At 33.4% G+C, this 72,089-nt stretch overlaps 1 protein-coding gene and 1 pseudogene across 1 annotated transcript; both read left to right on the top strand.

Annotated features, from left to right (window-relative positions):
- The first annotated feature begins 18,012 nt into the window (after positions 1–18,012).
- Positions 18,013–21,234, top strand: LOC149580664 (3-dehydrosphinganine reductase TSC10A-like). The gene is made up of 4 exons (XM_089814432.1): positions 18,013–18,300; positions 18,621–18,884; positions 19,860–20,013; positions 20,776–21,234. The coding sequence occupies exons 1-4, from the start codon at positions 18,013–18,015 to the stop codon at positions 21,111–21,113; spliced, it is 1,044 nt and encodes a 347-aa protein (XP_089670558.1). The 3' UTR covers positions 21,114–21,234.
- Positions 21,235–28,129: 6,895 nt separating this feature from the next.
- On the top strand, positions 28,130–55,873 carry LOC149580663 (lysine-specific demethylase JMJ13-like; annotated as a pseudogene).
- The last annotated feature ends 16,216 nt before the right edge of the window (positions 55,874–72,089 follow it).

Here is a 72,089-nt window from a genome sequence, read left to right as displayed (position 1 = left end):
TTTGTTCATGTATAAATACATGATGTATTAAGGAAAGGTTAAACTAAATATGGTTAGTTGTTAAGATCAAGATATTCCTTTTGGAAAGAGAGTGATCTTAATAGCTTAAGATCAAGAGTGTCCCTTTAGAAAGATAGTAATCTTAATATGGTCATAAGGCTAAAATATTATGTAGATCTTAACATATGCATATGTGATACCGGCCCAAGATAGAGAATATATATTCTAGGATGGAACTTGAAGGGAACACTTCATAGAAGATGAAAAAGTAACTAGGGACTAGGGATCCTCAAGAAGGTTATTGATTTTGTCATAGAGACACATTTAAGATTAAGGTGAGGATAGATGGTAGAATAGTGAAATATAATTATTATTTTATCAATTCTAACAAAAAAAATTCATGTATTCTTATTCTAATTAGTGGGGACATTATAGTAAAGTGGAAACTACAAGATCTACAAAATTCAAAAATCATTCGGCTTTCTTCCAAAGTTGACTTTTGTTAGTAGGCTCAACTTTTAGTAGTAGGGTCATCTTTCTAGGGCCATAGTGCATCCCTACCTAATAGTCTCTGAATGCAAATTTTTTTTTTTAGTTCTCCAAAGTTTTGCAAAAATGTTATCCAAATATATGCTTTATTCCATCTTTTGAAATCTACAACCTGCAAGAAAATGGGGTTTTCTTTTGTTGATAGGGGGAGTGCCTTGATAAAACCCCAGTTTAGGAATTAACCTTGAATTGAGATATAAAATAGAGAATGCTAGAAAGTAGTAGAAGTAGATCTAACATGGTGAAATGTAAATGTACTCATGAATATGGTCTTAAATTTAGAATGTAATCAAGTATGTAGATGCAATAGCCTTGACTCAACTTCAAAAACTATAGGAAAGGAAATCAAAGTGAATCAAAACCTTCATGAATGAATGTGCTTGAAATTTTATTTAGGAGTAAATGTAGACCTTGAAGGGATGAATGTAGAAGATGCAATAAAGGACTCTATATCTCTCTATATCTATCAAGAGAGATCTTGAATTTTGAAAGTTATCAATCTTTCATAAACTCCTTTCAATTGTTTGAATGCTTGAATCCTTGATCCTCAAGGGAGCATTTGCTCAAATGCCAAGAATACTTGAGTGTTTGGATGGAATGTTTGTGCATGTGAATGATAAATTGATATGAGATACAAAAAGAGGAAAATGGATGGATTTATAAAGGCACTTGTTTTCTAATATTTCAATGATTGAACCTAAAACATTCAAAAAATAAAATGCATCTTTTTTTTCTTTTTTTTTTTATCAATTCTTGCCAAAGCCAAGGTTAATTATTATGTGCTGTGATTAATTATTATAGTTTATTATGCTCAAATGGACTTGAACCCAAGACCTCCTAGATAAGAGGCTCACAATTTACCATTGTGTTATTGATTCTTGCCTCACTATCCATCTTCTAAATATCTTGAATGTACCACCCTCAAATGTTGTAGAAAGTGTAATCCATAAATTGTTATGAACCATTTTTCTCTCATTTTTCCTTGCATCAAAAAAGTAAAACATATGCCTAAAATGGGTTTGGTTCCTTCAAAGTGGATTTTTTTCCACCCAAAACTAGTACACTTATGGAGAATATTAACTTTTTATCCAAAACCTAACTAAACCCAATTTTTTAAAATTGAAGATCTTAAAATGATTTCCCATATAATAGATTTATCAACCATTCATACAAGTCACATTCCATTCTTTCTAAGATTGAAATTCAAGTAGAATATATTCTTTAAATAGGAATTTGAAGCCTAAACTATTGACATCTCCCAAATGATACAGGATATTTAGATACTTCTTTATGGCTAATTTTATTTTTGTATTTTTTTTCCTTGGAGTCTGTTAGTCTAATTTTTACAAAATAAGTTTTTCCAAATCCTAGGTTAAAAATCAAATCTGAATCCATTATTTGGCTAGTTAGGGTTTTTGATTCTTTGGCCTTGCATTTTATTGACCTTTGAAAAATCTGTAAAACCTTAAGTCTTGCATTCCTTTTAAATTTATTTGGGTGCAAAGCTTTTTAAATCTCGAATATTCCATGCCACATTTAAATTTTTCATGCCCCCAAGTGCCTTTTTTCCTTTTTGTTTTCCACCATCTAATCTTTATAAGATCTACTATAGTTGTGTCATTTCCATGTGAAGATGCAAGTGCTTTAACCATAGCAACATAGCGACTGCTACAAAATTGACAAGCATTGTCATGAAATGGAGGCACAACAACCAGAAAGTGCATTGTTTTAGAATTTTTCAGTTATGTGTTCCATGTCAAAAATATCAGAACCGAAAAGGAACCAAGAATAATGAAGTGCAAATGGCGTCACCAGAATCTAGCTTTTTCGATGAGTTGCTATGTTGCTATCAGAAAAAGTTCACATCCCACTATTAGTGACATAGTGCCTTAATGAAAAATATAGAAGACGACAAATTTTGAAAATTCTAGTGATCATAAAAGATTCCAAGTGGCATTGAGGAAGTGCATTTTTATTACTGTGTCAGAAGTATTAATTACGATAATAATTCTTGATTAGCAAGTTTTCTCGGTGTTAGATTTCATCTGTATTTGTGAGGTCGCTATGTCACGACTGGAAAAATAATGGATCTCATTGGTTGTGACATAGCGCCTTGCCAAAAAGCAAGGAAGATAGGAGATTATGAAACATATGGGTGCAAAATTCTTGTCATTAATATAGGTCATGCGATTTAATTTCTTTTTTCGAAGCATTGATTGTAGTAATGATAGTGGAACTGAAAAAATTTCTCGGCAATGGAATATCTAAGGACTTAGGGAGGTCACTATGTTGTAGTCAGAAAATGAAAGATTTCCATCGTTAGCAACATAGTGCCTTGACTAAAAATAAGAATGCGACAATAGTTCCAAAAGGTGGGTCTCAATGAATGCTTTGTTAGAAATGAACCATGAAATCTCATGGACATGGTGGCATCTCGCTGGAAACATGTAAGCACCTAGAATTTTAAGAATACTAGAGGTCACTATGTCATGATTGGAAAATCTTTGCACCTCACCATTAGCAACATAGTGCCATAGCCTAAAAATGTGCATGTGGTGGCACCTAAACCACTTGGTGATGCAACTAGGATTAAAATATTGATTTATATGCTAGCTTGACAGGACATTCTCATGTCATCAATAACAAGGAGCCACACCCAAGTTAGAAGTCACATGAAAGATTGTATTGTTAGATCAAGATTAGATCAATGATCATCAGCAAGTCACTATGAGAAGTTGTGCACTGTTTACCCAATACAACATGGTGACTATGGTGTTGGCATTATATTGTATTTTTCATTAGTGACAACACTTACTTGATTCTGAATGATTACCCAAGTTCATCACTTAGTATATAGTGTATATCGAGCATTCAGTGGTTACCTTGTAGGTTCATCACTTAAGTAGTTCATACTGAGCATTCCTGAAGCTACCGAGTGAGTGTGCAGTCAAGAAGTTCATACCAAGTATTCATGAAGCTACCAAGTGGGTGTGTAGCCTAGAAATATCTATTAAGCATAAAGTGTTCACCGAGCTTCATAGTGTTTACCAAGTGATGGAATTCCAGTGTTTATCGAGTAATGAAAGTGTAGTGCTTACCGAGTGAAAGCAAGGTAAACAAAGGATTCAGTTTTTAACGAGTGATACTATATCTATCGAGTCTCCAATGGTTACCAAGTTCCAAGCTACATTGTGTGATTAGTATGGACTAAGCTTCTACTTCTACCGAGTGCATGACAATGCCAAGTAATGTAGTGGATGCTGAGTATCAGAAGGTTACCAAGTCAGCTTGAAGAACTCGAGTTTTCTATTGTTTGGTCGACTCAGTAATATTTTTTTCACTTGTGTTTTGGCCGACCTTGCAATTGTAATTATATATGTAATGTATTATATCATTTACAATGTATGCATCAGAGTATCAAGATAGACATGTAATGTTTTGAGAAGAATAAAAGTGAATCAGCAGCAGAGTAGAGTATTCAGCAAGGTCCACAAGGAGCAGTAAAGATTCATCAGTCACAAGAGGTGATCTATACTTCAAGGATCTAATTAGAAATCAAGTTTTAAGTAGATCAACTATTTCATCCTAATAGAAAAATCAGTTTTGTAAATTCTTTAATAGGGTAGACTTAAAAGTCTTTGTATAAATCTCCTAACAAAGTGCATACTTCATTGTATGTTTGTAAATATTCTAACAAGGTGGACCTAATAGGGAAGATCACTAGAAGTGGTCAATGTAAGCCTTAACAAGATAACTTCATACTATAGTAATGAAGTTTTGTGGGTATCACCCCCACCCTAGTTTTACTTTCTATTTGGAAGGTTTTTGGGTTACCAAATCACTGTGTACATGTGTTATAAATGTTTGATCTCTCATATATGCAATAGATTATATGAATGAATGGTAAATAGTATATATGGTTAAAGTGCTAAATTATTTAAAAGTTTTGAGGTTGCTGATTCACCCCTACCCTCTCAGTAACTTGTCATATCTTGAATATTTCCAAGAATTGGTATCAGAGCTTTTGTGGTTCTCAAGATAAAGTTTGACAGCTTGAGCAAAGATCAAGGACAATGGAGATATTCAGACTTGAGAAAGCTATTGAAAATGAAAAGCTAGATCAGGAAATGGCCATGGCTCAACTCAAAGAAGAAAAGGAGCATCTTTCTCAATCCCTGAAGAGAAGGAAGGAACTTGCAAGAAAAATGAATGACCATCAATATGTTGAAGAAAAGATTGAAGACCTTTTACCATCAATTAGTTCAGATGAAGCTAATGAGGCAATCAAGGAACTCCTAACAAAGAATGGCTCTCTGCAGGAAGAAGTAAGAAAGCTTAAAAGAGAATAAGAAATTCAATCAATCATGCTATGTGAAGTTTTGGAATAGAGAAACAAGGAAAATGAATACTTAGAGACAAGAAATAATAAATCCCTTCATCATGAAGATCTTATAGATCAACTATCTAATGCAAATGAAGAAATTATGAATCTGAGATCTAAAAATGAAAGCTTGAGGAATGATTTAATCACTGAAAGACAAATCAATGAAATCTTACAAAGAGACTTAAGATCTGAAAGAAAAATCAATGAAAGTTTGGAAAATGACTTAATCACTGAAAAGAAAGTCAATGAAAGGATAATGAAATCTCAAGCAAACATGACTCAATTAAATCAACAAAGTGAGCAGAATCTTCATAAACAAAAAGGTAAAGCTAGTCTTCCTTATAAGGAAGAAGGTGAAACCTCCAAAAAAGGTGCCCAAAGGAATCAAAGACCTACTTGGAATCACTGTGGTAAGTTAGGTCACACATCAAACAAGTGTTGGAGCAATGGAAAAGGTAAATTCAATGGTAAATGCTACAATTGTAGTCAGGATGGTCATAAAGCTAATGAATGCAAGGAGAAACCAAAATTTGAAGGAAATTGTCACAAATGCAAGAAGCATGGTCGCAAGGCATTCCAATGCAGATCCAAATCATTCAGTCTAGATGAACAACTTGTTAAAGAAATATTTGGATGGGACTACAATACCTAGTGTAGATGTCATTATTGTGGAGAATATGGACATATTGGTATAAATTGTGCAAGACATCACCTAAGAAAGGACACTACTATAAGATGCTATACATGCACAAAACTCAGTCATATAGCTAAAAACAACATGAACATAGGAAGAGTCAAAGATGAAAAGAAATCTAAAGCTGATAACATTCAGAAGTAGATGAGGCAACAATGGATTCCTAAATCTACCAAAAAAGATAGTTCAAATGATGGCTATGTCACTCAAGAAGTGAGTGACTCCACCATCTCCAGTTAAGATACATAAACAAAGATATGGAACTACATCTTCTAGTGATATCTCAAGCAATTTTAAAATGAAAGAAAGTAAATGATCCAATCAGTATTTCAGATACAAAGGGTCACAAGAAATTAGGTCATGCAAAGAAAGGTCAGTCATAGACTCAACTAAGCTAGGTCGGGAGTAACTAAAGTTTTGTTCAATCACCGAGTTGTAAGCACCTACCAAGCAAGTGAATGACAACCTATCAAGCACTATGTCATCTCAGCTACCTTTGTACCAAACATTTATGAAAAAAAATTCATCAAAAGGGTATAATTTGATTTCATTCTTCACCATGATTACAGAGCTAAGAAATTTCTAGCAATTCCAAAGAAAATTCCAAGCGATTTCAAGCAATTTTCAAGTGGAGAATTTGTTCAAAATTTTCTTACACCTATCGAGCAGTGATGGCATCTAGGAGTAGCAGTAGCACCAAGGCAAAAAGAGGTTCAAAAATGCTAGTTAAAAGTGTTGAGTGGAAGGCATCAAATTTCAAGCTAGTTCCAGCAATTGCTGAATCACTCAACCCCAATGGAGCTCAATCGCAAACTCCACCAAAGGTACTTCTCATAAATGACCTTCGTACACATTTCAAATGTTCTATTCAAGAGATTAGAAACCTAGAGATGGACAATGTCCTAGGAGAAATGAGGGTTGATGGCTCTTTGAAACCTGAGCATAAGCATCTAGAGACCAAAGGGTTAACCCATATCTCGCATATGCCAAGAAGTTTTCAAATTAAGTGGATTAGATACATACTCAGTTGTGTTCACAATGGGAAACTATGGTTAGATCAGCCAGCATTAATCACCAAGAAGATGATTCATAAGATTACCGGTCTCCCTATGCTAAGTAAAGTGAAAACTACCAAAACCCTAGGTCGGGAGGAGTTACAAAAGAAAACCCTAGCTGAATGGAATGGTAGAAGTTTGAAGGTTAGCACTGTATCTAATGTTGAATTAAGGTTTGGCATCCACGTCATTGCTCAAAAAATTTATAGCTCCAGTCATTTGAACAGTGTAGCCTGTGAGGCTATTGATTTGGCATTCAAAATTGTGAAGAAAAATCTTGAATTTGACCTGTTAGAATTGTTGTTGAAACAATTGAACAAGAATATGGACAGCACAAGGACTTTAAAGAATAATCCCTACAAATTTGGTTCCTTGTTAATTTATTTATTTTTCTATATTCAAAAATTCTTTCCATCAAAGGGCTCAGTTGTATGGAGAAAAGATACTCCAATTTTATATCAGATTAATGTTTTTATTGCTGACATGGGTGAAAACTTTGAGAAGGTTATGGATAATTATTTTGAAGATTCCAAGGAAAGAATGAATAATAGGTTCTAAATTCCACCATAATTGGTTGAAGATTACAAAGATGATGTATGCTTCATGGTTGATTATGATAGAGTATACATTCAAGCAGTCAGACCCCGAGTTGCATGGGTGAAACCTCTTCCTTATGAGGTGAATATTGATGAAACCAGGGACATTATTGAAGCACTGGTAAATGAACTTGTAGATCCTAAGCTTCCTATCTTTGGCACTTATGATGAAGCCAAGACTAGAATTGAGCTTGAAATCAAGCTACCCCAAGCTATAAGAAAAGGAAAGAGAAAGATAGCAAAGTTGAAAATTGCAATTGACCCTCTTATGCTTACTAAAGGAAAAGGTGAGGATGATGAAGAAGAAGAAGAAGAAGAAGAAGGTGAAGAACTTGAATTTGAAAAAGAAGAGGAACTGCCAAAGAAGAAAGGGAAGGTGATTATCACCAAACCTAAGAAGCAGCCTACTGTAGTATTCTCTAGAAGAACTAGACAAGGCAAGTAGGAAATTGTACTTGTCAGGCCTCCACTCACATTTGAGGAAAGGCTAAAACAATTGAAAGAGGGAGCTAGCATCACAAATTTCAAGGCATTGAAATTTGAAACAAGGACTGATGTAGAAAAAATGCAAATTGAGGAACTAGTACTCAATAACATGGGAAAATGGAAATACTCCCCAGACCACCTTGCCCCTCAAATCTCCGAAGAGTTGTTGGAGAGATTGCAACCAAGATGGGAGTTAGCCACCCAAACAGCCAAAGACATATATGAGAAATCTCTAAAGAGTCTTCTACCGAGTCTTATTGAAGAAGAAATAAAGGCAACAATGAAGAAAAATGAAGGTAAAATGATGATTACATTTCACACATGTTTGATTTTAATTAAGGACATTGAACATGTTGTAAGAGATGCAACAAACATGTGGAAGAACATCTATCATCTGCAAAAGCTCAATGATGATCCTGTTGAAAACAAGGATGATGATAGCAGTGACAACGATGATTTTGATAGGACTCCATCCATCATAGTTGCTCCAGGAGAGTTACATGCACTAATGGAAGAAAAAGAGGAAGAAGACAAGGAGGAAGAAGCACTTGAGGAAGAAAAAGATGAAGAAGATCCAATAAAAATTGCAGCAGAAGTTATTGCATCCCTTCCTCACTCTCCACCAAAGATAGTTAAATCTACTATGGAGATAGCTTCTGTAAGTGAAATTTTGAGCACAACAGTCACTACCACAACTCAATCTTCACCAACCACCTCCCAGCTCTAGGTATCTAAAATAAATGTGCTAAGCACTTTATCTACCGAGCTATTTGTCACTTCTTCAGCCACCAAGTTAGCCTCCTTAACTCCTTCACCATCAGTGAGTGTAACTGTAAGTTCTACAATTTTGTCTCCATCAATTCCAATAAGTTCTACAGTTTTGTTCTCATTAGCATTATCTATATCCACTTTGACTCTAATTAGTTCAGATACTACTCTGGGTACTCTATTGAGTGTGATACCATTTTTGGGAAGTGTTTTAGTTTTTTACCCTGTTAGTACTTCTGTTGGTATTCAATCCTTGAATCCTATCCTTTTTTTCACTGCTAGCCCTTCTATCTCCACTATTGTGTCTATTCCTAAGATCAAACTAGTCATCATAGAAGTCAAACAAAATCATCCATTAAAACTTATAATCACTAGAAAGGAAATTGGAGAAGACATTGACTTAGACACAGAAATAGTGATTCCAAAGATTGACTATGACAACGCTACCATTAAAGAGATAAGGTTAGCCAATCAACTCATAGAGATGAAAGCTATGCAGAAATAGTTAAGATCAGAAAGGGATAAGGAATACATAATAATTGAGAATGCCAAGGATATAATTACAGATGCTATAGGTGTTGAAGTAGATTCTACTCAACACATTTTGATTTAGTTAGAAGAGGCAATACATAAATTTAATGAAGATTCTTTCGAACAAGAGAAGCTAATTGAAAAAGCTGAAAGGAAATTTGATAATAAGATGCTAGAGAATATGCTCAAAAGATAGCAATCAAGCAAGTTGAATTGTCAACATTTTTGGGTAATTTTGAAAATTCTTTTAATAATACAGCATCACTTTTTGCCAAACTTTGTGATGTTTCTAGTTTTACTAAAGAAATAAAGGATAAGCTAAATAAGATTGACATTGATATGCAATCAAGTGCATCCAAGTTAATGGTGGACTCCTCCTCCACAACCTCCCATCACACCAAAATCAGATATTTGGCAGATGTATAGGCAGAACTATTGAGAGAGGAAGCAAGGATCCGGTCTACACTCATAGACATCCAGAACATGAGCCTTCCTATCATGGATACAATGCATAAACATATTGTTCATTGTAAAACATTGGTCCAAGATCAGAACTTCTCAGTGGCTGATCACATGATCCAATTATCAACAGAAGTTCAAATTGCTCTCTCCAACTATCAAATTTTGTAGTGGACTTGGGATAATACTTTTACCACCATCCTTAAGGTACATCAAGATTTTCTATCTCACTTTGGTGTAGTCATATAAACTATATATGTAGTCCTTTGGCATTATTTTCAAAAAGGGGGAGAGATTCAACATAATAAGTGAGGAGAGTTATCACTATAAGTGAAAGGGGGAGTTAGCATGTGTACATAAGTATCTTTATATATACATTATAAGTCATCAAGAAGATATATAGAAATTTATATGCAACAGTTCTACAAAGATCAATTTTGAAAAACCAAAATTCATTAAGTCAGGTTATGTACATATGTTTTGGCTTAGAAGTGTTTTGTCACTAATGCCAAAGGGGGAGATTGTTGGCATTATATTGTATTTGTCAATGGGTGTGCATCCCAATAGTATCTACCGAGCATACAGTGTTCACTGAGTTTCATAGTGTTTACCAAGTGATGGAAGTCCAGTGTTTACCAAGTAATGAAAGTGTAGTGCTTACCAAGTGAAAGCAAAGTAAACGAAGGATTTAGTTTTTATCAAGTGATACTATATCTACTGAGTCTCCAATGGTTACCGAGTTCCAAGCTACATTTTGTGATTAGTATGGATCGAGATTCTACTTCTATCAAGTGCATGATGATGCCAAGTAATGCAATGGATGCCAAGTATCAGAAGGTTACCAAGTCAGCTTGAAGAACTCGAGTTTTCTACTATTTGGCTGACTTAGTAATATTTTGTTCACTTGTGTTTTGGCGGACCTTGCAATTGCAATTATTGGAATGGTATATATGCAATGTATTATATCATTTACAATGTATGCATGAGAGTATCAAGATAGACATGTAATGTTTTGAGAATAATAAAAGTGAATCAGTAGCAGAGTAGAGTATTCAGTAAGGTCTACAAGGAGCAATAAAGATTCATCAGTCACAAGAGGTGATCTATACTTCAAGGATTTAATTAGCAATCAAGTTGTAAGTAGATCAACTGTTTCATCCTAACAAGTGAATCAATTTTTTAAATCCTTTGACAGGGTAGACTTAACAGTCTTTGTATAAATCTCCTAATAGAGTGCATACTCATTGTATGTTTGTAAATCCTCTAACAAGGTGGACCTAACAGTCCTTTGTGCTCCTAATAGGGTAGATCACCAGAAGTGGTCAATGTAAGCCTTAACAGGCTAACTTCATACTACAGTAACAAAGTTTTGTGGGTATCATCCCCACCCTAGTTTTAATTTCTATTTGGAAGGTTTTTAGGTTACCAAATCACTGTGTAGATGTGTTATAAATGTATGATCTCTCATATATGCAGTAGATTAGATGAATGAATGGTCAATAGTATATATGGTTAAAGTGCTGAATTATTTAAAAGTTTTGAGGTTACTGATTCACCCCTCCCCTCTCAGTAACCTGTCATATCTTGAATATTTCCAACATATGGGACCCACCACATTTATATGTATGTAATGCAGTTTCCTCATCCTCAGATTAAGCTCAAATCTATGGTTGTCACTTTATCGCTATGGAGATTTTCTCAATTGTTAAGGATAGTGACATAGTGAGTAAATGAAATGGATAGGGGACCCACTACATTTGTACTAAGTGATGCATCAAATGTCCTCCACTCAATCAAGATGGAATTAACGATCTTCTCTTTGTTGCCATGGGAAGTTGCTCAAGTTTTATGTATAGAGACATAGCAAACAAGGAAAATGAAGGAGGGACCCACCACTCTGATATTAAAAAATGCATTAAAAAGTCTACCATTAAATTGAGATGAGATCAAGGGTTGTTGCTTCATCACTATGGCAACATGCTCACTCTTTATGTATAGCAAGGTAGCGACTCAATGACACATGTCCTTAAAGATTAGTGGGTCCAGTTTGAAATGCCAATAGCGAAGAAAAGGTACAAATGGAGAGTTTCCATTGGTTTGACAACCAACATGTCAAGTGGAAGATGATTCATCCCAATTTTCACTCCTGGATCATAGGATTTTCTAAGATCAATGATGCAAATTTGAAAAGGGAAGGTAACACCACTCTGTTTAACTTGTAGTTCATTAATAAGGAATGAAAGCTTCATGTGTGAGAAAAAATAGAGTATATTGTAGAAGATATCACCATTTTCATCTCACATGAACAAGATTTCAAGTTTTCTAAGCAGAGGAACTTAGTAAGAATTTGTATTGAGCTTGAATAGAATGTGGAGAAGTTTCCCCTTTATTCACGAGACATTTTAGGATCACAAAGTAAGCAAGAAAATCAAGTAAGTGCCTATATACTATAACCTTTGTAAGCAATCTTAGTTTCTGCAAATTATAGTCAATATGCCTCCAAAGAAGGAGTTCTTTGGGCAAGAGGATTATTTGGCTAGGAATATTCATGATGACTTGCTTGAATTACTCCTTGAGTCCACAAATGAAATTGTGAAGGTGAAGAAGTTAAGCTCATTAAACCCTAGGCTCAAAGTTGCAGATGGGTTATATGATAGGGGTGCTTGGATTAGGGATGCCAAAACTTCTCGAACTGGTCTTTCTCTTTCCAAAAAATAGTTTTCAAAAAGAAATTTATTTGCTCCACATGCCAATATCTAGAATTTTGAGTTAGAAAAGCTAGTTGTTCGAAGTGGTTTTATGGATTATGACCTCCTTGAAGCTGTTGCAAAGAATTATGATCCAACAATTAGGGTGGTGAGAAGGATTGATGGTGGAATACTACTCATAATCAACCTAGAGAAAATTGAACAAGTATTTGGTTTAGGGCCTCTAATGGACTATCATGTGCCCATTGACTTGAAAGAATTAGGAAAAGAATATATGTTGAAGAAGGATGCAGTCAGGTAGGGTGCATTGAGTGCACATATAAGAAAAATTGGAAATTTACTAGCAATAATAGCATCCTCTAGGGAATCCCTCAAAAGGGTGCATTTCAATACCAGGGCTGTGGAAGCATATAGGACTCTATGTAGAGGTTTTGGTGAAGATGAAGAGGAATTTATGCACATGGGTTTTATATACATGATTACTCAGATTTTCTCTTTTGGTGTGGACATAATTTTTTATTTTTCCTCTTATTTAGCGAAAGAAATTCATAATGGCCTAGTGGGGATTGCAAAGGGCAAAGTAGAAAATCCTTTTGGCCATTATTCTTTGTTGATGCACATGTTTTTGTTTAAGGGAGTGACATATTTTGGTAAAGAGATGAAATTAAATAGAGAATAGGATGGGGAAGCACTACCAGTCCAGTTGTGCGGTGCAGATATGACTTGGGATGTTGAAAATGCTAGTTTTGTCAGGTTTGATAGGTACTTCGCCTCAAAGTTGAGGTTCCTATTATTAAGTGACAATCCCAGAGTACCCAAGGCATTGGCAAGTCTCATTAGGCCCATGGATAGTCCTATTGGTTTGAAAGTTTCACATAATTGGGGAGACATTATCCCATACTCTATTTCTACAATATTAGGGTCTATGGTTTTAAAGGAAACCCTCATGTATTGCCTTATCAGGTACTTTTAAAGATAGGGGTGGCTAAATTTTTGTGGCAGCTAGGAGGACTGGAAGAGAGTTATCTGGTGAAAAAGGGTAGGGGCTCCATCTTCCCAACTTGTACTTCAGCTCACCAATTTGTAATCACAAAAGGTGGTTGGCTCTTTTTGTATAAAATATTAGATCAATACAAGATGGTTGTTTATCATCCCCATTTTTGTGACACTAAAGGGTTCTATGACTTAGCTTTTAGGCATAGAGCTAAGCTAGGAAAAATAAAACATGAGCCATATTTCCTAGAGGACATAATAAGAAATGAATACTCCTTGCAAGAGAAGGAAATTAAGAAGGAAAAATGGAGAGTATTCTTAAGAGTTTTGGATTTCATTCATTTTTTTGATGTGGATTATAGTCCTCTAGGTAATGCCATTACAAAGACAAATAGAATAAATAAACTCATGGTTACTTTTCTTGAAACAATGGAAACTATGAATGAGAAGAAGCAAATTTTTATTAATTCATTTCTAGATAAGGCCAAGGAGGTGATGAGGAGACTAGGATTCACTCCCAACCTACGGGCAGGTCAATTGACTATCCAGAAAAGGTTAGGTTATACTATCATCTAGAATAAGAAGACCATTATGGACAAAGGAAAACAAATAATTGAATCCACTAGTGTTGTCTGGGAAGAGAGACCTCTTGAACCTTCCCCTAAGAGGTAAAAAATAATAAGGGAACAAGATCCTCACATTGAGGAATATTCACCTTCATAGACCCCTCTGAGGATTGAAGAGGAACAACTTATTGGGGAGAAAATTGAACAACTGGGGTCCCAAGGAGGAGTTTTCACTACTCAAGCTGAAATAGATGAATGAAACCCCCAGGAGCCTCCTATGCAAAGCTTAGAGTTGATAGTAGTAGATTTTAAAGGAAGGGAATTAGACCCTATAATAGAACAAGCTAGTCAACAATTTTTGTTAGATGACAGTTTTGTCAAGTCTAGAGATTTCCACCAATTCACATGGAAAAACATCATGGGAAAATTCAAAGAAAGATGTAATAAGTTAAGAATAGAGCATCCAGAGTTGGAGGAGGCAGAATTATAGAATTAGATAAAAGAAAAGATGATGCAAGAATTCCAAAGCATAACTCCTGAAGAGGGGAGACAGATGGTAAAAGCATCAAATATTCTACTACTACCCAATTGGGATATAATAGATGCCTTAATTTTTAATTTTGTTTCAAATAAATTGGACTTGCAAGATCCAAGCAAGAAGGAATTCAAAGGTACCACATTCAATGAGGATCAGGCCACCTTGGTTATATGGTCATTGAGGAAGGGATCTAGGGTTGTTTCATCACAGCCAGATGACTCGAGATTAATGGGAAATATCATTGTGAGAAGAGTAGAAAATACATCCCATGTGCAGGCTGCTCATATGGGTGTAGGAACATCTCAGTTTGTTTTGGCCACTATGAAAAAGGAAGAAAAAATAATGTTTAAATTGCAGAGTAAGTATGAGAGTGTTTTGGAGGCTTATAATAAACAAGTTCAAAAAAGAATTGAACTTGAAAATAAAGTAATGGGGAGTTCTTTTAGGCCAAGAATAACATATCCCCATCCTCCAGTGGAACCTTTTAAATCCACTCCTCTCATAAAAATGCCAGATACCCCACAAAGGCCACAATATTACACCGTTGAAGACTTTGAAGAAGAAAAGAGAAAACTGTGGGCATTACATGTAGAGCTAAATGTATAGTATGAAGATAAATTGAGAAAAGCTCTCATTTATCTGGGAGATAAAATTGAATGGTCACTATTTTATGATCAGCTAGCAAGAACAATAAACATATGTGATGAAATGAAAGCCAATGATGAGGCCTTGAAGCCTATTGCGAATAAGTGGGGAAAAAGGAGGAAAGAAATGACATTTTTGTGTTACTCTATTATAAGGTCTTCACATGATTAGATTGAAAAGACCTATGATATTGTTAGTAATCTTCTAGAATTTGATACTAAAAGAGTTCACCTACAAAGAAAAATAGTTGGCTACTTGAATAAATATAAGAGCCAAAAATTTGATTTATTCCCCCATGCTCTAGATAGAAGGAATAATTTAAAGAATAAATACAAATGGGCTAAGGAATTAGATGATTTATTTTGTCTAAGAATGAACAAAATCATCAATAAAATAGGATATTCATGGTGGACCACCACAACAGAAGAGATGGTGAAAGCTCAAATATTCTTTGATTCTCTGAAAAAAGATTTTATTGATATTGACAAAGAGGGTGAATATGTTATCAAGAAGTAATTGGATATTCTGCAATTTGATTGGCTAGATGATACACTTTATGACAAGTGGATGGCAGATATTACTTCTAATGAAGAGTTGGAAGAAGCTGAAATAGATGATGATGATGAGGTGCAAGATGATGAAGTAGAGATTGTTGATAAGTACAAATTGTTGATATAACAACACCAGATAAAAAAGAGAACAAAGATAAATGTCAACAATCAATTTCAGTTATAGGTCTGAAGGCCCAGGATGCGGACATGGCAGAGGAAAAAACAAAAGTAAAAGTAGTTTTGTCAATTCAAGGTGAAAATAGTGAGAATCCTCAGGTAGAAATTGATTTGCAAGTGCTACAGCAAGATTCATCGTTGGCCACTATAGTAGCTGCATATGTTGAAGATTCAGAATAGTAGTGGCCAATGAAAGAACCAATAGCTTATAAAGATGTAACAGAAATGGGACCTACCCAAGAGTTACTTGATGCATTAATTTTCTATTACATAAATGTTTTGTCCTTTTGTGACTGTTTGTAAAGTGTAAATACCTTTTGTAAAAGGACACCTATCAGTTCTCTATGCCTGAAGCTTATTGCATCTCACACTTTATAAGTGAGATTCCAAGGCTAGAGAAAGGGTCTGATTTCTAATACAATTTGTGTTTATAGTGAGTATAGTTTGGTCTAGTTATGGTAACAAACTTCATGATGTATCTTCTCTGTAAATTTTTCTGAGAATACATTGATATCATATGATCCTTGTGTCTTTTTTAGAGTCATTCTGAGTTTTACTACAATTGTGTATAATTTTCAAGAAAAATTAATACAAAATTGAGCTATCCCCATATCTATTCTTGTTGAATCTTGTCTCCTTTGTTATTACCTGGTTATTCTAATATTGTGTGAGTAAAGCTTGTCCAATTGAATGCAATTCACTTAGGTTGTATGTCAATTCATTATTGCTATTAATTCAATGAATTAAGTAAAGGCTTTAGTGAATTTGATGGGATTGTTGTGGTAGTAGAAAGGATATCTATAAGAATGAATTCCAATAGGAATTGCTGATAATATTTGTTGTAATGCAACAAATCAGATCCATAAATTGGAGTAGACTCTGAATCCCAATAAAATAGGCACTGATCTAATTAATTTAGTCTATAGATAGGTAGATCATTAATAAACATCAAGTCTAAAGTCAAAATCACCTTTATTTTACTATTTCAAGAGTTTCAAAGCTGGTCATCACTTGTTTGCATGTGATATTTTAGCTTTAGTTAGCTGTTATGGTTAGAAATACTTGCAAATCTGAGAAGAATTGTGACCAAATCTGTATATAATGGATACATATCATCTGAAAGTGACAAGAAATGAATAAACTACATATATGTTAAGAGATATAAGATGAGAATCAGAATGAAACTAATAAAATTCTCATACAATAGCATTCATTCTGAATTATCCCTTAGGTATACCCACCTTGATTTTTGCAGAACCTAAAGTGTAGAAAGCTAGTCCTGGTTTTGTTGAAGTTGGTTCTAGATAATATGCAAGCATAATTGTTAATAAGACATAGCTAATCCTTAGATTTGTGAGTATTATTATCTTGGTATCGAACCTTTGTTATTGAATAGATGAAAAACACCAACAGAGTCATTTTTAAGGTTCACATGTGCATAAATGTAAACTTACAAAAAATGGTAATCCTACTTTTCAACCTTTATTGACAATTATCCTCCAAGATTAACAAAATCAAAATAAATTTTTTTTTGAGGGTAATATGAGATCCCTACCGCTTGTTAATTTTTTAACACAATCAATTACTAAGACTGATCACTAATAATACTTGCTCAAATTAATAATAAATGAATTGAATATTATTATAATTAAGCATGCTTAAAAGTGTATAAAAAAAGTCCTAAAATTATACTTTTAGCTTTGTCGTATCCAATGTTCTCCCAATAAAACATAGTATAATCACACTATTTCTTAAATAATACTAAAACACTTCCGAGCTTCTTGAATAAAATAACCGTATATCAAACCTAAAATTCCAGATAACAAGTCTTATAATTATATTCTTAAATTTGTTGTAAATGTTCTCATAAGACTTTAAAAAATTCAAATAAAAGAAATCAGAATTATATTCTTTCTTTTCTCATATATGTATCTTATGAAAGCTGTTTGATATGTTCAGAAGTCTCTCTCAATAAATATGGTAAGTTGTTCTCGCCTGTCTCTTATGACAGTTGTTTAATATACTCGGAACCCAACATTAAATAGATAAAAACTTCCATCTATTCACTCATGGTTTGGTAGATATTACAACCACTTTCTATAAAAAACATATTTCATTGAATCATACAATTCAATATGAAAATGGACTAAATAGTTCCACCTAATTCATTTTTAATGTTTGAATCCCTTGGTGTAAATTTTATTTTTTGATTTAATGTTACTACCTACTCAACCCTTCACACAAATACACAGAGTTAGCCCCCAGGCTATATATCAGAAACAATACCAACATAGAGAACTTGTGAAAGAAAAATGGCTGACATTTTGCATATTATTGGTGCTATATCTACTGTGGTTATTTTTCTAGTTATTTATATCCTCTTGTCCATATGGAGACCTTCAAATCATATTCCAAGTCTGGAAAAAAAGCATGTACTTATAACAGGTGGGTCAAGTGGCATTGGTCTTGAGATTGCTAAAGAAGCCATTGCCCAAGGATCTTATGTGACATTGGTAGCAAGAAAACTATCCAAGCTCAAGGAAGCTGCTGATGAAATTCTACAAGAACTTCAATGTGACAAGAATAGGATCAACATTAAGGTGTAGAAATTGATGAAATGAATCTTTGCGAACTTTATAATACTTATTAAGATTTGTTTATGTTCTAAGTTTTTAACAATTACTGCATTTTATGATTTATTATGAACTTTATAATACTTTTTGGATCTGATTATGTTATAAGTTTTTCACAATTAATATTATAAATTATTACATTCTATGCTGAAGATATAAGATAATATGATCTAAGATTTTAATGATAAAATAATTTTCCCAAGCAATTATTTGTATGGATTGAAAAAATCTACTTTTCTAATCCCACATCACCTTCATTTAGAAGTTCTTTAATTTTCTTTTGACAGGTTGCCGATATAAAAGACTATGGAGCCATATCTACAGCTATCAAAGAATCCTTTCAATGGATGCCAGTTGATGTGCTTATTTGCAATGCTGGGACAGGAAGTGCTGGGTATTTGGAGCAGATGCCAGTTGAGTGGATTGATTCCATAGTGGGTACAAACGTTATAGGAACACTCTACACTTTGAAGGAGGCTCTTCCATTAATGAAGGAGAGGAGCTTCAAGCATCCCTCGGCTCTTGTGCTAGTTGGCTCCACTGCTTCTCTGGTAAAAACAAGAACTCACACAAATGGAATGTTTAAATTTAGATGATACACTTATACCCTAGATTTTTTTTTCTTTCAGGCATGATTTCAGTCTATAATATTATTATGTATAGTTTTGTTAGTGTAAGATTATTTCTTTCTAGGTCTAGGATCAAGCTCCTTGTTTAACATGAGAATGAGGGTAAGATTAAGAAAAATAATGCTGAATCATAGGATTTGATTAAAACATCTAGAAAGATAACTTATATGAGTATACAATTCAAGTCCTTTCTTGTTAGTCTAATTAGCATTGTTAAATATGCTAAGAAATATGAATGTTTAAACTTAAATGATGCACTACCACCATAGATTTGTGGTTTATAGGATCTAACTGGATATGTTTGGTTTTCAGGCATGAGTTTAGTCTATAATATTATTATGTGTAGTTTTGGTAGTGTAAGTTTTTTCTTTCTTTGTTAGGATTGAACTCCATGTCATGTTAAATAAGGTAAGAGAAAGAAAAATAATTATGAGTCATAGAATTTGATTAAAATATCTAGAAAGATATTTTCCTTTGAGATGGTGCAGAAATTTGATGAGCTTGTTGTTCAGGACAGAGCTCCTTGTTGATCTTGTTGTAATCTTTTCTGTCTTAATAAATTTTTATCCCTCTTTTTCCAAAACATCTCAAAAGATAACTTATGTTAAACAAGGTAAGAAAAAGAAAAATAATGATGAGTCACAGAATTTGATTAAAACATCTAGAAAGATAACTTATATGGATATGTACTGTTTGTGTCTGCACAATTCAAATTATTTCTTGTTAGTCTAACTAGCATTGTAAAAGATACTTAGAAATATCATTCTCTAGTATGCATATCTAAAATATTCTCTACTATGTATATCTAAAATAAAAATGTACTAACATTCGAAGGTGTTTTTTCTCTTGGTAATCTTATAATGCTAATGGTCATCTTGATCTTTGCAATGATACCAGTATCCTTTGTATGGTGGTGGGGTTTACACATCTACCAAGTATGCACTCAAAGGGCTTGCAGAGACTCTCAGGCTTGAACTATTTCCATATAACATTGGAGTTAGTTTTGTGTGTCCAGGATTTGTAGATACTCCCCTTCTAAGCGAAATGGAAGGTGGGTATATCAAAACTTTGAATGTTTTGTATGATTATTCATTGTACATTAAGGTTTTCACGTAAGGAGCTTTGATTATATTAATGTTAAATAGATGGAATGAACTTTTCAAAGTTTATAAAATTATGTATTATACATTAAAAGCTTTAAGTATAATAATGTTAGATAGATGGAATCAGCTATTTAGAGTTTACAATATGATTATTGTATTGTACATTAAAGTCTTCATGTCCTTTAAGGAGCTTTGATTATATTAATGTTAAATAGATGGAACGAACTTTTCAAAGTTTATAAAATTATGTATTGTACATTAAAACTTTCATATATTGCGAAGAGTATTATCTTTGGAGAGTATTGAGTATATTAATGTTAAATAGATGAAATGAGCTTTCTAGAGTTGATGAAATGATTATGTTAGATTTTCATATTTCTTAAGTATACTAATGTTAGATTAATGAAATGGGATTTTCAGTCTATGAAATGACTATGTATTATACATTAAGATTTTTATAACATTTAGAATATATTGAGTATACAAATTGTAGAGTACACTAATGTTATATAGGTGGGATCGACTTTTTATAGTTCAAAAAATGACTAGTATTATACATTAAGATATCTTTTAGAAAATATTGACTATGCTAATGTTAGATAGATTGAACTAATTTTTAACATTTTAAAAAAATATATTTATAATCTATATATATTTTTATATTCAACATTTAGAATCACTCTCAGTAATTTTTTTCTGCATCTATGTAGATAGTGTAACTGATCCCGCCCTGGCAGAGGTGGCCCGAAGAGTCACCTTTTATGACAGAAGTAAAGCAAGGAATCCAAGTGAAGTGGCAAGGGTTACTCTAAATGCTGTTACACAAGGACAATCTTTTGTGACTTGTGGGAACGGTGGTAAAATGCTCTCAGTATTGACTGCTGGGATTTTGCCTGCTGATTCATTTGCCAATGCTGTGATGGACATGGTTGCAATGGTACCCTTAAAGATAATAGGCTACTTAATGATTGGATATGTTTATGCAGTCATATGGATCAACCATAGGGCCAAGTTCATCGTTGTTAAACCTGCTGCAGAAAAATTATGATATGCCACCGAGTTAATATTTCCTGATTATTATGCTTGGAGTTCAATACTTCATATCTTTTGTATTTGGGTTTAGGTAAGCCGAGTCAATGAAAGAGAATTGGTAGTTCTCCATTCTAATTTCTGTGTTTTTCCTTGCATGATGTTTGGTAGATTATTTATGATGGAGTCTGATGAGCATTTAACTTTCATTGCTTTTGCCTGCATGCATTGATTGGAATCTCGCTTACTAAAATTCTATTATAGGAAAATCTCATTTATCATTATCAGAAGAATTAAGTCAGAGTGTTCAAGTGTTCAAGTACATGTCTTCCAATTTTTTTTTTTATGGATAGATCAGTTTTTATTAATTTATATTTGAAAATACATTAGGGGAAGAAATCTAGTAGCCATTGTTATGTTCATTCTGGTGGAATGAGTAATTTTCTTCAAATGAAATGTAAAACATAATAGCTCATTCTAGAAATTTATAGATTGACGAATAGGGTCAGGTAAAGTTCTAGAAGTCATTTATCATGTAATGTTATTGATATGGACAAAATGGTTAATGATGGTTAATGAAATATATTAGTGCCACAGCACATTGAGTATTTTTCCATTTTAGTTTATTTTGCCCATCTAGATGTATTAGAGTTGTCCTGGGTTTCTACAAATTCCTAATAGCCATTGAGTTTAAAAATAGTACCTTTTACACAAATAGAAATGGATCAATCAGCAACCAAGAAAGGTAAAAATGATCAATTATTAGGATATGTGTGATCAACTATTACTACATGTGTGATCACCTATTAGTACATATGTTTTTTTTTTTAGACCTTTTTAAAAGTTATAATAGGGAGGATCCATAAGATAGAGTATCAGTCATTCCCCACAGCTACTAGATCTCTTCCCCTATCTCTTCCTCTATACATTGTTTATCTATAGACATGTCCTCATATGTCCTAATTTATTGAGCATCATATGAATATTAAATGTTGTTGTATTATATAATATTATTAATTGATTTATTTTTTAATAATAATTGATAATAATTAAATTTGAAGGGAAATTTTGAAGCTAATAAAAATTAAAATGAGGTGGAAACATTTTGAAGGAAAAATTAGAAGCAAAAATAACGAAGATAGAAAAACAGTGTGAAGTCTTATGTAAGACGTAGTGGTGTTTATTTCTAATATTATTTTTAATAGTTTACAACATGTCTTGGAAAAGAGTATGTTTAAATGAAATCATTAATAGTAAATCTTTTTGGAACAATAATTTTATTTTTTAAAGCTTACTTAAAAATTTCCGTGAATGTTCATTGGATTTAATTTTAAGAGATATTGTACTCAAAGAAGCTCTAGGAAAGATTCCAATTTATTATTTTCTCACCAAAAAAAATGGAACACCTAAAAGTGAAAATTTGAGACAATAAGACATAGAGTCTAACCTTATTCATCTAACGTCATGTGGAACTTGAATTAAGATTTAATAATAAAAAATTTAAGAGAATTTAAAAATTAATTAATGCTAAATTTGATTAAAAAATACTAATATAAATTTTAACTACATTATATGTACAAGGTATAAAAAAAGATATGATTATAACATAATTAAACAGTAATATAAAATTATAATAAAATTATAAATATTAAAAAAATAGTAAATAGTAATAGTATATCATAATAATATTAAGGCTAGAGCTTACAACTCAACGGTAAATTGTGAGCTTCTTATGTGGGAGGTCTAAATCCAAAACCTGCTCATACAAAAATATGAGCATCAGCCATTTATCAAAATAAATACATAATCCAAAAAATACATCCCAATAAAAAGAGTTTTAGAAGACTGCAATAGAAGATACATTTGAATGCATGAATATCTCTAATTGAACAATGATATCACATATGATGCTACTTGTATATCATCCTATTAAAAACAAAACATAACTCAAAAAATATTAGTTAGTTAAAAATAATTAACTATAAACCCTATAATATAACTAACCTCATGCACAAAATCAAATTTTATAGGTATCATGGATACACATAAGCACTTCTCAAAAACTCTTAAGTAATCTTCAACAACAGAGAGATGTTCACTTTCCTTAACTTTCAATAACTTTCGTCCATGTTGGTGATTACATCAAAGCCCATCAATGAGATTTAGATAGACTATAATTGATCAAACTCTCAAAGGAATAAAATATCCGAACCCCAATGGTAAGGATGGACCAAATTATTGAATAAGCATGCATCCCCTAATAGCTGTTTAAAATATCATACTAAAATTGTACTTTGACCCCCATCCGTGAGAATGAGATGGATTGGTGAAGAGAGAAAATTACCCTCAACTAGTCTCATTAGTGAGAAGCCATCCACGTACCAATGGATCGATCACCCAACCACCCATTCATGGAAATGAAGTAGAGAAATATAGTAAAACATTTACAAACCAACTCCAAATTACCATACATAGAGAAAGCCTATGATAGTAACTAAAGAAAGCACTAGAAACAAGATGAAGCCCTTACAAAAAAAAAAAAGTTGGGAAAGGTGATGATGGAACAAGTACATTTTCATTGATTTTTTGATCTAGATTTTTGACTAAAGGCCAAATTGGCCTATGAAATCTTTTTCTTTTTTGTTTTTTGTTTTTTTACACAATTTGGTTAAAATTTTGACCAAATTAGGGTTTCCCAATTTAGTCAAAATTTTGACCAAATCGAGTTTAATAACAAGAAAGAAAGAAAATGGTATAACATTTTCTTTTGTGTGGGAGGAGTTGGTTTGATGAGCTCTACGTGCATGGGAACCATTTGAGGTAAGAAGAAACCATTTTCTATTGATCAATCCCCTTAAAGTGTTGTTTATTGCATTTCGACTTGCCTTAGGTCCCTTTTCTATTTACATTTGCATTTCTCGTATGGTTTGTAGGTTGATTGAGTTTCCATTGTAGACATTTGACAAGTTTGAGTTATCATTGCAAACATTTGATAGGTTTTGAGTTACCATCACTAAGTGGTAGAAATCTACAACTGCTCTTATCGCATGATGAATTTGGAAAGGGTTTCATCAAATCGATAAGTAATTTGTTTTTTAAAATGTGTATTTGGTAAGAGTTTCATCAAAATGATATTATGTCATTCATAATTGGCTGGCTTGTTAATTTAATTGCACAATAATCTTTATAGTTTATTGTCCTCCCATTTCTAGAAATATTCCTACAAAATCCAACTAAGTGTAATGTATTAAGCCTTTTTCATATCACTATCCACTCAATTCAAAGATATTCAAGTTACACATTGTTGAATGCAAGAATTGTTCGATGTTCTTTAATTGGTAGTACTATAGTTAGATAAAATAATTTAGATGATAAGTGAACCTCAATATGAAAGTTAATAGGCTATGTACTTCATTACATTGACATCCTAATAATAATAAATATAATTAATAATCTTCTTTTCAAGCTAAAATAACCTAAATTCCATGCTATTTTACTAAAGCCACCCTTGTGATAATGTGGGTTTCCTTGTTGAATATGGTGGTTACCTCCCAATCTTCAATATCTCAGCCACTCCACTCTTTGGAAATGTTTCTCAACACCCCAAGGATGTATGCCAACCTCCAAACATCTATACAAACAACCACCACCTCTATCATAGGTTTCTAGAATGTTGTCTCACAGTTATTACATGCAACAGTAAATTAGTTTGTTGATTCGTGGTCAACTCTATGGTAAGGAGTAGGTTTTTCTGGGGACCAATATAATAGTACTCTAAAATTTCATATAAATCCCTCTCATCCTTCCTAATTCCATACAATGGAATATGCAACCAAAAAGATAATATTGCACTTTGACATTGTTCAAAATTTACTGTCTAAATAATGAATTAAGAAGATCTTGGTGATAACCCCAGAATATTAGACAAAACATTCAATATCAACCTTCATTGCCCTATATATAGGAATTTTAATGAATACCAAAACCATGAGATATGAAGAAGAAACAGTGACTATCATTCAAACATTATTGCCTAACTGTAAGTAGTGAGCTCTTGTTTTCAATCACCAAATGATGTTATATCCATTTATAATATCAACAATAGTTCTAGATCTTCTTTTCTCTATATAAGAAACTTAATAACCACCATAACTATGAAGTAATGGAGAAGATAGAAGGACTATAATATAAATACCAGTATATCAGCAATATTACACAAAAAAACTAATTTCTACTTCAAAAACTATACACAAAATCTTTCACTTACCTTCTCCATATCTCCCTCTATATCAATAACATGAGATTACATTTCTTTATAGAATAAAATGACTTTTTACCTTCCCAATGGCTCAAACAAGATGAATGATTTTTTACCTTCTACACTTTGTCAATTTTTAAAAATAATTGTTGACAACATTTCTTGGCAAATTTTACACTTTTTCTCCACATTTTGCATTTTAAGTTCTAATATACTTTCCTAGGCACCCTAAATAGGTTCAACATCACATTATGACATCTTAGATCTATAGTATATTCCACTTATGGCCTTTAATGGTCCCACTTTTGCCTCACTTTGACCCATAAAATTTAAAACAAGAAATTGGTCAACATGACTTTAATTTGAACACCTAATAACTTGATATGAAACAACTAATATCCTAATCTAACATGGCTCAAAACATACTAATTATAACTCAAATTTCATGAGAAATGGTTAGGGTGCCCTACACCACTACCTCAAATGGTGTGATATTACAATAAAGTCCAACACCCCTACACCAAATCTAACCATCATCTTGCTTGCATTGCTAAGATTCCCTATCAGAGAATCTTGTAAGGAAACCCACAATATAGTAGTAATCTCCATCTTTATCATGTACTTAAGGGTCAAATGTGTGGCAAAATGTGTGAGGCCCTTCCATAGGGAGATAATTCCCTCCATTTTAGTAATGGTTGTGCTACAGTGAGAAATTCATTTTTATTATCCTACCCTATTAAGATGAGCCCTTTTTTGTTGCAATGGTAAATCAATATTTTGAGGAACAAAGTCCTCAACTAGATTGAAACATAATTGAATTTTTTTTTAACACTCACATTGGTAGTAGCAACTAGACAAGAGGATCCACAAAACACAAAAATACCTCTATGAAAAATTATTAATAGAAAGGATACCAAGACTTATGATATATTCTAATAACTATGTTGCTTGTGTAGCTTTTGAACAAGGGCTAGCTCCAGAAGCTTACCTTAGAAATATTTATTTATTTCAAGTGTTCTAAGTCTACCATATGTTCCCTCTACACCTATACCTACTTTGACAGGAACAAGATTCACTTGTTCTTCCTCATCACCTTTGACAAGATCTTCACTTGCAAGTGAGTTTTCCTCAACACCTGAACCTTCTTTTTAAAAAGTACTTTCAACTATAGAGCTTTCTAAAGAATCTAGGCCAAACAATATTAAATCATGTGTAGTGGAGGATGAATTTATAAATTGCAATACTATACAAGTCTTTTTACACCATTGGATGACTATAGTTGGAACTCATATGCCATGCATATAGATCAATTTTCATTATGATTTTTAGATCACATATGCTAAGCACATGGTTGATTTAATCTATGGAATCATTTTTCCCTAGTTGTATTAGGTATTATGTAGGCATATTATTATTCTTTTTCTTTATCAAAGTATTTATCATTTGGGATGTAGTCCATTTTCAGGATCATGTCATTTATGCTCTATAAATAGTTGTTTTTAATTTAGGGCTTTAGAATAGAAAAATGTATGTCCCCTTTGGTTCGCATCAACCTACTTCTAGTCATTTATGAACTTAAATACTCTCTTTCTTTCCCACTCCTTTGTTCATTTATAGAAATTAATTATCTCTTTCTTACTTTCTTCATAGTATGTTGATGAAACTAACCTTTGAGCATTTGGAAACAATAAAAGACAAGGAAACATACCTCATCTCTCTTGATTTAAACCTAGCATAGATTTCTTTTATGAACTACTCTATGAAATATATAATGGTTGAAGAGTACTAATAGGAAGATACTTCATATGTTGTTTCTCTTGTTGAGAAAAAAATATGTAATAGGAAAGGATACTTGAGCTTGAAGTATTTGAAGGGAAAAAATCTTGCCATGGAAACTATTTGACAATAGGTGGATGGAACTATCCAGTGAACTACTTTGACTAGTATTGTTAGAATGAAAAGTTGAGAAGTCATATGTGCATTAAGTTTTAGTTTTCAAAAAGTAAGATGGTGCACTTCTAGTGATACTCTCAGAGTTTTCAAACTCGAAAAGAATTCTTGAAAAAAATCTCATACATTTTGTTTGTAATAGTAGCCACCAAATTCTATAAAACATTTTTTGTATGTAGATGGATAAAAGGCTTGATCTATCTATTCTAGTTAATTTTAAAGAGATTGGTAATGACATCTAAGGTTACTATTTAGTGAGGTTACTATTCAAAGAGGCATTACTAGTGGATATGGTAGTGGGATTGAAAGTTTATAACACTAACTTGATAAATTTTATTGTTGACAACTTGATTTAGTTTATATCTTTTGCTAGCAGAGTAGAAATTACAATTCATATTTTTTGATCACCCAAAACTAGGCTTCAAAATAACTTGAATGGGAAATGCCCACATGGAAAAAGCTATGGTTTTAATGGATTGGACCAAGTTTTAGGACTGAGCATACACATTGGTAAACTACAAAGTCTCAATAGTCTCACATGTCTTTACTTAATAGGATTTAACATAACTAAATGTTAGCTCCAAGAAATGTTATGCTCCCTAGATAATTTAAGTCCAATTATTGATTAACTCATCTTCTAGCATTTCATGAAAAAACTAATTTAATGTCTATGGAAACACTGGCTTCAATCCTTTGCATGACAACAATAGCAATGAGAAGGGTAGTCTATTGACATTCTAAAAGAGTGTGGGAAAAATAGGAAATGCATTTAGAGATGTAGAAAATGTAAAGGAGTAGGAAGACATGTTTAAGGCAGGAGGAAGAAGATGGTTGAGGAAAGTGGTGAGGTGAGTGGCTGTAAGAATTTTTCTTAGGCTAGAATTCACCCAAGACCAAGGAACTTGGACACAAGCACAATAGTAGACAAAGAATAGAGAGTATAATCACAATCACAATATTCATTCAATATGCCATCTTGAGAGTACACTAGGAGTGCCTATATATAAAGGCCTCGAGAGAGCTTCTAGAATGTATAGAAGTCAGCATCATGATAAGTCATACAACCAAGCACATGTCCACCAGATATGGGTTATCCTCCATTAAGAACGAGATTAAGTGTGATGATGTGAGGATAAGCCTACAATGGTGTAGCACACAAATCAATGGTGTAGACAACATGTGCTAAATTAGGAGTGTGAATAACTGTGTTGTCAACATGACAACTCAGTGAATGATGTGAACTCATGTGTTGTAGACACCATGTGCATAATTAGAGTTGTGTAACTCAATGAGAGTACACAAACTCCTAAGTATCTCACCTAAATAAATAATAAAATAATGCAAAACAATTAAATAATGCATTAACCTAAGTAAACATAAGTAAGTGTAATAATTAAAATACTTATTTACACCAACAGTGGCCTTAATCTTCCTTCGTAGCACCATCATGAGTTGTATCATGTGAAACGAGAAGAATTCCTCCTTTGTGACTACTCCCTTCTCTATTAATTTTTCCGCATTCTTCAAATGGATTACCACAAGCATGGAGGAATTGGAGTTACCTGGTAAAGGCCTATCCTTCACATGGGTCTCCATCTCCATCTTCATCTTCACATCCTAAGCCATTCTTGTGGTTTCATGTTTTTGGTTCAGGGTTTTCTATTTTTTCCAAGCATCACTACTAGGTGGGCCCATTGTTTCTCTCTTAACTTTAGTCTTTTATGTTGACTTTCATCTTTATTATTTGATGTATCATTAACATTGATATGAAGGAGGGGATGGATTTGGTCATCACCATCTCTTAATCCCACAATGGCATGTGAAATAGATATTCTGACATCTAGCAATGTTGTAATTTTCAAATTATTTCTCCTTTACAGTTTCATCAATATTAGTTTATCGCAATAGTAGTGCAATCATGGGATTGAGAGAAAAAAGAAGAAGGAAAAAGTACAACATTATCCATATATCAATTTTTTCTTGTTTTGTTTATTCCATTCCCAAATTTATGGATACCAACACCCTTTATATTGGTTTTTAATCCACACCAAATACTAACTAAGGCTATAACAAAATAAGTGCAGTCATGAGGCATTCCATGGGTTGAATTTTGAAAGCAATTTATGCAAGGGTACTAGATGGATCAAATAACATGGGGAAGGCAAGAACTTTACTTAAAAGCTTGTCAATGGACATTTCTATATTGGTCAAAAAAGGTGACTCCCAAACTACAACATTAGCTCTCATGCCAAAAAAGATTGTGAGTTACAATATGTATTGGGGGAGGTTTAGAAGTTGCTACTGCAATTTTTTGAATTCTCAATTGCCCACTGCTATAGGGAAGCGAACTTAGTAGTTGATTGATTATGAAATATGTTAGTAATGTTGGATCACAGTTCCAATTTCTTGGATGAAAATAATTTAATAGGTATTGGCTTACACCTATCTATTACAAGGTCTTTGGCTCATGTATTTGTACAACTTGTAGGTGCACTTATTTGGAGCACATTAAAGAGAGGGTAATGTTCCTTGCACAGGTTGCATCAACCCCATGTTCTAGCCCTTTTCAATAACAATCAAACAAGAGTAAGACTAAAATGGATATAGAGATTGAGTTTCCTTAATCATCTAGGATTTTTGGCTCTTCTTGGAATGTTGTTGCTACCTATGAGAGCTGGAAAATAAGGTACAGAATATTTAATCCAAGATTTAGTTTAATGTGCAAATCTTGGTATAATTTTCAAAGATGACTGTTAGAAATGTATCATGCATGCTTGTAGCAAAACTAAGGAGAATTTTCATGTGTCATTCCCCATTGTATCTTATTTCAAAGTCAATTGATCCCCATGTTTATCTAGTATAAATTGACCTAACCTAGTCTATTGTTATTCACAAGCATGTTTCTCTATGTATTTAGAATGAGTTTTCTCCTTTAATCTAAATTGTGAAAGGATAGGACCTATAGGTGGGAGATAGGCATTTGGGTATGTTCATGGACTCCTTTCTTGAGGAGATCTTCAAGTTCAACCACAACCACATCATGGCCTCAGGAGCTAGTTGTATTTGTTAGAAATGCTTTAGAATAACTGAGGGGGGGGGGGGGCCGGGGGGGGGGGGGGGGGGGGGTGAATCATTTATTCAAGGTCCAAATGTCTAATTCAAAATTTTCATCAAGTAAAGTGAGCCCATCAAACTTGTTCATTCATCCAAGCTTTAACTTTCCTATTCAACAAGTTACTGTAAATCAACATGCAAGCATAACACATAAAAAGATCAACACATAACACAGTGATTTACGTGGAAACCCAATTTGGGAAAAACCACTAGTAACATGCTACTCAATTCTCACTCTTCTCAAGTGATGCCCTGTAAAAGGCCTACCCTATTAAAGGCTACAACACATTGTTAAATGTGACCTGGTTAAAGGATTTAACCACTCTATTAGAAGTGGGTCTAGTTAGAGGACTTTAGAACATTCACTTGGAATGCCACCCTATCAAAAGATTTAAAAATGGCTATTTAACCAACCTAAGTCCATAGAATTTTCTTTTACCCTAACTGATATAATTGCTAGAGAGTAACAATAAGGGTTTTTGACCTAATTATAGCATACAACTTAACTTGCAGATGTCAGATCACTTCTCAGCTCATAACATTGCCTAGCTTTCAGTCTTTGCAACTCATAACAACTTACCCTCCTTTCAAGCTTGATCTCCTTAAATCTCTATGCTCAATGTTCCAATGCAATCCTCTCTTTTTGATGACTTGTTGAAGCAAAGTCTCTATGTTCTGTTCTTCCTTCTCCTAGATGTCTTCTCTTTGACACCCTTCAACCACTTCAATGCAATTTGACACTCCAGCAACTCTTGCTTCTTGGCTCATGACTCCTTAAATATAAGTCTGGAATTTCTTTTCCTGCTTGATTATTCCTTCCTTTAATTTCAATTCGTATGGATTAGGTAGGATTCATTGAATCTAACCCATATTTTGTTTCTTCTAGAAACATCATGAAGAATCCTTTTGAATTGTCTCAAAAATGATTTATATAGGATTCTGTGCCACCACCTCATCATCCTTATTCTCCAACTGGTTCAAAAAATTCAAGGTAACAACTTTGTCAGCTCAGATATGGAAAATCTTTGACTTTTTCAATAATGCAGCAGCTTGGTACTATTGAAATTTTGGTGCTCGGCACATATTGTGTTACTTAGCATCAACTACATTTTACTGATGCTTGGCACCTATTGTGTTACTCGGCTCCTTCTATATCACTCGACACTTGAAGTTCACTTGGTAGGTCTAAAGTTCACTTGGCACACACTAGATTTTCCATTTTCTTGGCTCCAACTAAGAATTAGCTTGGCTTAAACTAGCTTGCTCGGCACTCACTAATGAACTTAGTTTAAGCTTTGCAATCAACCTTTTTACAACTTATATTTTTAGCATTTCTAAGTGTGGCCAACCTCTATATCTTTGAATATGTTATCAATACATCATTTAACCATTGTCTTAGTTGATCCTTGTACTTCATTACAAAATCATAACTCAACCTTTCCCTTAGGTAATCTTGTTACATCTTGTTGATTAAATCCTCTTCATCAATCAACTAAGTGATAGTACTTGGATCTTATAAGCAATTGCCATTCCTACAAATAGAAATTTTGAAATCAATGAAAAAAAAATGATTGAAAACATTATTTTAACAAAAATCTCCCTCTTTCAGTCAATCTTCTTCTCACGATGATCTTTTCAATCAGATTTCCAACAATATTGGGTTGCAATGCAATAATTATGGACTTCTATGAAGAAGTTCATCTTGTGTAAGAAGAAGGTAATAATTCCCAAGAGATCATTATGCCTAACATGGGCATGGAAGTGGAAGAGAAGTCTCATTTGCAACCAAGTCCTCTCATCAATATGTACACTCCTTTTATTTTAATATACTATAGACTTTTATCCTTTTGCTACAAACTAATATATTTCAATATGTACACTCCCTTTATTTTAATATATATTACCGTCAAATGTTATAGGCTATGGCTGAATCAAAATGATCCTGATAAGACTATTATTAAACATGATGGTGGATTTACATTGATTAATACAAGGTCATTTGAGCTATTTAGAGATAAGCCCTATGTTCTTCCAAGCCAATGCGAGAAAGTGTTTTACTTTGGTGTTCCACACAAATTGGGTTGGTCATTTGTTGTTAGATAGGATCCAAGAGGAAGGCTGGTAAAATATAATGTGATGGAAGAAGAAGATATTGAAGAATCAGAAGATGAAGTAAATGATGATCACGAATGACTATTACACAATGATGAAGAAGAAAAAGATGATGATGATTCTAGTGATGCTGATGATGATGGTGGTGGTGGTGATAATGATCATGCTGATGAAGATGGTGATGATCAAAGAAATCATGGTCATGATGATGGTGGTCATGATAATTGTGATGAAGATGATGATAATGGAAATGAAGGCGGTGGTGGTGATGATGATGATCAAATTGACAACTATGATGATGGTGATGATGACATGGATGAAGATGATGATCAATGAAATGTCTGTCAAGGTACGATCAATGTCAAGTATGATGAGGTCATGATTTATTTATAGAAATTTGTTTGACTTGTATGTTTTTATAATTAATTTATTATGTGTTGAACTCTACTATCATGGAGTATTTACTACCACACATAAAGTAGAGGTAAGGATTTATAAATATACAATGATTTCAATGAATGCATCATGTAATTATTTGTCTTCTACATAATTTGCAATATATAGAGCATTGTAAGTGGACAACTTTTCATTGATTATAATATAGGTGAATTTGATGAGCAAGGTGAGAAACTTTTTCTTTCAAAACCATAGGTGCAGATATAAACATTAACTACAACATGTCCAATATTTTTGTAGATATAGACATTAATTAGACCAAATTTTTGGCTAACTTAAGATAAATTATTTACATATGCAGGCTATTCAACTCCTTTGACTAGGATCTTGCACAATCACATGGATTGATAGGTATAATTCAATAGACCCTATAGATACAATTTTTTTATTTTTATACCTTCTCTTTAGCATCAACATCAACTTTAGTCATAGTATGTACCTCATTTTATGGATTACGGGTATCACCAAATAGGTATTTGTCTAATCTATCTTCCTTGAGTGAGGAAAATGTGGGAATAGAAGACAAATGTGAGACATCTACTAGGTCTAAAATAGGGAGAACAACTAGAGGTCAAAAGAATAGAAAAAATTCAATAAATGAATGCAATATTTTCTTTCTGAGGGGTCATGTTCTTATGATAATGAGAGTGAAGGCAATAGGAAGGTTCCCTTAAGGTGTACACATATTCAGAAAGAATGGGTACCCAAGGAACTACTCTAGTTAACATTGATTTTTATGTTAATGAAAGTATATATCGTATAGCTCCATCTTCATTACATGGTTTGGGCCTATTTTCCATGGATGGCACAAAGGTCTTTTACAATAATTTTTTTGAATTGATGGAGTATGTAGGAACTTGTTACAATTACAACAATTGGATGTGGATTGTGCAATATAAAAAAAGTATGTGTACCTATGCATTGTCACCAAATTATATACAATGCAAAGAAAATGATCAAAGTAAAATTTTCACTATGTATATTGATGGAAGGCCAAAAGAAACAAGGAATATTGTAGGATTTATAAATAGTTCTTGGCCTATGTCAACTAATAAGTTGGTAAATTGTATATTTGAGGCACACAAGGGAATTTGTGTTTTTGTATGTATGATAAAATCAATAAGTGCAAGGGAAGAGCTTCTGATAGTTTAAAATTTGAATCATGTAGATACAAAAAAAAATTCCTATCATGGGATTGGTAAGTATAAAATTTAAGCCAATTGCCTCCAATTAATATTGACTCCAATATACAATCTATTGTTTTATTAACTTTTTTTTTTGTTAAGTCTATTACTTTCATTTTGTTGTTGATTGCTAAGAATTACTAATATTTTTCAAGGGGTGACATGGATAGACCACCAACCATAGATGGGGATGAACCATCTCATACACCTTCTTTAGTGAAGGTAAACCTTAATTATTGTAATTGTTCAAATTATATAGAAAAAAATATTGTATTATTATACATTCTTTTCTTTATGGCTTTGGAGTTATTTTGTTGGAATTTTACTAATATTGATATCACAACTTGATACTTATTGATACAAAAAAGCTAAAATGACAATAGATCAAATGCGATCTAAAATATGGGTGTCATGTCTAGATGAAATCACCCTTAGTGTTGGCCCTATTTTCATGGACCAACAACTCATACAAAGATACAGTGATGAAATTGTTAACATTATCATCAAGGGTGACACAAGCAATGAGATAGAGGCACTAAAAGAAGAAATGGTCCATAGAGTCAAATCTTTGAAGGTAAGAAGTAATTAATCTCAAGAAATAATAAAAGTTCAATAGATGTTTATATTTTATAGTATCTTATGGATCATGATCTAAAATATTATATGTTCTTCTATAGCAATTTGTGACACTGTGTGGTGAGGGTTGTAGTGCACAACCTTCATGTAAGTAACACTTTCTCTTTACAATTGATGCAAGGATTAGTGGTGATAGCTATTGTTTCATCTTAATAACTCTACAACTAAGGCTTCTTTCAAGCCACTAGAATATCATATGCTATCCCTTAGGATTCTCCAAGGTTAGAGACTTGATGATTGGCCTATTCCTTGTGCCACTCTCACCTATTCCAAATGTCTCTACCTAAACCTTCACAATACCCAAACAACTAACTCTCACACCTCACAACACCTCCATTACCTTACACCTCCAAGATCTTTATCAACACCATAGTTCAAATTACTTCCACAAGGCTTGATTCATTACCAATAAAGAGATTCTAATAAGCAAAGGTCCTACACATCTTAGTGGGCTTCAAAACACCAATACAAACTACTCTACCTTATAGCCTACCTTGGAATGTAGGTTAAGAACTCAAATTCTTGAAAGAATCTCTCAAACTAAAAGTAGATTGAGATATGTCTTACTGATATTGACATAATTCCAAGATTATAGATACCCACTATTCAATCAGATATAATCTTCAGGGCTGAGTCTAAACAGATGAGCCTACAATGAGCCTACAACACATAAATTCACTCCAAATGCACCTAGTCTCCAAAGAATAATAACCAATAAACTTCCATACAACATTACCTTGTCAAAGCCAATATCAAACTTCTGATTTTTGGGCTTCCAATCATTGGTAAATGGTAGAATGTCCAAACCCTTATGATAATGTAGGTTTCCTTTTTTAATATGGTAGTTGTCTCCCAACCTTCAATATCTTAGTCACACCATTCTTTGGAAATGTTTCTTAAAATCCCAAGTATGTATGCCAACCTTCAAACATCTAGGCAACATTATTCACATCTATCATGGGATTACATGTTGCTAATTCATTATCTTTTTGTTTGTAATAGTCATCAATATGTTGATTCTTGGTCCATGTCGATATGGGAGGATGGAGTTTTAATATAGACTCAAGAAGGGGCAATCTCAATAAAAAAAAAATTTAAATCACCTTCCCTATCTCCACAAATGAAAACATGCATTTTTTTTCATCTTATATTCTAAAAATATATGTAATTTACTATCCAAACAATAAGTAATGTATTCTTGGTAATAATATAATGCTAACATACAAATGTTCAATCAATGACAGAAGTACTATGCCCTTCACCATAAATAAGAAACTTTAAAGATCATTATAACCATGAATTCAAAGAGAAGATAGAAGGAATGTAATACAAATGCTAGTATAGCAGCAATATTACACCAAAATACTGATTTCCATTTCGCAACTATATATAAAACACTTTATTTCTATTCTCCACACACTCTCCCCTATCTCTTAAGATGAGATTATAATGTTTTATTCACAAACCTCACTTTTCATCTCCCTAAAAGGTTTGAACACTATGAATGACTATTCACCTTCTACATTTTGTCAATTTTTACAAAGAAATTGCTGACAATATTCTTTTGGTAAGTTTTACACTTTTTTGCAGATTTTACTTTTTATGATTTATCATGCTTCCTAGACACCCTAAATAGGTTTAAAAACTTATTAAAACATTTTAATACTACATTATACTCTATTCATGTCCTTGCATGGAATTTTCCTACTTTTATACTCACTTTGACCCATATTGCTTAACACAAGAAATTGGTCAACATAACCTTAATTTGAACACCTAATAACATGATATGAAACAACTAATTCCCTAATCTATCAAGACTCAAAACATACTAAATAAGGCTCAAGATTCCATAGGAGATGGTTAGGGTGCTCCTATACCAACAACATTGCTAGAAAATTGTAGTATTATTACACTGTTGAGTTTATTTAAGGAAATTACTTAGTGTTGAAATAGGACATCTAATGTTGAAAGTGAAATTTGTGGAATATTGTTTGTTTTCATCAACATTGTAACACTTAAATTTTATTTTCAGAGGATTCTAGCTAGTATCCCATTTGATATTTATCCATTGCAAATATCTTTGCCAAAAATATTGTATTCTTCAGCTCCTCATGAAGTGCGGATGCCTCCTTCGATCGATGCTTTGATATTGTCAAGTGCATTATCGGCAGCAAGGAACATGCAAACATCCTCAACTATGCCAAGTACAATTGGTAAAACCTTTTTTTTTCTATATTTTGTAATGTTCCAATCATCCATTATGTTTTTTTTTGGGTGGATTTTATACTCATGGACCTATTTTGTGCACTAATAGATAGACCTTCAGTTGATAGAGTAGCAATAGAGACCAATACTACTAAAGTTGAACCATTTCCTATAGTAGTCCATGTGACCAATACTAGTTCATTTTTGGGGACATTGTTGTGGAACAATAAAACTATGTTTCCATTAAAATTATGAAAGCTTCTAGGTACTTTAAAATTGTTATTATTTATAGTGTAATTGTAGTTTACTTATAGATAACTCATTTTGGACTAATAATTCCATGACGTTTTAATATGAAATAATCTTTTTTTATCATCTTTTTGATATGACATTGAAGCTATTTGGACCCACCATATGTAAAAGGTACGTAGTTTTATATCATTGCTACAATATTTTTATTTTGTTCCATTTATTGTAATATATTAAATTTATTGATCTAAAAAAATTATTTTATTTTAAAAGGTGGAATGAGTAGGGTCCTGAATTAAAAAATCAGCTCATTACATCTTTTGAGGACCTTTTTGGAAAATAACATTTTTGGTACTCCCTACTTCTCAAAAGAGCATCAAAACATATAAAGACTATGAGGGACCTATACAGAAGGGGTCTAAAGGAGAACCCAAAGTTTGAAAGTCCTCCTATGATTCCACCAATGAAGTGGAATGAAATAATAGAAGATGCAAAAAAGAAAAGGCTATGTGATAGTAAAGGAAATGAACAAGAAAAGAGAAAAAGAAGTTATGTCATGATGGTATTAAGTAGACTGTAAGCATGCACTAATTAATGATCTTTTTAAATATATAATCTAACATGTTTCAAACTGTTCATAGACTGTAGGACACATCAGTGGCTACAAAAGAAAGACTAGAAAAGGTTGGACAACATAAACTTGGCTCTGGTGGCTATATGAATATTCAATCTTGACTTGTAAGTAGCAGCAATGGAATTACATAAAAAAAAATTTGTATAATGTTGCAACAATTTTGTTTAATCAAATCATACATGCAAAACTAAGGATTTTAAGCACAAAATATAGGGCACAGAATTCAATGTAGAGTTCACAGATGAAGATAAAAAAATTGCCTTGAAGGAAGGCTATAAAGTCATTGTTGCACTCCTATGCACCAAGAATCTAGAAGGCATATCCAAGAATCTAGTGCACCAAGTGAGACACAAGTAAATTGGTCAAATGAAAAGTAAATCAAATTAGCTAGTTGAGATTTTTTTTTTTGGTGTTAGTTTTGAACATAAATTGCCTGCATAACAATGTGCATAACATTTCACTGCAGCCTTCATATCCTATCACAAAATATGTGTGTGATGAAGGCCATGATGTGCATCATAGTAGTGGAGGTATTAATTTAATATTGGAAATAAATTACACAATTATGAATACAATTCAAAATCTTCGATTGCAATTTGATGTGTAACCTTTTTTTGAATATTTTAGAGCATGTTGAACATCATGGTTAAGGAGTGGAGCATGTTCCAAGTGTTCAACATGTGGACATAGTGACAGATCAAAATGTTAATGTACATGAGATGCATTGTTAGGTAAGAAAAATGCATGTTATGTTGTACACTGGTTAATTAAATACTTGTAACAGTTAAAAAAAGCAAAAGAGTATGCCAATTTAACCCATTTACTTGTTCTTGCAACAGAACCCCCTTTAGTGCAGTAGCCTCCTACTCCTCGAAATAGGAGGATGCATCATAATTTGACATTACATGTGTCACAAGAGGAGGAGAATGAGAAAGATATTGATATTCCTATTATTATTTTCCTTAAGAGAGTTAAGAAAAATAAAAATAAGAAATGATTTTTTTAAAATGCTCTTTGATAAACCTTGTTTGATAAACTTTGTTGGGTAATGAAAGAAAATTGTTTTAAGTAATTATATATGAATTTTACATATTAATATTGATTTTTATTTCATGTTAATGACTATTGCTATGTGCTAACGAAGTCTTGATTAGTATTGTGTATTCATGAATTTTATACCATATTAATGAATGTTATGTGATTGTATTGATTGAATGTTATAGTTCATAAATGGATGAATTAATGAATGAAGTATGTAATTAGATGATAATGAGGAATTTAGATTGATGTTAAGGGGAGGGGGTCAGGCTAGATGAGCTTCCATCTTCACATGGTTGGCCTTGTTAAGTAGAGAATATTAAAGTATTATCGAAACCAAGTGAAGCTTAAATTAACATACCAAGGATATCTTCCTAATAGTTTATTTTCTTTGAGATAGAGTTTTGTGTCCATTCCTTTATCAATCACTACCCTTTTAGGCTCCTCAATTTTCTACTACATTCTTTCTTTTGCTTCAAAACTATTACCAAAGTAACAATTTATTCTTGATCATCTTTAGCTTAGTTACCAAGAAATATAATTTTGATCTTGATACCTCTGCTTCCTTCAACTATTGTTCTATTGTATTCATTAGGTTTTCATCCCCCATCCACTTTTTTTCAAACTTGAAAAGATATTGTTTCAAGAATGAATCCTCAATGATATTCAATTGAATTACGAAGTGGTTTGAACTAGAATGAGGGAGGATATGGGTTGTTGAGACAGTATATTGAAATCAATTATTATTGAGATTCTTTGGTGATTCTCCACTATTTTCCTCTAGGATTCATTATAGCATTGAATGAACCACCTATAATACAAATCTAAATTCATTATAGCATTGAATTTATTATAGCATTAAATTTAAAACTCAAAATATTTTTGATAAAAAAATAAAATAATGCCCAACACATGCTTACACTAGCCTTCTGTACTATGATTAGTATTGATAATAAAAACTATCTCAAAGATTATTCAAAAAAAGAAAATAGTTATCTAGTATAGATTCTACAAATTTGATACACTTTAATAATTAAATCTAATACATATGTGACATGAACAATGATTAGTGGCAAAGGGGATGAGATTCAATAGATTATAAGATTCATTATTTCTCTATGAAATGTATTCTTTGATTTATTGGTTCTTTCTAATATTTGGTGAATAGAATGACTATATATGGATTATAAGGGTCTATTAGATCATATGATGATAACTTAGTTGGTTTTTGATACAGGTCTATTAGTGGAAGAACCTAATGAAGATAACACCATGATTCTTTCAAAGAATAAATATCTATCAAGCTGGAATATAGGCAATGATCATGTCTTGTTGCTCCAAAATACTAGTCATTTGAGTACTATGGTGAGTGGAATAGTGATACTACCTAATAATAACAATTATTACAGTGAGCTCTACAAGTAGTGTGGCAAGTTTCTACTGGATGTTCAGCACATCACTAAGGAAAGAGGGGATAAATATCCTACAAAGGTATTTGTTTATAATTCTCTACAATCACCTCAAAAAGATAGTGCATAGAATTTAAAACCAAATCTTGGTTCTTTTATTCAAATAAGATTAGATAACTCTATTATATTGACATTGATGTCTACAATATTGAACAGTTTTGTAGATCTCCAGAAACCACAAGTGAAACTTGATGGAGAACCATGTTCTATTGTTGGGAAAAGTGGTTGAATCATGGCTCCATATGATAGTATGTTTAGTCAAGTTTACAATAGCATTAATCTTATTTATGATTTCCATATTTCTAACACTCAATATACTTTCTTAAGAGATAAATAGGAAATGAAATTTATTTGAATACATTACACAAATTAAAGTATTGTTTGCTATCATGTAGTTAAATGTTGCATCATCCAAACTTCTTGTAACTAACAATGAATTCTAAGATTTAGGGTTCAAAAAATAATTGAGTGAAACTATAGGTTCTTTGATAGAGTTATGTGTAGTTCTATTTTTCAATGAAAATGATGCACTGAGCACAAGAAAAGCACCATACAAGGTATGTATTCCTACAAAGAATTTAAACCACATGCTTTTTTTATAAGTATGCCAATTTTTTAATTTCATTCATGTTGTAAAATTGTATCTATTTATTTATTCTAGATGTACGATGTGAAGATTAACATCTAATGTATAATCTTAGACAATTATGTATCATGATGTATGTATATTATTGAAGTTTCACAATTTGGTCAGCTTCTTGTTTAATCAAAAATATCTTAATTATGGTGTACATGCTTACAGTGGTAGGCTATGGAAAGAATAAGGCTAGTCAATAAAAAGTGGTATTTTTTTTTTGATTAGAGATTGCTTCATTAATTAGATAGTGGTGGGGTGTGGACTTTACTTTATAGTTATAAGGGAGTAACAACTTAATTCCTATCACAGAGCTTTGCAATTATTATTTTGATATGTAACAATGAATATACCCTAATACATTATTCTCCACTATTATACAAATTTTCTTGGCCAACTGTGAGGTCTAGGGCTTCTTACCATACCAAAACCTCAAGTTACACTAGGAGGCCTAAAATGGGCTCAATTCTAGTAGCCCTATTTTACCCACAATAACTCTAAACTCCCAAAACTTGAAAAAAACCTTCCAAATAAATTATAGAATATTTTAGTACATGAAAAACCATATCTAAATCCCAAATTTGGGTAAAGGATCTCAACTCTAAAGCCCTTTCCTCTTGAGCCCTAGTTTCTAGGCTTTATGGCTTGAAATTGTTGTTTAGCCTTGTAGTCTCATGACCTCAAAACCCATGATGTATTTTTCTCTCCCATCACCATTGGAATCATACTTTCTTATTTTCCATTGAAGCTCCATTCTCCATATCTCATAAAATGACCATTGTGCTATGTGCTTGGTCAATCAACACATCAAATATAGGGATAACAATCCCTAGATGTGGCTATTGTATCTCAGTCTGATAAATAGAATCAAGAAATTCACCATGCATGTCACTTACACATCCAAACCTTCCTTTTCACCAAGTACTGGGAAGCTTCACCATGGGTATTAAGAGAGAACAATATGTACATACAAACCCTTATCACAGTCTAGGGTAATCAATAGGTAAAGAATAAGCCAAAACTAACTATTAACTTATAATATTTGAATAACACAATAATTTCCTTCATTTAAGAACAACGTTAAAAATTTATAAGAATGGATTTAGTCACTTACTATCACCTTACAATAAAATAAGGAAAGATGCTTGTTGACTATGCATAAATTCACTTCAAAAAGTCTATATTAGCCACTCCAAATCCACACATAACATATCAACCCCCTCTAGGTGGAAGATAAGCAATATACATACATATATGTATGTATGTATGTATGTATGCATGTGTGTGTGTGTGTGTGTGTGTGTGTGTATGCATGTATGTATGTATATATGCCTCACATTGACCATACAACTTAACCTACCCATTTTTAATCCAATGGAGCTTTGACTATTAAGCTTCTAGAATTTTGCAAGAAAAATTTCATGACAACATTTATTGCAATTTTTACATTTTTTCCAAAACCTTAACACAAAAACTTCAAAATAGCTACCCAATTGTACCAAAACATGAAAAAGGTTTATTAAACTTAAAAATGATGATTTTTGGTCAACTCCCAATGTTTGACCAATCATTGACCACCCTTTTACTTTGCTTGTAACCTTAGCATAACATGAAATCAAATTGCCTAAATGCATAATAAGAATGCTTCAACTAACATTTTTCATCCTGGACACTTATTGACCTTCAGTATTCTCCTCCTTGGTGTTTGACCACCTTATTCAGGACCTAGGGTCTCTACACCTTTTTTGCACATAATTTGTCCAAGCTAATTATTTATGGATCAATGGAACTCTGGGCATTTTTGTTCATTTCTTATAGTTTTTATGATGGTAACTACACATCATGCATTTCTCATAGTTTTATAGACGATTTTTATAAAAATCATATTTCTCATTCCAAATTTTTGAATACTTTGTCTCTAACTTCGTCTACTAATACCTTGCCTTTCTTGGGTGGATGTAGGATATTTCAAGACTTCCAAAATCTATTTTGCACCTTGAAGCTCCAATTCTAGCCATACTTTTGTCTATAGCATGTCTATTCCTAGGGAATATGAGTGGTGTTTTCAAGAGTTCAAAATATGCAATAGCTACCATTTCTATTATTTGTACCCAACTAAAGTTCCATTCTAATTGGTGCATGGGATGAGTGATCCAATTCTTTACATTGGAATTTTTTTTAGCATGTTTACATGGCATGTTGAAGATCACTACTTATACAGGTAAGTATAATATAAAATTTGTACTAGTTTTTATTCTTTGAGGATCATCATATTTGACATGATGATAGGAACTATTGTGAATTTAAAATTACACTATTTTTGGAAATGAATTTATTTAACTATTCTCTTTTCATGGCAGCATTAATTATCACCATTATGGGGCATCCAAGAAATGATATGTTGTACACATACATGTAGCTAATAATTTTGAAAATTTAGTTGTAGAACATGTGTATTGTGCAGAAATGGCCATGCAAGAAGAACAAGATGCAACTTTCACTTTGTTGATAGGAAAAACAACAATATTTCTACCAAAAATATTATGTGACCATGGTGTTCCTATTTATAATGTTGTACAAGAACCTAGAGAGTTTTTAATTACATTTTTTTAGGCATACCATGTAGGCTTTACTCAAGGTAAAGACATAGGAAAGATTTTTTTTTTAGTGCATTTTGTTAACTATGTCAGGTTGATTTCTTAAAATTGTTGATTGCATTACTCAAGCGAAGTTAATTTTAATTGACATATTAAAACATTGTTGTAGGTTTTAACTATGGTGAGGCAGCAATTTTTGCATTAGTTGATTGGTTTCCTTTTTGGGGTAGTAGCCTGTAAATGATATGAAAATCTAAATAGAGTACAAGTACTTCCTCATGAGAAACTACTGTGTAAAGAGGCAATGCTTTAGGTAAATAATAGACCAGGTTCTGGAGGAGTGCAATACTTGATGAATATTGTTTTTTTTTCACCTTATAAGACATCAAAAATAGTCCTATTGGTTACTCAAGAAGCAAGAAGAACATATATTTTACTCTCTAGGTTATGATAGAAATGTACTATATAGTGTCTGCAATCACTAGTGCTATGTTGTATTTGGCATATGCCAATCCAACATGCACAATGTATGTTTAAATCATGGTATGGCTTTCTTTTCATTGTTACTTTTGATCATTCATCCTTTATGTTTCATTGCACATCAAAGATGATCCTAAGAAATTTTTTACTCGTAATTGTTGGTTTACATCAAAAATGGATTTTATTTCATGAAGTTGCAATTTGACTAGTAGTTACAAATGCATTATCTATGTAGTTATCCTCTATATACATAGTATGGCTTTCAATGACAAAATGCTTACCATGAAAATTGGTATTAACTATATATTGGACTCTTTTAGTGATTTTCTACATGCCTTGATATTTTTTAATTTGCAGCAATAAAATGTGGATGGGGTTTCATACCAACCATCTTGAGAGATGATATATCTGCAATGGAAGTAGTAGCCCAATAATTTCAACAAGAGGAGGGGGTGTTGGAAGAATCTTTGAAAGAGATGTCGATCTTGCTTGATGAACACATGATTATGTTTTGTACTCTAGTATTATTTCAAAGTAAATTTAAAATTATGCTCTTTCTTCTTTAGTGTGTTGTAGCCAAAATAATGGAATGCCCTCTAGTTCTGACAAGGAATATTCCAATGAGGCTGGTTTGGTATTTTTACTATTCAAATTGCTTCCTTACAAGTTTTTTTTTCTTTCTTTTCATTATAGATTATGAATAAAGTAGATTATGAACAAAGTAGATTATGAATGTCAGTACTAAGAAACCTCTTGATTATAATTTAATTTTTTGATATTTATTGTTTCTTCTCTATATAAAGCTTATTATTGAGCCAGTAAATGGCCATAATAGAGTTCTTAAGTAAGAACATGCATTTTTTGTTCTATGAAAGTGTGGTGAAAAGATTCCTTACAGGCTAGATGATATAAAGGGAGCTCAAGACATCATAATTGTACTAATCTAGCTTTAATTTGATTTTTTGAAACTCATGTTGGTAATCTTTTTGGAAAATAAACTTGATGATGTATCAATTGAAGGGGAAATATATAAACTTTCCATGGAAGAAGTTGGGTATAAAAAATGCATTAGTGTACCAAATGGTGCTCCATCCAAGGTTTGATTAAAAGATTTACCACCTCTAGGATAGGTTTTTCCTACCATGTAATCCCCTTGAATATGTAATCATCTACTAATAGATCATCATAGGAAGTGTTTTCATAATTAGTTATAGCTAAGATTTTTAAGATAATGAATTTTTGTTGAATAAATTTAATTACAACTAGGTGTTATAAATATAATTTATTTGGAATTAAATTTAAAGTTTTTAACTAATCAATGTTTATAGTTATTTATATACAACACTCAACATGGGCTTTAATGTTGTCCTGCCATATCATAGTCATTATCTTATCAGAATATTTGGAAGAAATTTTCAAGGAAACAAATAAAGATGTGAAAATTGGGAAATATAGGACCATGATTGGCATGTAGCCTATAAAAAATGTGATTGCATTTATTTTGATTAGGCTTTGAATAGCTTTTGATATTGTTTTCTTATTCATTGGACCAAGTTTGTCCTTTGGAGCTGCTCTTACACTAATTACATGTAACCATGTCCTATTGATCTTATATTACCATTGTTATGAATCACCTCAAAAAGTTGTTAACAACCATACGATTATCTCTTTATTCTTCACTTATCCACTATGATTGTTGCACACATAGATACTAATTAAGTTTGGCATACTTTATGACTTTCATTGTTGGTATTCTCTAGGTGCTCTATGGATTCTTTTGATTAGGTTTAGTAGTAATAGATTAAGATGCAAATTCTCATGATATTAAATATTTTAGTCAATAGGTCATTTGACTATTTGCACACCTTTCTTGTTGCTTAAGATGTGCTAAGAAGCCCCATTGATATAGAAAATCAAGATAAAAATTAAAATACCAACCCTATTCAGATAACTATAATGAGGAATGATCAATTTTTTTCTATCCTAGAACTTCTACACTTATTGGAATCTAAACCTAGAGCATGTGGCATTTTGCAGAGAACAAGAAGAGACATATACCAACTTCTCTTGTAGGAAAAAAATGAAACACTTCCAAAAGGATTAACAATCCTTGAATCATCCCCCAATCTCATTACTGATATGAAGGAAAATCCATATGATGCTAAGACATTCTCTTTGAAGATGAAAGCAATGGTAAGTTTAAAATTATTCTGTGTTATTTTTGGAGGTTTTCACATGCACTTGATTTGCCAGGTCTTTGTTCTCTGATACATTCTTATATTAGCATTAATGACCAGAATATATTGACATTAATGACTGGGATATATTCTATATTATGTTCAAGGAGAGAGATTCCCTTCAAACTTTCACTATTTGGAGTGTCATTCTTCTCCATCAATTCAGCTGATACTTATAGTTTGAAAAGCAATTGTAGACAATTCATTACCAAACAAGTTTTAGGCCACTAAAATTTCCATCATGTATACTCATGTCATCATTTGTTGGACACAATTTAGTACCAAATAAGCTTTACTAGACCACTGCAACACCCACATCATGAACAAGAAGAAGCCCATTCTCAAATCTACAACTATTTTCATCTGTATCTTTTACCACCACCATAGCTAGACATTGTGCAGATTAACACCTTGACCACCAATTTCATTCAACCTTTCATCAACCAAAAATCTTCAACATCTATCACTATCACTCTCTCCTAACATAATTCCCCAACATTATTCATCCCAATTAGGCTTTTTTCACACCCTTTCACATCTACTGTATTTTTTTTAAACAAATGAGATTGGTCAAAATTTCAACCAATCTTGGTCAACATTTCCATCGAGTTTTGGTTGAAATTTTGACCAATTCTTTGGTCATGAGTATGGCATCGTGGTCATTGATAGACCAGAATTGGCCAAACTTTTGACCATAGTTTGGTGTCTATTTTGACTACTATTGGTCAAAATTTTGACCAATTCTTTTCTTGTGAGTATGGCTTCTTGCTCATTGATAGGCCAGAATTGGTCAAACTTTTGACCACACTTTGGTGGGCATTTTGATGAGGTTTGGTCAAAATTTTGACCAACTACCACCAATAATACTCATAAAAAATATAGCCTATTTTGACCAAGTATTCGATCAAAAATTTGATGAAAAAAATTGTGACACATCATTTGGTTGCAAATTTGACCAACATGGGTCAAAATTTTGACTAATTTTACTAGTGGAGTCAGCAAGGACTCGGATTACCCTCTAAATTTTATTAAGGACTAGTATGGGGATGACTTTCCTATTGAGAAGGCTAACCAAGAAATGAATGCCACTTAGGCCTAGGTTAAGGGCCTTGCTAAAGTTTCCCCTACTCCTTCAAAGGGTAGGATAATGATTTGGAAGAATATGAGTATGAATTTAGTGAGGCTCGGCATAGTCGAAGACATAATCAATTGTATGCTTGGTGAGGTCAAACTAGGTAAATTTGATCTCCAAGAACTTGTTGAACCATCAATGATTATCCTTAGTGACTACAACAAGGAAGAGAGCATGGATTATTTTATGATTTAATTATCTATGTGTAGATCATATATTATCTCTCTCTTGCACAGTGAGAATGGGAACCTAATTAGGTGACCATGCAATCAAGAGGTAGTGACTTCTTACCATTTTGGTTTCCCTATAGAATGATAGTTGATAGTTATTGGAGAACATGGTTTCCTTAGTGACTACTAATAAAGAAAATATAACCAAAGTTGAAAGGACACTCATCCAAACCAACATCACATACAAAAATCAATTATATATACTAAGTAAAAATAAAATATCAAAATAAAAAATTACAACCACCACCAAATCCATGTCAAGTATCACAAGCACAATAACCAACAAATAACAACTGCCATAGATAAAAGTAAATTGCCAATCACTAATTTCAATAATAAAAATACCATCAATGAATAACTAACACTCATCAATAAAAGTCAACTATCAACAATAACTAACATCTAATCAATAAATAATAACTCACAATAAATACACCATTAAAAGTAAGATCTAACAAGTACAACAAAAGAGGAAAATATAAAGAAATCATGAATGAGACTTAGGTTACATACTAGGGAGTGTCATCACATGAGCTAGAACTCGAAGATTTCTATGGTAGTCTCTTAGGACTTCAACCCCCTAGTGACTTTGTATAGAACCAAAATACCCTAGATTGTGAAGATGAGGAAACTAGGCATACCTCTCAAGGTATCATCTCAATCTCATCCTTAGCCTATACAAGCACTCAAGACATAGACAAAGTAAAATCTCTAAATTATCTTTTTAATTTATCTTAAGGCATGAGGAAGGAAGGTATTTTAATTACTATATTATCACTTGTTAACAACTAACTAGCAACCACTTTGGGCTCCGGCCCCCATTGCAAGTCACTCCCTTAAACATGCACCTACACAACCTTTCCAAAGCACACAAACAACAATTGTATATCATACCACAAAAGCAATACTGGTTGAATTCAGTTCATTAACATACAACCCAAAATTAACATTGGTTCTCAAACCCAAGTTCTCATAAATGCTCATTAAAATAAATCTCATATATTAAATCTCAATTATAATCTTAAAATACATCATGTCATCCAATCAAATAATTGTAGAAGAAATTTGAAAAATGCCTCAAGTACACATCCTAACTTGGGCAACTAAACAACCCACAAAGAAAACCATCACGAAAATAAATATTGCAAGACTATAAATAGAATATTTAAGAAAACACATAGGTTTCAGCTGTATACTTCAATTGGAATCATTTTCTATTCTTTAGTTTGGGCCATAAAGATGTGTTTATCATTAAAGTAAGAATATACATGTTAATATAAATTGTTATGCTAATATACTTATTTAAATCAATAAGTATTTAAATGTCAAATATCTTTGTGCTTATAAAATATCATGCAATATTATCGTGTTATTATTTTAAATAATCTTAAATTGTGAATGATTTAATTAATAACATAAATGTAACTTCTAGTTGTTTCTTTAATCTTTTTGTATTTCAAGGTCAACGCCCCCCACCCCCCTCCCCCCACCTTTTTTCAAATGCTATCTAATATGTCAAAAATATAAATGTATATTATTAGATTAAATATCAATATTAATTTTATTTCTAAAATATTAATTTGACTTCTATTTAAGTCTAGGTTCAATATTTAATTTTCCTTCAATTCATAATGCAACTAGAAGATAACTCAAACTTCAAATTATAATTTTAATTAAGTTATTTACAATTTCTATACTAATAGTTAAATATTCATAACTAGGTAATTATATAGTGAACTCCAAGCAAGATTTATTCTTGTTGACGCAGTTTCAAGAATGTAAAAGTATTGTTTGGATGGAGGGTTCCTTAGGATGGACTGCTTGGATGGATATTCACTATGATGTTCTTAGTTAGATGACCTATCTTCTCTTCTTTTGCTCTTGATGTACAACTGATATGGCTCTTTTGTGGTGAGGCTTGGCTTTCTTGTTGTTATTCTTGGTGACTATTTGGTTCCTTTTTATTTTCTAAAACTCTTATATCTAATAGAAAAGAGCCTACGACACAATAGTAAATTGTGAGCCTCTTATCAAAGAGGTCTTGGGTTTGAATCTACTCACACTTAACAAATAGTAATAATTAACATAATAATTTATCTTGGCTTTAGCCTATTACCAATCAAAAAAAAATTATATAGTGAACTCCACTATAACTTCTCTTAAAATATACTACATCATAAATATATATTTATTAACATAGAATTCTACCTACATTAATAAATATAGAACACGTTATAAACAACTAAGAGTTATTTTTAAAGAATTAATATGAAAAACCCACTTATAAGAAAATAAGTAGTATTTATTTATTTATTTTAAAATAAATAAATAATAATTTTTAAAATTTAAAATTTTTATTTATTTTATATTATTTTATTTCTGAAATTAATAATTAATTATTTTTCTTTAATAAATCTAAAAATTATATTATATTTTTATAAAATAAAAATAAACATGCAATTAGTATTTTCACATACATTTTATCCTTCAAATCATACAACCATAATATACTTAGTTTTCTGTCTTTAGCATATGTGTTTTTAATATGCATGTATAAATTTAGTTACAACAAGCTTTCTTCTCAATTAATCTTTTATTTTTTCAATAAATTATGTAACCAAATTATTTTAGATATAAGAAGAATATTTGTCTTTATTTAGAAAATTCATGATAATCACATGGTTCTAATGGTAAATTTAAAGTTGAAACCCTAGTTGTTCAATTTGTTGTTTTCTTCTAATTTTCTATAACTGGATTTTCCCTACATTAGAAAGGGTTTTAAAAGAATACAGTCATAATAATTTTTTAAAGCTTTCTACAGTTTTTCCTCAGTCAAGTTTTCTTGATTAATAAGTTTTCTTTTGCAAAACTACAATATAATTCTTTATCAAAAAATTAATATAATAAATTAATAAGCATTATTCAAGCATTTAGGAAGACACAAAGTAGACAAATCTTTCAATAAAATTCTAAAATAGATTTTCAAAACCTACATCAAAATAAAGCTAAATTTTGATACAATCTATGAATATGTGCAAATCCAAACCCTCTGAAACTTTTAACAAATCTTTTACTTTAATTCCAAATTTTGCTCCCAAAAACTTGTGTCCCTCAAATGAACTACAAACTCTCTATTAAAAAACCATAACCCTAACTAGGGTTTCTAATCCACAATTACTAGAAGCCACTAGCTTTATTAAATAATTATTATTTTAATTACTTAATCCTTTCATGCACCCTTGAAAAACTTTTTAATAAAAATATTTTTTTTCCACTTTATTAATTAGTGCAAGCATTATTTAAAGTGTAGTTTATTATTTAAATACAACTATAATTTAATTGTTATTGATCACATTATTATAAAAAAGTAATATTAAATCTTTAATCTTTTAATATTTTAATTATTTTTATCCAACTTCTTAAATTAGATGTTTAAATTAAATATTTTAAGCTAAAGCATATTTAATTAATTTCTAATTAATTAAATAGCATCATATTTTAATTTCTCTTTAACTAATTTTTTATATTAGACTTCCAAATTAAGTATTTTAAATTAAAGCACATATTTAATTAGTTTTCAATTAATTAAATATTCTCATATTTTAATATTTGTTTTTAATCAAATGATATTTAATAATTCTCAATATTATTTGGTTAACCCAAATATTATAAGTAAGTTATTTACCAAATAAATCACATAGTCAAATCCACATAAAAGCAACATTACAAAAACTAACCAAAAAACATAATCAAACAATATAGGCAAAGATAAACTCATGGATTTAAAAAGGCTAGACAATCAAATACATGTCCTCCTTCTTACGACAAGTAATTAGGCTATGGTTGGGATTGGACCTTAACATTATCTCTGTTGGGACTGAAAATTGCATGGTCAATTTTGAGTACCATTGAGAAATTTAAGGCCTACAAATGCCCATAAATGAGATTGTACCCAGTTGTATTTTTGAGCCCCATGAGGTGTTTAATATCTCTAACACCTTCCATTTAGTGTGTCTATGTGTTCCATGCAGTTAAATCGTCATTCTGAGCCCTTTTGTGAAGTTTTGTCTTGAGTAATTGTCAAATCTGCATTTTACCCTTAGTGTCAAACAGCAATAGGAGGTCGTGTTTGCATCTGAATATCTCGCACCCAAAAATGTTTCATCACTTTTCGCTTTGGGAGTATCTAGTGTCCATATCCAAAAACCTATGTTTTAGATTTCATGCTATTTTGAATCGGTTTGATTAAGGTTTGAATCCCTCAAAGTTGGTCATTTACTATTTTCATGCATTTGTGAATAATTCTGAATTCTGGAAAGCCCTATTTAACAAGTTACAACTTTTGACCAGGTGACCCAAATGATAAAATTCCATTTGCGTTGCATTTTAGGGGTCAGAAAATTGTTATGTTTCAAGTTTCAACTTATGATGAATCCATTTGATATGTTTTCAAACAAGATTCCAAATGGAATTCCTATCTTTTAACTAGTATCAAGAAGTGTAGATTGATTAGTACCCCTATTCATGACGTTATAACTTGAAATATATGATAGGTGAGATCAAATAAATTGTAGCATTGTGTTTTTCTCCAAAAATTCTTTAAGTGTGCCAAGTTTCAAGTCTTGACGAATCTGTTTGCTCACTTTTTCAGGTCAATTCCATTTGCAAAAATCACTTTCTGCCATTGTTTCCAATCTAAAAATTTTGAGTAGCCCACTTTGACCACTCGCCAAAAGCACCCCATTATTCATCATGAGCCCAAATCATAGATCTATATTGTCCTAATGACAAAGAACCAATGCCTCAATTTTTGTTTTCCCAAGTGTTCATTTGCCTAGTTTTCAAGGCCAAATCCAAACACAATTTAGTGTTTTCTGACATGTTTTGTTACAAGCATTTTTGAGAGGTCAACTTTGACAGTCAATAGCTTTTGACCCTGAATTCTTCATGAGATGAGATTTGACGCGGTGCAAGTGTGAAAAACAGAGACTCAGTGTGCCATTTTTTAGACCTCGGTTAGGTGTTTGGATCAGTTTTTAAGGCTAGTCAAAGGACCTTCTAGCATTAAAATGACAGTTGGTAGTAAAGGGTAAAAATAAGTTTCAAACATGGATTCATTGGTTGAGTCTGATTTTGATTAGTATCAGGTGATGAATAGATCAATTACAATTGTCGGTTGTTCAAAAATGAAATCTTTTTTAGCCGGTTGATTCCATCAGACTAGTAAAGATGATGATACACTATATGGAGTCTCTTCAAGATAAAAAAGATGGAGTACCTGAATCTTGAGATGAAAAGTGAATAAAAAAAAGGAACTCAAGGAATATGGCAAAGTTGAGAAAGTTCAATTGTTACATAACATGCCCAAATCAAAAAGAAAAGATTATGAGTTTGTTCATTTCCCTTCTCATAAGAAGCCAAGCATGACAGTAGAGAGCTCGAGAAAGATATGTTAAGCATGGGAATGCAGTGAGAACGAAATGATCATGTAATGCATTCTTTAGAAGGCTTGGCCTGTGACAAAGGTTCGGTACTTGATATAAGCCTTGGTCTCCTAGCTGATGCATTGCTCAATTGTCATTATGTCAATTCTCAAAAATTGCCATGTGAATTAGCTGATGGCATTACTTCAGTCCAAGATGGAAAATCAAAAGGAATTTTCACCAATATGCCATTAGGAAGGATTGAAGAAGCAAAGTTTTTGCAGGTTGAAGCCACATGCAAGGAGACATCCACACATTGAGAGGAATTCCACACCTAGAAATATGGTCACAGGTTTTAAAACATATGTTTTAAACAAGAGCTAATAGTATATGGTTAAAATGAGATGGCATGGAGTTACTATCTAAAAGGAACCATTTGTTTGGAAGAAGCACACATGAAGTCAAAGCTGTAGGGGCAGTCCAAGACATGAAAGCTGATTGGAGCCATGTAGCAATCAAAAGATCAGCCATGGTATTCAGGACAAGCCCACCATGGGTGTAGAGGGCAGACGACATTAAAGATAACTCCACACCAAGATTGGAGGCTGGCAATGTAAAAAGAGCTCATGCAGAGCCTCATGAAAGGGAACCTGACCAATAGGGTATCCACACAGGATTCTATGCGTAAGAAAGCATATAAAAATAGAGGAAAAGTCGTGACTAGTAGATAAGGGGTAGTATCCACTCAAGAACCCTACGCCGGCATAAAGAACACCTTGCACTAAATGAAAAGTTGGCTATGGAGTAAAACACAGAAGCCACTGGTTGAAAAGATAGAAGCCCACGATTTTAAGAAAGGGAGCTCATGCTATTTGCATAGGAACAGAGAGCAGTTTAAAAAAGGGAGTAGAAGATCACATTTTTTAAAAAGGAAATTAGCGTGTATAAATTAAAAGCCGCCAAGTAATAAGGCACCCATGTCTTAAAATGTAGACATAGAGAAGAAGTTGCCATAGAAAACAAATCAGTAGATGTCTACGCCAGAAAAGAGAGGGAGCTCGACTCACATGGGAGGAGGTGCTTTCAGGAAAGAAGAGGTGCAGATGATGCCAAATGGTATGATGACCATGTTTTGGCATAGGGAGATGCCTTGCATGAAATCCATGCCATAAGATGAAGGTGATAGTAAACAAAGCAACATGTCAAGGAGAAGATGCAGACCCTTGTCCATCTAAATCTTCTCTACCCTCAACTCTTCAGTCAACTATATTTCTAAGATGGATAGCCATAATCCCAGCTACCAACCAAGGATTGGATGCCAGTTGACTGAATTGGAAATAAGGCCCAAGCTGCCAGTAAATAGGGCATGAGAGGAAATGAGATTGTACAAAAGCCAAAGTTGTAAGATTGGAAATTTGGGTTGTGTATGATAGATAATACTCAGCCTCAGCCTTATGTTGTGGGATGCACAGATGAAGACCCAGTGCAAAGCATGAATGCCGCCAATCAAACTAGAAATGGAAGCTACCAATCTATCCCATGCCATTTTAAAATAGGGAAGCCTGCTTCAAAGAGAGAAAGCCATAGGTTCCAAATGAAATGGCAAAGGATTCAAAGGAAATCACCAAGAGAAAAGGAGGTCCATAGCCAACATCAAGAGCCCATGCATCAACAAGAAAAAAAATTTTAAAGAAAAGGTGGGGGGGGGGGGGAAGACTAGCTGCAGGTTTAAGTCAAAAATGGCATAAGAAGCGTCAAGGCATTCTTGATTTGAGGTTCACGCAGACCTAGAAATGAAATTGTTTCAGAGGAAGCCAATGTATGTTGGAAACAGAGCCCAGGCATGAGGAATAAAAATGGAAGCTGGCAGCAGCACATTTGAAATGTTTAATCTCATATGTCTTGTGTAGGAGGATCAATTGTAGTTTAACTACTATTGTACAAACATCCATAGTGCCAACAAGACAAGCGGCTTTTGTGAAGGCTGAAGCCTGCAAGGTGGGTCTGAACTAGACAGCTAGAGGCAAATGAACTAAATTTTGAACTAACATGTAGTCCAAAGATGATGATGTTAGCAATGTTGTAGGTCACTGAAAAAGTCCAAAGTCTGGAAATTCGCTACCTCACTAGCCAAAAAATCTAAGATTTTTTGGCTAGTGACATAGCGAATTGCTAGAAAACCTCAAAAATCTAGCAAAAGTCAAATGCAACATGGGTCTCGCTTTCGATGCAGTTGATGAATTGGGTAGCACCAAATGGCAGCCAGCAGGATGATGAGATGGTGATGTGGAATCCGAGTTCTAAGATCATGACACATGGATGATCATGTGGCATTCGCTATGTCGCTAACCGAAGTTACTCATCGGTTAAGCATAGAGACATAGCGAGTATGACATGGCACCTAGTTGGCAGGGACTGTGTTAGTACACGTATAGACCCAGATTTTTAAGCTTTCAGTTTCAGTTGCTGAACCTCTCTGAAATACTTTGAACTTGGTTCGAAGTGGTTCAAAAAGTTTGAAGTGGTTCAGTATCTTGATATGCAGGTTCGGAATCAAGGTTCAGGCTCAAATTATCAACTCCCATGATCTAGAATAGAGGTATAAAGATCATTTAATTCGGGTTCAGACGACTTCACAAGAAGCTCACAAATCCAGAAAGTTTAAAGTGATTAGGTGCAGTGGTTCAAAGAGTTCAGAGGCACAAAGCGGTTCACTGGTTCAACTTGCAGATTCATAATCTAAGTTCAAATTCTGTCAGTTCAGCAAGTTCAAGGATTCATTCTACATTTCAAGTAAAGTTAGTGGTTCTATGTAACACCACAGGCATGTCTAGAAGATGATGCCTAGAATGTGCAAGGCTATGGTGGGAACCCCAGGTTCAAATTCTGTCAGTTCATTAGTTTTGAGAAAGTGCAGAAGTGCAGATCAAAATGGAGATTTAGTCCAATGGTCCAAGGATCAAAGGTTCAAAGATTCAGGTAACCCATCCTATAGGTTCAATACAAGCATAGTCCAAAACCATGGCCTAGAGTGCGGAATGATCAACTTAAGAAAAAAGTTCAGTAGTCTAAGGTTTGAATGTAGACTCAAAGTGCAGAAATATAGTTTAGGGATTGAAATGCTCCAAAGTGTAGTCTAGTTCATCAAGCCTAGATGACAATGATTGACTCTTCTCTTGTAAGATAAACATTCTATAATGTTGTAGAAGTGTATCGAACATATTTCAAACTAATTGACTTGATGGGATAGTCAAGAGCTATGATTGTTTGAAGATCATCAATCTCCCTAAAGAAAATATCAACATTTCGATAATAATGGAATCGATCACATGCCCATTCATGCAAGTCAAGGCGACAATGAAAGAATCACAGAGATCCAAGAATCGGCTTTGAAGGAACAGATACATTTGCTGAGGAACATGTAACCCGTGCCCCCTTTCATCTAAAGTGTGAAGAGCTTGCGGATCTGACTTCAGTCGCATGTACACATGTGGGGAAACTCTTAAATCCATGCTTAGACATGGGCACTATAAAGATGCATCTCGATTCATGGTAATAATTCCTATGGGCGGTTAAAAAAAAGTGCCACGGTCTTCAAATAGTAGGCAACAATATTTTGGAATGAAGCCATGAAGCAATGGTAGAAGTTGACAGTTGGGTTATAACTAGCCAAAAAACTGAACTTTAGTTTTGTGTATGGGAGAGTGTATTGCGAATGCTAAAATTAATAATGGGAATCGACTTTGGTGATCTAGGAATAGAGATGACAACGGTGATAATAGATGTTAATGTTGAAGTGTCTAAGAGCAATTGCCACTTTGGCAACCATTGCCAAAGAGAATGATGATGAAGTCGTTGTCTTCAATTCTTATTTTGCTCCAATTATATTCGAGATCATCATCTAAAAGACACACTGTATCAGAGTTCTATATTAGCCTGAAGCTCTTGGAGCTTTTCCTGAACTGAAGTCTAAGGGATACACTCTTCTCTATGTTAGTTTTCCAACCTCAGATTTTGAAGTTGAAACTCAAGATTAAGATAAGTCTTATTGGCTTCAAGGACCTATCGAAAGAGATGATTATGCACTTGAGCTGGCAATGGGTGATGAATAAAAATTTCCTCTCTCTATTAAGCTTAGGTGCTTTGAGAGAAAAGGGAGACTCGATTCTTATTCTGTCTCCACACATTAGATGACATGTGTCAAACGGCTCCACACACTTGTCCAAAATAGAAACAGTAAGGTGTAGGCAGGGAAACATTTAATAAAAAGTCATAATTTTATTAGAATGTCCCATGTCATATTCTGAGGATATAAAATTTGGGGAATGCCTTATAATGACAAAGACATATTCTTGGGAATATTTCTTTTTGAATAAAGGTTAATAAAGATGCAATAATTCTTCATAGTGAAAATGAGGAGAGAAGAGCAACGGGTTTTCAAGAATCAGCTATAGAAATTGAACAGTCGACCACCAAATTCTATAAATGATGAAAGCATTAAACAAGAGGGGGTTCCAGATTCTTCCAATTTCCAAAAACTGTAGACTTTGGGCTTCAGGCAAGGAAGGAGGAAATTTTGACAAAATAGTTCCATCTTCTGGGTTCCACTTTGGTTTCCGGCAGCTACAGACTGTGTGTTGTTAGCAGGTGGGAAGATTTTTCAATCCTGAGGGAAGGAATACATAGTTTGAAGTTGTAGCAGAACAGAGCTTCACTTGCTAAACTTTATGTTAGTGATCAAAGAGGAATTTGATTTTGAAATGTAATGTAGGGGAGATAGTTTTCATTTTCTAATGCATGTGTAATAGGATCTTTGTAGTCTTTTACATCTTAAAGAGGGGAGGTTTGAAAGATATCTACAAATCAGAACTTTGAGTCTATGTAGTTTTCTTTCCATTGATGGTTATGTTGTTGTAACTTTTTGTTTTCTTTAAGTGCATCAAATGTGTTGTTTTTTGTATGCATTTGATATCAGGATCTTTTGAAAGCTTTGGTTCACCTTTTCTTAGGAAGATGGAAATTGTTCTTTGACTTTATTCTTTGTAATGCAGTGCACAACAAGTTAACTTTGTGTAATCTGTTTTATTCTATTTCCTTTCTTTTTAGTTCTTAGGCTTCACATCTACTCTGTGTTTACATGGTAGATGTTAGATATCCTTTCATGCTTTCTGGTAAAAGCACCCACATTTAATTCATTGTAAATCTTGCATGGGGAGCTATACTCGGTAAAATTCAGAGGAAGGTTATTAATCTAATAATAACCTATCCAACTATTGGTGTCAAGTTGTCCTTTCACTTGGGCATTCAGGGTCGAATTTCCACATATTCTCTTGAAGGACAATCTGTTCACTAACAGATTTTTGGCGACTCTATTGGGGAATCGAAGTAAAGATCTAAGTGCCTACCTTTATTTCCTCAGTTTTATAATTATCTCTGTGTGTAGGAGATTGGTGACTCTATGCGAAGACCATGCCGGACATGGAAGTCATGAGAAAACAAAGGCTAGATCCTTCTCTCTTAGAGCTTTGTGAAATTGATGATAAAGTGTTACATGATTTTATGGACAGTTTCAGAAAAAGTATTTCCAAAGGTATCCAGAAAAATCTTAGTTTTGAAGATGACACAAGTTCTTGGCTGCTATGGAAAGGCCTCTACAGAATATTTCATAAGCTGAAACACTTGCAAAACCTTGAAGAAGAAGTGGCTCGATTAAAGGAGCATTTGAAAGAAGATGATGATGGACCTCTCATTATTTCAGTCTCAGCCATGTATCTCAACCTCCTTGTCATGAGTAATCAAGAAGTACAGCCAGAGGGACTCCAGCCTCATGCTGATCCAGTTTCAACAGATGAAAATATATGTGGAACAGGGGTAAGCAATAATGATGAAATCTTATCTCAGGATTTTTCTTCATCCCATGTAGAAAGTTTTTCAGTAAAAGAACATGGTGATTGTTCTTTGCTTCATGATTCTGTTGGAATGTTGTCTAGTGATGCTTTACCCGTAAATGAATCTTTAGATGTCATGAGGAATTGTGAAGACATTGGCTCTTTGAATGAAAATTCTAGAAGAGATCATATCCTTGAAACTTTTCCTTCTGAAGATTTTGCAGCAGCAAGCCCTATAGATGATGCTGATTTTCATGGAGGTATATTCAAATCTCTTTCTCCACATCTTGAGAGTTTCAATTTTAACTATGTTGATAATCTCCCTATTTCAGAAGCTCCTATTGATGAGGAACTAGACAACTTGCCTCCATATTTTCAATCTTTCACCTTTGATATTGCTCATCTTTCTTTGAAAAGTCTTCTTGATGAAAGAATCCAGAATAACATACAATCTGAAATTTGAACTCCCTATCATTATAAAGAATGAAGATGATTCCTTGTGCTTACAAACTAGTGACAAGTTCTTGCAAAGATTTTTTTTATTTGATGATGAAATATGTAACTATGACAAGGTGAAAATACATGAAGATACTAAAATAAGTATTCAGTTTGAAAACTGCCCTGCTGAAGCATGGAGAGGAATGTCACTTGATCAGCAAGAAGAAATCATTGCCAAATTCTTGTTATATCTTCAGCCGGGAGATTTCTCTCAAAATAGTCCTTTTGATAGTGACTCATTCCTCCATAGAGATGAGAAAAAGATACCTCTAGATGAAGAAACTTTTGCTGAATTTCTTGCTGAGATAGAAAAATATGAAGTTGACCTTCAATCTAGCAGTAATTCGGCATATGTGTTAAAGAATGCAATTCTTGATGAAGAAGAGGAGGTCGTAAACACATTTTTGTCATCACTCAATCCAGGGTATTTCAATAATATTTTAGGTACCTATTTTTATCAGTTTCAGAATGAAACATTTCTTGATATCTTTCCTCTTCATCCATCTACGCATAGTCTTGTTGATTTGGGTTGTGAAAGTAATACTAAGATGTGTGATGACACTCCAAGAAGAGAAGGGGATAGAATTCATGACCCATTTGATGATAGTTGGTTCCTTGAAAGAAATAGAGAAAACATATATCCAAGGATTGATCCTATGTTGAAGGAGGTGTCATTATGGTTGCGAGATGATCATGACCATACACTAGAGTTCAATCTACATGACAATGTTCTTGAGGATTGCATATCATCTTTTGGTGAGGATATTTCATATCATATTTTTCAGCTTGAGGTGGAATCAAATTTTGCTAGCATGAAAGATCCATTTTTAGGTGAAGGAGAATACTATGATGAATTGTGGTTGTTCGAAAAAAAAGGTTGGATCAGCATATGCATGCACGCAGTTAGTTTGAAGTTTGGCATTGAAAGAGTCGTCAGCATGTTATGGTTTGGAGCTGTTACAATGAGACATGACTTGCTGCTCCGAAAAGGATGCTACTTCTCCCAGCCGGTAAATGGATTTGCATGATTCCTTTCCTTTCTTCTGGTTCTCATGGTAGGTTCTCTTCCTACCTTTGTATATATTTTGTAAATAAGTTTTGTGGTGCATAGTGTAGTTGGAATAATGCACAAGCTTCAGGCTTGTTGGTAGTTTTGGCTTGTGGTTGGTTTGAGTTTGCTGGTTTTGCCCTGCTCCCCTCCACCCTCTCTGCAAGTAGCTCCCGGTCTTCTCTTCTGGTTGACTCTATTGCGCAACGGTAAAGCACTGTTCTTCTCCCAGAGATTGCTGGAGTTCTCTACTTTTGCATCAAAATCAGTCCCGCAATTAGAGCCCCTGTTAGTACACGTATAGACCCAGATTTTTAAGCTTTTAGTTTCAGTTGCTGAACCTCTTTGAGATACTTTGAACTTGGTTCGAAGTGGTTCAAAAATTTTGAAGTGGTTCAAAAAGTTTGAAGTGGTTCAGTATCTTGATATCCAAGTTCAGAATCAAGGTTCAAGCTCAAATTATCAACTCCCATGATCTAGAATAGAGGTATAAAGATCATTTAATTTGGGTTCAGACGACTTCACAAGAAGCTCACAAATCTAGAAAGTTTAAAGTGATTAGGTGGAGTGGTTCAAAGAGTTCAGAGGCACAAAGTGGTTCACTGGTTCAACTTGCAGATTCATAATCTAAGTTCAAATTCTGTCAGTTCAGCAAGTTCAAGGATTCATTCTACATTTCAAGTAAAGTTAGTGGTTCTATGTAACACCACAGGCATGTCTAGAAGATGATGCCCAGAATGTGCAAGGCTATGGTGGGAACCTCAGGTTAAAATTCTATCAGTTCATTAGTTTTGAGAATGTGCAGAAGTACAGATCAAAATGGAGATTTAGTCCAATGGTCCAAGGATCAAAGGTTCAAAGATTCAGGTAACCCATCCTATAGGTTCAATACAAGCATAGTCCAAAACCATGGCCTAGAGTGCGGAATGGTCAACTTAAGAAAAAAGTTCAGTAGTCCAAGGTTTGAATGTAGACTCAAAGTGCAAAAATACAGTTTAGGGATTGAAATGCTCCAAAGTGTAGTCTATTTCATCAAGCCTAGATGACAATGATTGACTCTTCTCTTGTAAGATAAACATTCTATAATGTTGTAGAAGTGTATCGAACATATTTCAAACTAATTGACTTGATGGGATAGTCAAGAGCTATGATTGTTTGAAGATCATCAATCTCCCTAAAGAAAATATCAACATTTCGATAATAATGGAATCGATCACATGCCCATTCATGCAAGTCAAGGCGACAATGAAAGAATCACAGAGATCCAAGAATCGGCTTTGAAGGAACAGATACATTTGCTGAGGAACATGTAACCCGTGCCCCCTTTCATCTAAAGTGTGAAGAGCTTGTGGATCTGACTTCAGTCGCATGTACACATGTGGGGAAACTCTTAAATCCATGCTTAGACATGGGCACTATAAAGATGCATCTCGATTCATGGTAATAATTCCTATGGGCGGTTAAAAAAAAGTGCCACGGTTCTTCAAATAGTAGGCAACAATATTTTGGAATGAAGCCATGAAGCAATGGTAGAAGTTGATAGTTGGGTTATAACTAGCCAAAAAATTGAACTTTAGTTTTGTGTATGGGAGCGTGTGTTGCGAATGCTAAAATTAATAATGGGAATCGACTTTGGTGATCTAGGAATAGAGATGTCAGCGGTGATAATAGATGTTAACGTTGAAGTATCTAAGAGCAATTGCCACTTTGGCAGTCATTGCCAAAGAGAATGATGATGAAGTCGCTGTCTTCAATTCTTATTCTACTCCAATTATATTCGAGATCATCATCTAAAAGACACACTGTATCAGAGTGCTATATCAGCCCGAAGCTCTTAGAGCTTTTCCTGAACTGAAGTCTAAGGGATACACTCTTCTCTGTGTCGATTTTCCAGCCTCAAATTTTGAATTCAAAACTCAAGATTAAGATAAGTCTTATTGGCTTCAAGGACCTATTTAAAGAGATGATTATGCACTTGAGTTGGCAATGGGTGATGACTAAAAATTTCCTCTCTCTATTAAGCTTAGGTGCTTTGAGAGAAAAGGGAGACTCAATTCTTATTCTATCTCCACACATCAAATGACATGTGTCAAACGGCTCCACACACTTGTCCAAAATAGAAACGGTAAGGTGTAGGCGGGGAAACATTTAATAAAAAGTCATAATTTTATTAGAATGTCCCATGTCATATTCCGAGGATATAAAATTTGGGGAATTCCTTATAATGAAAAAGTCATATTCTTGGGAATATTTCTTTTTGAATAAAGGTTAATAAAGATGCAATAATTCTTCATAGTGAAAATGAGGAGAGAAGAGCAATGGGTTTTCAAGAATCAGTTATAGAAATTGAACAGTCGACCACCAAATTCTATAAATGATGAAAGCATTAAACAAGAGGGGGTTATGGATTCTTCCAATTTCCAAAAACTGCAGACTTTGGGCTTCAGGCAAGGAAGTAGGAAATTTTGACAAAATAGTTCCATCTTTTGGGTTCCACTTTGGTTTCCGGCAGATATAGACTGTGTGCTATTAGTAGGTGGGAAGATATTTCAATCCTGAGGGAAGGAATACAGACTTTGAAGCTGTAGCAGAACAAAGCTTCACTTGCTAAACTTTGTGTTAGTGATCAAAGAGGAATTTGATTTTGAAATGTAATGTAGGGGAGATAGTTTTCATTTTCTGATGCATGTGTAATAGGATCTTTGTAGTCTTTTACATCTTAAAGAGGGGAGGTTTAAAAGATATCTACAAATCAGAACTTTGAGTCTATATAGTTTTCTTTCCACTGATGGTTATGTTGCTGTAACTTTCAGTTTTCTTTAAGTGCATCAAATGTGTTGTTTTCTGTATGCATTTGATATCAGTATCTTCTGAAAGCTTTGGTTCACCTTTTCTTAGGAAGATGGAAATTGTTCTTTGACTTTATCCTTCGTAATGCAGTGTACAGTAAGTTAACTTTGTGTAATCTATTTTATTCTATTTCCTTTCTTTTTAGTTCTTAGGCTTCACATCTACTCTGTGTTTACATGGTAGATGTTAGATATCCTTTCATGCTTTCTGGCAAAAGCACCCACATTTAATTCATTATAAATCTTGCACGGGGAGCTGTACCCGATAAAATTCATTGGAAGGTTATTAATCTAATAATAACCTATCCAACTATTGGTGTCAAGTTGTCCTTTCACTTGGGCATTCAGGGTCGGATTAACACATATTCTCTTGAAGGACAATCTATTCACTAACAGACTGATGACAAAGCAACAACAAGCCAATCATGTCTTTACACGTGTTATGGGGCTAGTCAATAGGTTTGACCTAGATAGAAAATGGTGAGGAATTTGGAAAATCATGAATTTAAATATTTTATTATTTTTCCCTCAACATGCTGGGCCAACTTTTAAATAAAGTCTGAAATTATGATAAAGTTTAGACTATAGGATAAGATTAAATTTTTGCATTTTTATAATGCAAAACCATGAGACAGAGACTTGAACTTTAGAGGGTCATAACTAAAGCATTTTTTATCAAAAATAGATGCTCCAATATACCACTAGAATTGGAGCGAGATGAATTTTCCATTTTTGAGGTCAAATTGTGCACAGGTGCTCATTGGTTTAGTCTATAGGACAATTTTTGATTCTTAGGGCATTGGTTGCAGAACAAGTAGATTTGATCATTGATCATCAGAAGTGGCTAGGAGGCAGACATAAGAGTTTGTTGGAGCTTGATGGTGAAGAAAATTGACTCTAAAAGGTTTTCTTGTTTTCTAGAAGCTAGTTAACTAATTTTTCACTTTTACATTGAGTTCATTTTTACATCAAAATCAATTGCATCCTTTCATCATTAGGTTTTTGAGATATTTGATGCCTTTAGAGGTAAAATGCAAGGATTTGATTTACATTTATACAAAGAAGGTAGAGAGAAGGTTTTTTAACTTCTTGGGAAAGAATTCTAAGTGGACACATGTTTGTAGCATAACAGATCTAAGAATTCATTTCTTGCTATATCTTTCCTTCTTTCATTCATTGTAAGGGTTGGAATTTTGGAAAGTTTTCTCTGAATGAAGACACTTAGTAGAATTGGCCCTAGAACTGATGAAGTCTAAATGGAAGATCTGGGATGTGTTGGTTCCAGACCACAAAACTTTGCTTTGGCTATGATACCCCCTTCCCATCCCATCATTTTCTCATTCTCACCATTTTCTCTCTTGTATGATAGCATTTGTTCAATGTGTAGCCCAATTCATTAGGTTTTTTGTGAGTTAATTTCATGCATTTTTATTATTATTTCAAGGAAATCAATACAAGTAACAACAACTATTTAGTTTCAGTTTAAATCTTGTCTCCTTTCTCAATTGAGTTGTGATGTTTTATGGTCTTGGAACAAAGTGTCTAGATCATAGTTGTAGTCCCTTAAGGTTGTATGTTGCTTCATTATTGCTTGTAATTCAAAGAATTATGTAAATGCTTCAAAGATTCAATAGGGTTGTAGGTTTATTGAGGAAGATATTAGGTAAGAATGAGATTTAGATTGAACATTGATAGATCTGGAGTCTTGGCATAAGAATTGTGTTCTAGATATCCAAAATACATGAGAGAGATTCATGAATTGCCCAATGGATGAGGCACCGATCTGTTATAGGATCATAATTTTGTTGTTCATGCCTAGTTTTCATCTACTTTCCCCACCCACATAAAATCAAATCAAATTCAAATCATCTTTACATTTTATGTCGAAGAGCTAGAAGAGTTTAACCCTCACTCAGCTTGTGCATTCCATAGAGTTGTAATTTGCTACTGCACTTCTTTGTTATTACATAAGTCATTAGGAGATTTTTTGCATTCGTACCATATTGATTGAATTGGAGGTCCACCCACCTAGGTCTTGCAGAGCTTGAAGTAAAGAAGGGTCAAACCTTATAGTTGGCTTGGTGTCTAAAATGATGTGTTGAAGATGGGAGTTAGCTACCCCTAGATATGTCATATTCTCATTGGGATAATTGAAAACCTTCCAGCATTTTCAAACACCAACAATCTCCTCATGTATCTTTTGTACAATATAATTTTTCTCCTCTTTACCTGATTTACTATTTTCTTATTTACTTCTACCCCTTTGACATCAATGAAAAAGGTTAAGATGCTAAAAACTATCCAAAAACTATCCAACTCCTATCAAAATCTTTGTAAACATCTACCTTATATTGATAGTATCTTCATCCAATGATCAAAATTTTCCTTAAGACTACTCATACTTTTTGTCCATGTATCTTTGGCTGATTCAACAGAGATGAGAATTGTATTAAAGGCATATGATGCAATCTCAATTGCATTCAGGTTAGAGTATAAAAAGTTAGAATAAGTGTCCTTGGTCTTGACACATTCCTCCACCTATTTCTTAATAATAGATATTTCCAGAGAAATTGACTCTTTGAAATTTGATACTCTCTTCAAAATTTGTTCCTTCCAAAGTTCTAGTTTCCTAATATCATTGAGAATATTGGCCACTTGTCCTTCAAAAACATCAATCTTACTAGTAGTATTTTGTGACTAGCTAGATAGAGCCTCTAGCTCACTCATCTTTCCTTTAATCTAACTATCAATGTCCTTAGTCAAAATGTGGGATAGAGTATACTTAATGTACAATATCTTTCCATCCTATTGACACTTTTGAAGTTCCTTGATACAAGTATCAAGACTTATCAAATCATTCTTAATATTTTGTCAAATCGTGCTAAACAAGTTAGCATCATGTGAGATTTGTGCCTTAGATTTTTCCCCGTTCAAAAAATTTGTGAATTCTTCTAAAAAAGACTTTAGCACTACCTATGCCCTCTATTCTAGATCTACTTCTATGTGTTGCACTACTAGAGTACTATGTAATCTATCAGTGACCTCCATTAAGGTTCTCTATAGGCTCTTCACTATCTTGTTCTTTTGATGAAGCTTTGATAAAGATGAGATCAAGTTATTTTGATCATCATCATTAGTTTTTAGGCTAGCGATAAAAATTGGAGTAGATGAACTAGAAGGTTTAGTGTCATCTTCCCTTTTCTTCTTCTCAATTGCCTCTATGACTCTTTTTTCTTCTTCCTCTTTCTTTTATCTTTCCTTTCTTTCTTTTTCTCTCTTCTCTTCCTCTTCCAATCTTTTCTTCTCATCTTCCTATGTTTTCCTTCCTATTTCTTCTTCAACTACTCTTTTCTTTTCTTCCTCTACTTTTCTTTACATTTCATCTTCAAACAATTTCTACTTGGTCTTTTCTATTTTCCTTTTCTCTTCCTCTAGTAGCCTTTTCTCCTCTTCAATTTTTCTCAATTTTTCTTCAATATCCTCGGTATGAGGTTCATTCTATTCAAAACTCTCAAATTGGTTTGTATCATCAATGTTAATGGTAATATTAGTCTAATCTATTAACATTGTGTCACCGCTAACTGATACTTCTGAGGTTCTGGGTGTTGGTGAAGATGCAACCTTAGACTTTTTCATCATTTGACTTATATCTGCTATAGTCTCACTTCTTATCTTATCCTTCCCACCCACCATAAACATAAATGGTCTTACTTTGTTTCTCAAGTAAGGTGCAAGATTGTTCAATAATCTCTTGATTTCTTCTTTGTCATTAGTCTTGCACATTGTTCTTAACATAGACTTCCAAAGTTCTATGTCCCCTTCTCTATATGGTGCCTTATTTTGTATTAGTCTATCATAGACCTTTTGATTTACTATACCTTCAATATCTTTCAATTTTAGATTTTTGGCTATAATGTATCTCATGGTAGAGATATCAATCTAATTTTTCTCAAAGTTGTTATACAAATCATAAAAATTGTTCATCTGAAAAAAGATTCCCTTATTAGAAATAGCTAAATTTATCTTCTCTATCTTCAACTTCTAGGGTTGTCAAGCTTTTTCTACTAACTACTTACCTTCTCTACCTATTTGATTTCTTGTTCTTGTTCTTGTTCTTCACTAGACTCAACAATTGTCAACAATTTCTTTTGTCTCTTTCCTGATCCAGTGGCTTATTTCTTGACCCTTTTAGTCTTTGTGGTTATAGCTTCGACTAATCTTTCTGATTTTCTCTTTGGCTCATTTTTCTGAACATCTAACACTACTGCATAGGGAATGCTCTATTTTTAAGATGTCTTTGCAGTAGATACTAAAAAAGGTTACATATTCAATATTCCTTGCTTCATAGTTTTCCTGATTACCTATGACTCACTCTCAATCATACTGGCCTTTGTTAAAGCTTTCTTCATTATAGTTTCTATCTTCTTGTAAGATGCCTCACAAGCTAATTGGGTAATCTCATCATAAGTTCAAAATCTATATTCAGCTTTGCCTTCTCTAGTTTTAATAATAAATGAATATATCCAACTACTATTTCATCACTCAATTCATAACCTAAGGGATCAAGAAATGTTTTCATTATCAAGTTTCCACTATCCAATATCTTATCTAGTGGATGTCTTCTACATACATCTATGATTTTCTCTATTGTACACCTCTCACTGCTCATAATCTCTATGATTTAAAAATATGAAAATATTTTAAGTACATGAAAGAATATGTGATTGATTAGTGACTAAAATCTAAACACACCATTCTTAGTCCTTTTGATCTTCTCTAGGTTCTCAAGAAGTTGCATTCTTAGAATTTGACTAAGATTAAATGGTTCCTTCTAAACACATATCTTATATGCTGCATAAATGAATCTAGATGACAACTCATCAATCTTTGAACTTGCTTATATAGAGTAGGCAATGATTCTACTTAGTAATCATGCAACATCTTGTTTAACGGTGTTAATCACCATGGGCTTTCCATTATATACTACTTTGGTGTAGCTTTCAACCTTCTTCTTAACCAATTTCTCACCTATAGGTACACTATCTTGTTTACTAAGTCTAGTTACCTCATTAATAAGGTGGGCTGAAATATCAACTACACTATCTTGCAACCATAGTTTTCCATCATGTATTCTACTTAGTATAATATATGTGCACTCATATGTGTCCAATTCTCTATAGCAATGATATTTCAATGGGTCTAGTTATTAGTTGATTGGAGATATCTATGAAATGTTCTCTACTAGGGTTTGTATAGTTTGTTTCTAAACCCTTTCTGCCACACTACTTGTCATTCCACATTTAGTGTGGGAATTTCCTTTAGGATATAATGACCTCGGCCCTCTCTGGCCCAAAAATTGCTACTAGTGCTAGAGTTGTTGTTGCATGCAAAAATGGTCTTGTCAAGCAAATGTCCATGCAAATTTGTGCACAAGGTATTTCACAAGGTAGTTCCTCTCCCAACCTAGTTTTGAATATTTCTACTTTTGAATTTGCTTGTCAATGGCTAGAAACCCAAAACCTTATTATGTATTTTGTGGGCCACACTCCATCTCAAAGCACATTGCTTAAAGGGGTCACCAAGGCCTAGACCCCCCAAGGGATTTTCCTTGAAGGGATTCAAAGCCTCACTAAGGGCTTTTTTGTTTCATTTTTTTAACCCCTCCTAGGCCAAGAGCATTTTCATTCATGGTCTGTGGATAGTTTTCTCATCTCTTCTTGTTTTTTAGAGATGGTCTCGAGACTTTTGCATCTCAAATGACCACAAACTTAGGGTTCTAGTTTGGGTAGATTTATGTGGGCTACCCATCCCTTACTGGTCTTTTCTCCCAAAAATTTCCCAAACTATGGGCAAAGTGATTTGTATGGAACTGGATAAATTTTTCAATGCCTACCCTTAGCAGAGGGTTTGTGCTAAGGTCAACCTCTCTATGGACCTTAAAGAATTTGTGGAAATTCAAATTAGTACTACCAGCTTTACCCAAAAGGTGCCTTGCCTAAATCTCCTAAATACTTGCTTTCACTATCAATCTACTAGCCATAAGATAAAGGATTGTCCTCTTCTTGAGCACAATCACTCTTTGGTCTAAGAAACCAAGCTAGCTCCCATCGTTAAAAAAGATGAATGGACAATGGTTTTCAAGAAAGGCAAGGTTGTTGCTAAGCAAAGCCCTATTTCTCAAGAACCCAACCATTCCAGCACTAATGTGTCTCCTCTAGTATCCATGGCACCCAAGGTTCCCATGGTTGTGCCACTACCTATTTCAAACCCTGCATCGCAGGGGACCGAATAGCCAGAGGTCCAAGTTGCTCAAGTAGCTTATATGATTTCCTCTCATTCTCTTCATCACTCTCATATCCTTAAAGGCAAGAATGCAGTTTTTATCATTGGGGATAAACAAAGAGCCATCACTTTGGGTGACCCCTCATTTGATTCCTCTACTTTCTTGCATAATAGATTTTCCTCGCTTGGGGAAAAGGAGAATTTGCAAGCTAGTTTATAATGAATTTTTTCTCATGGAATGTGTAGGGGCTAACAAACCTCCCTAGAAAATATTCTGTTTGTGATACCAAGAATAGGCTTGGAAATATTTATGTTTTGTGCCTACGATAAGTCAAAGTTTCTAGGTTTTTTCTCAACTTAGCCTACCATGTGATATGGTCGGATGGTGTTAGTTTTTCTTCCCAGCATGAAGCTGGTCGAGGTGATGTAGTCACTCTTGTCTCCCCTTTGATTTTTTCTTTTATTATTTCCCATGGTTCTAATCCCATGTAGAGAGTTGTTTGGATTTTATTGTCTTTTCAAAATCATTCTTTTGGCATTGTCAATGTCTATGCCCCTAATGATGCAATTGAGTGCTCACACTTGTAGAGGTGGCTAGTTGATTCTTTGTTTCCTACCAATTAGATATTCTATGGCAATTTCAATATGGTTGAACTAGTTATTAATAAAGTGGGCCTTCTACCTTTTGGATGGTCAGTTGGAGAGTGAGAAGCCTAGTTTTACATGTGGAACAAGCTAGGTCTTTTTTATCCTAATGTTCATTGCCATCAAACTGATGGCATCTAGTACACTTGGTCCAACTTTCAAGAGGGATCTATAGGGGTTCTTAAAAGGCTAGACCATGCTATGGCCTCTACTCAATCCTATTTTTCCTTTTCTCACATGAGTCTACTACCTATCACCCCACTCTCTATTGTGACTCTTTCTAACCATTTTTCCATTCACTTCTCCATTAGCTGGCATTTTTTCCCTCCTCGTAATTGTAAAACTTAGCTTTACCTTAATACTTCAGTGATGTCACATCTGCCCACTACCTCTCATATTTTACAAACGTTGAATCTTGAACTTAGGCCCCATTCCACTTCTAGGTGGATTCAATGGTGGAATGATGCCATCACTGGTGCTGCAAGGTTTCTTCACATTTATGGGAGATAGTTGGCCACTTAGCACAAGAGATCCTATGAGGCCACTACCAAAGATCTTTATATGACCATTGAAGCTCTAGCTATGAATTTGTTTGACACAGATCTCCAGGTTTAGCTTGCCAACTTTTTCCACCAGAAGTAGGTTGCAAAAAATTATACTGCTTGGGGAGCTCAACTCAAGGCCTACCTACACTAGCTAGAGGTTGGAGATCAAGCTTCCAAGGAATTTTTTGATGTGTTAAGGTCTCATCATTCTATGGTGGGGATCAAATGCATTTGGGAGGGTCAACACTACTTCTGTGAGCTTCTTGACATTCTCCAAGCTTTCGTTCACCACTATGAAAAGTTTTTCACAGCACAGGGCCCTTTGAAAGACTAGAATAAAGCCTTGAAAGCTTATTTAGATGTCACTCCTAAAAGACTTGCTCCAAAATAATATGCATTCTGCAAGCAGAAGCTCACTTTAGTAGACCTCAAGGAAGCTATCTTGTCCATGGCAAATGATAAGACCCTTGGTTGTAATGGTTTCCCTCGTAAATTTTACAAAGCCTTTTGAGAAGAGATTAGACCAGACTTGCATAAGTTTACCTTGAAGCCTACGATTCCTGCTCTTTAGGAAATATTATTAATAAGGGGAATATCAAATTCATACCTAAGGTGGGTGACCCTAAAGATATATGCAATTGGAGGTCCATCACTTTGTTGAATGTCTCTTACAAGATCATTGCCAAGGCTCTCTCTTAAAATTTGTCATCTTCTTCCTTAGATTATTTACCCTAAAAAAATGGGTTTTATCAAATCTCATTATATCTTGGACAATATAATTATTGTGTGGGAAGGGATGGAATGGGCTTGACATTCCAAGAAATAGGCCATCTTTCTCAAGATTGATTTTTCCAAAGCTTATGATTGGATTGAGTGGCCTTTCATCCTTGCAATGCTTGAAGCACTTGGGTTTGGCCCTACTTTTATACAGTCAGTCTAGATGCTTTTTGGGGATGCCTCTACTTGCATCTCCATTAATGGCCACCAGTCTCAAGCCTTTGGGCTTTATCATTAAATTCAACAAGGCTACCCACTGGAACCCTCTCTATATGTGTTTGTGGCTAAAGGTTTTGGGTACTTGTTTGCAAATGCCATCTCACAAGGGAGGGTCTATGGTATTTCCCTTCCAGACTCCCTTGATCAGCTTGTGAATGGCCATTTCATAGATGACTCCTTCCTCAATCTCATTGAGGATGAAG

This window comes from Cupressus sempervirens, chromosome 1 (genome assembly GCF_028749045.1).
Source record: "Cupressus sempervirens isolate cs-2001-9-10 chromosome 1, ASM2874904v1, whole genome shotgun sequence".
Taxonomy (NCBI): Eukaryota; Viridiplantae; Streptophyta; class Pinopsida; order Cupressales; family Cupressaceae; genus Cupressus; species Cupressus sempervirens.
This window is presented reverse-complemented; position numbering and strand designations above follow the sequence as displayed.

What these genes read in the sequence shown, in the direction of transcription:
- LOC149580664 (XM_089814432.1), top strand. Translation starts at nt 18,013, where the DNA reads ATGGCTGACATTTTGCATATTATTGGTGCTATATCTACTGTGGTTATT. An exon ending in AGAATAGGATCAACATTAAG is followed by an intron (nt 18,301 to 18,620) that starts GTGTAGAAATTG and finishes TTCTTTTGACAG; the next exon opens with GTTGCCGATATAAAAGACTA. An exon ending in TTGGCTCCACTGCTTCTCTG is followed by an intron (nt 18,885 to 19,859) that starts GTAAAAACAAGA and finishes CAATGATACCAG; the next exon opens with TATCCTTTGTATGGTGGTGG.